The sequence below is a fragment of the Zea mays genome, chromosome 10, assembly GCF_902167145.1.
Source record: "Zea mays cultivar B73 chromosome 10, Zm-B73-REFERENCE-NAM-5.0, whole genome shotgun sequence".
Lineage (NCBI taxonomy): Eukaryota > Viridiplantae > Streptophyta > Magnoliopsida > Poales > Poaceae > Zea > Zea mays.
This window is the reverse complement of record NC_050105.1, coordinates 142258402-142327998: the sequence shown is the minus strand read 5'-3', so window position 1 is coordinate 142327998 and position 69597 is coordinate 142258402. Positions and strand designations below refer to the sequence as shown.

The following is a 69597-nucleotide window of genomic DNA, read 5'->3' as shown; positions in this document are numbered from 1 at the left end:
CGCGAATCGCCACGGGGCCCCTCCGCTTTTGGTGAGAAATCGCCCGGGGAACGAACCAACGAACGCAGCCAGGCAGAGCCGCAGAGCCGCAGAGGGCAGAGGGCTCCCGAGTCGCGTCGGCCGTCGTGGCAGGCTGACAGCTGATGCCTGCCTGACAGGGATCGGAGGGAGCGCGGGGGGTGGTTGGTGAGGGGAGTCCGCGGTGAGGGGCCGTGCGCGAGCGCGACACGGCCGCGGCTTGTGGTGTGTCACCTGTCGCGCGCTGTCGGCGTCGCGCACGTCAAGGGCGCGACCCGCACCCGGGCATCTCACCGCGGGGCCGCGTGCGTGCGTGTATATAAACGCCTGGCCCTGCCACTGTCCCGGTTGCAGCTCCGCACAGTCCCCTGGCACAGGCGAGGAGCAGGAGCTTCAGAGGTGTCGCCGCGTAGCAGCAACTGCAGCTTGGGGGCTCGGAACGAACGAGAACAAACAGGCATGGGGAAGGGCCGGGCACCGTGCTGCGCCAAGGTGGGGCTCAACAAAGGCTCCTGGACGCCGGAAGAGGACATGCGCCTCATCGCCTACATTCAGAAGTACGGCCACGCCAACTGGCGCGCCCTGCCCAAGCAAGCAGGTACGTACGGGACGGGACGGGAGCCCCGGCGGCGCGCCGTCACGGCATGCATTATTCCTTCCGAACATGTATGCATGTGACAGGGAGTTGGTTGATTGGTTCCAGCTCTAACGGTTGGTTCTTCGATTCCATCCATCCGTAGGTCTGCTGCGGTGCGGGAAGAGCTGCCGGCTGCGGTGGATCAACTACCTGCGCCCGGACCTCAAGCGCGGCAACTTCACCGCCGAGGAGGAGGAGGCCATCATCAAGCTCCACGGCTTGCTCGGGAACAAGTACGTACGGTGCAGCGTTTCCGGCTTGGAGGAGTTGAGCTGCTGCACACGCCGTCCTTTTGGTATTGGATAATCCATGCATGACGCCGCCGAGGCTGATCGTGTTCCGTTTGGATTTTGTTTCTGCTACCAGGTGGTCCAAGATCGCGTCGTGCCTGCCGGGCCGGACGGACAACGAGATCAAGAACGTCTGGAACACGCACTTGAAGAAGCGGGTGTCGCCGGCCGGGGAGGAGCGCGGCGCCGCCGGGTCCAAGAAGAAGAAGAAAAAGAAGACGACGAAGGCAGCCGCTGGCGGTGGCGCGGAGGCGCCGCTGCCGCTCCCGTCGCCGTCGCCGTCCTCGTCCACGACGACGACCAACTTCTCCAGCGGCGACTCCGGCGAGCAGCAGAGCAACAACATGAGCAAGGAAGCGGACGACGAGCTGGACCTGGAGAACTTCGAGATGATGCCGATGCTCGACGTCGACGACCCCAGCTTCGGCTTCGGCACGCTGGTGGACACCGCGCCAGCGCCGTACGGCTCGGCCGTGTCCGTGTCCGCGTCCGCGGCAACGTCGCCGTGCGCCTCGTCCACGTCCCCGCCGCCGGCGAGCGCCCCGCCCGGCGTGGACGACCTGCTCGTGCTGCCCGAGATCGACATGGGCCATGAGCTGTGGAGCATCATCGACGGCGACGCCGCCGAGGCACCGGCGCCGCGCTGCCAGAGGAATCCGGCAGAGCCGACGAACGGCGCCGACGCGGGCAGCCACGGAGCGGAGGGAAAGGAGTGGTGGTTGGAGGACCTGGAGAGGGAGTTGGGCCTGTGGGGCACCGTGGAGGACTACCAGTACCCAATGGGCCCCCAGGGTCTGCTGGTCGCTGACCACCCGGACCCGCTTCCTGCCATGGTGGACGACCCAGTGTCCTGCTACTTCCAGGCGGGCCCCGCCTCGGCCGTGCTCCAGGAACTACCCGGATACCCTGTCCCTGCTACTGCAGTCACAGGCAGTATTAATCAGATGGGGTTGTGAGATGCTGAGAGTGTCGTCGTCGTTCATTTGCGATCTTTAGGTAGCAAATAGGAACTACGATAGACAACAGCATATTATTGCTTGTATATAATTGTACAAGTGCATAGCTCTAGACGAGCAGAAACTACTCAATACCAATACGTCGATGGAGCGTAAAATGGGAGATCAGTTAGGCTAGGATGCACATGATACGGAAGAGCTAAAAAGATCGTATTTTTTTGCAGTATTGAGCAATGGAGTCATAGATTCACAAAGGAGTCAATGTTTCCGGTACGCACTACGTATATATACATATACACACTAACTATAAGACAAGTACAGTGCAGTACTGATGGGCTAGGGCTAGTACGTATGCAGCTGCAGGGCCTGCACAGCAAAGCACTGATGTGTGTGGGGATGACGTCAGGTGTGATGCATGCGATGCGCTGTGGTCTCCGGTCCAAGTCCAATAGCTGCGCCTTTGGCCTTTAGACACGCACGCAACGCAATGGACGTCCAGTTGTGTCGTCGTGCCCTTTTTGACAACGTGACGGTGTGTAGCCTTTTCAGTATTTCTTCGTCGCCCCCGTTTCTCATTCGCGGTAGCTGCTCGTGTTTTTCTACTCGATGTGCTGCTGTAGTCCTGTTCACACGCTCCATACAGGTCATGCCTTCAGTTTAATTTGGTCGACAGCAAGTTGCATGACTGGTGGGGACGTCACCATGAAACACGATAAGGAAGTAGGTTACCTAACAAAAAACAATACCAAGAGGAGGTAACGGGGGTACGTGTCATGATTGGGTCGTCGTAACTCGTACGCCCATGGTCACGTCTAGTGCTGCGAATTAGGCCAGGTCGTGCCAGTCCAGCCTAAACCCAAATTTATCATGCTTCGTGGGAAACGAATTCGGATCGGTAAAGTCCAAAAAAGTTTTAGGCAGTGTCGTGTCAATCTAAAGTGTAAAAACAGTGGCCTAGCCTGACCCTAAACCACGTCGTGTCTTCGTTGGGCCATATCGGCCCAAACCCGACACATATATTTAACCACATAAAAACAAAATATTACAACCATATATAGTCCATAGCATGCTAAACAGTGTTATTAAAACTACGTTTAAACGATGTTTAAACTACGTGTAAACGTCAAAACTCTAATTAGAGATTGAAATCACGTTTTAGCGTTTTGGCGTTATAAACGGTAAAACGCAGTGTTTTATGCATTTTAGACCATTAGCTATTTTTGGGGTCAGTCTATTAGTTACTTTTGGGGTTCAATCCAGCTCATGAGTGAAGTTTTGGTAAGCCACTAACCTCTCTGTTTTGGTATTTAACTTCATATTATTATATGAAATTATGATATATTGGTATTTTTCCTATGTTGTTTAAAACTACGTTTAAACAAAGTTTAAACGTTTAAAAGTCAAAATTTTATCGTTTTAATAACCTTGATGCTAAACTAAAGATATTAAACAATCCTAACATCATTTGACCACATAAGCTCTAAATATTACAATAATATAAAGTCGATAACTTACTAAATTAAAGAAATTAAATAACTTGGACTTCATTAGACCGTGCCGGGGGCCCGATGGGCCGGAATTTGAGGTCCAGCCCAGACATGCCTTCGGACCGTGCTAGCACGACCCAAATTATTTCGTATCGAGCCATGTTTTAGACTCCTGTTTTCAAGCCGTGTTCATGCTGGTCAAAAAAACCTGGCTTATATTCTCAGCACTATTCACGTGTTAGTGGGTTACCGAGGCACAGGGGATAGTGGCGAGGTTTCAGCCTTTTTTTAAATTTCTAATTGAGATAAAGCCATAAAAAACTGAAACAAACAAGCTCTTACTACCATAAAGAATCTCAAAGTGGCCCATGCGCCATGCTCCAGCAAAGACTAAGCTAGGATAAGCAAAACCCGTATGTCACATTTTGAGACCTTATTTACGCACACTGCATCTGCATGTCAAGGAAGGCAGTGTATTTTTGTTGGTATTTCAGTCGGAAGCTTCTTGTTACAGAAGCAGAATATGAACGTTGCGATACACTTCTCCTTCAGAAAGCACTGTGCTCAATGCCAAACCTGGTTTACCGTCAGAATTGCGTGATCGGTTGGTTGCACGAAAGATTAGGACAGCAATGCACGATAATGCCCAGAATGCTCCTTCGTCCTCTGTTCGCGGTGAGAGACGTAGCGGAGCGGGAGCGGCGAATGGCAGATATGCAACCTGAACGCCTGATGAGAAATGCAACGCACAAGCCCAATCGGTTCTACTGTTAGATGCCCCCAAACGTCGTGGCAGATATGAATGATCTTCATTAAGGTGTTTATTACGCAACAGTTCAAACTCCCGAATCAGAATGTAACTGATCGGCGCAGGCACCCTATAAAAACGGCCCTGTATATAGTTCACCTCCATATCCCAAGTTCCCAACCGAGCCAAACAGAAAAGAAAAAGAAAATCTTCAGAAGCAGCAATCCTGCGGCAGTCCTTGCAACTGCAACACATGAGGACGACGGCCAGCGGCAGAATGCTGCTGTCCGTCCTGGTGGCGCTCGCCGTCACTGCTGCTCACCACGCCGCGGCCGTCGGCCCGCCGAAGCCGAGAGGCCAGGAGACGCACCTGTTCGAGGCCACGGTCCGCGTCCCGGACAACGGCGCGGCCGGCGACCTCGAGGAGTACAACTACCGCCTGCTCGCCAACGTGCTCGGCAGGTCGCATTGCGTGGCTCGCGGATCTCTCCAGACCACCACCGCTCCAGTCCAGAGACAGAAGACCCTGCACGTATTTTTTTTGTACTGATCCTTGTCCTGTTTTCCTGATCCCCCCAGCGTCGAAGCAGCACGGAGCGCGATGTATGAGAGCGAGCTCGGGCTGTTCAGCGCCTTCATCACCAACAACCAGGCCCGTAGACTGTCAAGTGAGCTAACTAAATCCGTACTAGTCCATGCTAATATTGTTAGTTTCAACGTCCGTCGTATCAACACGTACGTTGTGATCAAATGAGCAGAAGTCCCAGGGGTGCTCAAAGTCACGCGGCTGGAGGACCCTCCTGCGCTCCCGGAGACGGACGGCCATCTCTAAGAAATTTGGTGTTACGGGGAAGTGGGAACACCCACCCAGTGGGGGGTCGTCGAGAATAACTGTAACCATGTTCGTTGAAGCTGCATAATGCATGTATTTACATGGATTAATATATTGCACTGCCACAGTAAAGCATGTGTCCCGTTTCCTGCCTCTAACAATTTTTCATCTAGAACGAGTGAGAGATAACGTCAGCGTGGTTCGCTCATCGTTATAGTAGGACATGAACCTCTCTCTAAAGATCACTTCTGAAAACCCCGATTCATCATCCTTATTTTGACGAAGGTGAAGAAGCAATTGGAGCACTGGGCATTATTCTGCTCATCCTCCAGGCAAGCTGTTTGAAATCTGCATCTCCTATAACAACCTCTTCAGTAGATTAGGAGGAATAACAACAACTGTGGCGCCCAAAATTAAAGCGCCTCCTCCTTTCCTGATTCTAGTTGTTTACCGTATTACGTGCATGCACGTCATGATTTATTTACCAAACTGTGAATAGGAAATAGAATCAAGCAGTGAAGCTGCAGCTATTCCACATCACAAGCAGTGAGTAACAAATTTTCATCTAGAACGAGTGAGAGAACGTCAGCGTGCCACATCACAAGCCTTGACGTCTAGACGTTCGACGAGCGCCCGTGCAGACTTGCAGTACACGGACGGCGGACAGCATCAGCGCTGCGCTATCTTTTATTGAGCGCACCTCTAGTCCAGACCCATTAAATGATTTATAAGAAAACTAGAATATTCGTTACCATTCTCATGTCATTATATTAAATAACTTACATTAATATTCAATTATACTTAATATAATTATTAAATTATATATAACAGCAAATCTTATGTTACTCTCATAACTTAAAATATAACACTTAATGATTATACTATATGTATGTCAACAATTACATTGACTTAAAATAATTCTCATTGATTATACTATATGTATTGTCAAAAATTACATTGGTTTGGTAGGGACCGCGCGGACACGTATCTCCTCTCCTACAAATTATGATGTCCACTCTCCTACTTGAGGAGATGGTAGACTAGTGCTCCTCCCCAAGTGCAATGGAGGCCAAGCCACTGGTACTGGCAACAGGGGGTTGCCTGCATGCTCTTGATCAACTTCGTACTCAATAGTTGATCTTATGGTGGATGCCTCCCGATCTTCTCCTATGATCTCGATTCGCACCAGGTATTTCTTGAAGCCACGGTCAAAAAAGCTTCCCTCGGTTACCAGGCACTCCTTGACGCGGTTTTCGTCATCGACCTTGACGAACTTCTCTTTGAAAGCCTCTGATCCAGGAGTCCCTAGCGAGCGACATGAGTGAGTCGTAAGAAAGCAAAGTTACTCGGAGCTGAGACGCGCATCATACGGACCTCAAAGAAGCTCGTGTTTTCAGTGTTCTAACCTGGCGGGAGAGTGACGATCGAGCAGAACCGTTCCAACTCCACCGTCTCCCTCTACGAGTTCAACCTTTGAGAAAACTCCCGAATCACTAAGCTGAACGCCTGATGAGAAATGCAGCGCACACGCCCCCATCGGTTCTACCGTTAGATGCCCCCAAACGCCGTGGCAGACATGAATGATCTTCATTAAGCTGTTTATTACGCAACAGTTCAAACTCCCGAATCAGACCGAATCAGAACGTAACTGGTCGGCGTAGTAGGCACCCTATAAAAACGACCCTATATATAGTTCACCTCCATATCCCAAGTTCCCAACCGAGCGAACACAGAAAAGAAAAAAAAATCTTCAGAAGCGGCAAGCCTGCGGCAGTCCGTGCAACTGCAACATATGAGGACGACGGCCAGCGGCAGAATGCTGCCCGTCCTGGTGGCGCTCGCCGTCACTGCTGCCCACCACGCCGCGGCCGTCGGCCCGCCGAAGCCGAGAGGCCAGCAGACGCACCTGTTCGAGACCACGGTCCGCATCCCGGACAACGGCGAAGTCGAGGAGTACAACTACCGCCTGCTAGCCAACGTGCTCGGCAGGTCGGCATCTCGCCAGACCACCACCGCTCCAATCTAGAGACAGAAGACCCTGCATGTATTTTTTGTACTGATCCTTGTCCTGTTTTCCTGAACCCCCAACGTCGAAGCAGCACGGAGCGCAATGTATGAGAGCGAGCTCGGGCTGTTCAGCGCCTTCATCACCAACAACCAGGCCCGCCGACTGTCAAGTGAGCTAATTAAATCCGTACTAGTCCATGCTAATATTGTTTGTTTCAACGTCCATCATATCAACACGTACGCTCTAATCAAATGAGCAGAAGTCCCAGGGGTGCTGAAAGTCACGCGGCTGGAGGACCCTCCTGCGCTCCCGGAGACGGACGGTCATCTCTAAGAAATTTGGGTGTTGTTTGGTTCAAGAAATGTAACGCAAATGGTAATTGTAATGGTTTACGATCGATTACTGGCGGTAACAAATTTGAATAGGCTGATATCAAATTTTAGTGTGGTATCTGATTACGGTTGAACTAAAACAAACATGATTTAACGTTATCAGTTACCCATTACGTTACAAATACGTGAACCAAACGACACCTTGGTGTTACGGGCCGGGAACACCCACCCAGTGCGGGTCGTCGAGAATAATTGTAACCATGTTCGTGGAAGCTGCATAATACATGTATTTACATGGATTAATTTATTGCATTGCCACAGTAAAGCATGTGCCCCGTTTCCCGCCTCTAACAAATTTTCATCTAGAACGAGTGAGAGAGAATGTCAGCGTGGTTCGCTCATCATTATATATAGTAGGACATGAACCTCTCTGAAGACCACTTCTGAAAAACCCCGATTCACCATCCTTGTTTTGATGAAGGTGAAGAAGCAATTGGAGCACTGGTGGGCATTATTCTGCTCATCCTCCAGGCAAGCTTTTTCATTAGAGAATTTGTCTCACTCTGGCATTCAATCAGAAACACACATGGCCTCAATGATCTCGAAGACACCATTTCTTGGAGATGGTCGGCAAATGGGAAATACAGTTCAAGTAGTGCCTACAAAATTCACTTCACAATGAACTTCTGTACAATTAAAATCAATCCCATTTGGAAAGCAAAAACTGAACCAAAATGTCGTTTCTTTGCATGGACATTGTTGCACAATAAAATCTTAACTTCTGATAATCTGCAACAAAAAGAGGATAGCCTAGCAATCCATATTGTTCTCTTTGTCATTTGTCTCCTGAGACAACGACACATCTTTGTAAGGATTGCCCCTTCGCTGAGGCAGTGTGGAGCATGATCATGTCTTAGGCTGATCTGCGGTTCCTTGACGGTATTTCAAAGACGGGAACACTGCACACGTGGTGGCTTAGACTGAGGATACTCTGTAGCAAGCAATCAAGAAAAAGTTTCGACGGCCTTCTAATTTATTTCTGGTGAAGCTTATGGTTGGAGAGAAACAACAGAATCTTCAAAGGTCAACAGAGAATGACAGAGCAAGTGGTGCAGGTGGTGAAAAAACTTGTTGGTGGAGGTTTAGCTTGTCCGTAGCGGCTGGGTGCCTAGTCAGGGGGTTGGGTCTTTGTTTTTATGCGTCGGTGTTGTAACTAGGGCATGATTGGCAAGTTGTTTTTGGTTTTTGTGCCAGTTTTTGTAAAGTTTTTTTATCTTCCGTCTAATATATTGAAATGGCAAATCTTTTGCCTTTTCCTTTCAAAAAACATATTGGGCAGTATGTTGCATCAACCATCAGGTCTAGAGTGTCGATCTTTCCCCGTTTGAAATCTGCATCTCCTATAACAACCTCTTCAGTAGATTAGGAGGAGGAACAACAACCATGGCGCCCAAAATTAAAGTGCCTCATCCTTTCCTGATTCTAGATGTTTACCGTATTACGTGCGTGCTCGTCATGACTTAGTTACCAAACCGTGAGTAGGAAATAGTATCAAGCAGTGAAGCTGCAGCTATTCCACATCACAAGCCTTGACGTCTAGACATTCGACGAGCGCCCGTGCGGACTTGCAGTACATGGACGGCAGACAGCATCAACGCTGCACTATCTTTTAGTGAGCGCACCTCTAGTACTATCGGCGTTTCGAGATCGGGGGGTCCCTAAGCCGACGAGTGAATGTCGCCGCGTGCCCCAGCCCAGTTGGGTCGACGCGAGGCCGAGCGCGAAGGGGGGAAGTGAGGTGGTCGGAGACCGGCGTGAGAGAGGTGGGAATCCCGCGGCCTTCGTGTTCGTCCCGCGCCCAGGTCGGGTGCGCTTGCAGTAGGGGGTTACAAGCGTCCACGCGGGAGAGGGAGCGAGCGGCTTCAAGCGAGCGCCTGTCTCGTCCTCGTCCCCGCGCGGCCAACCCTCTCTAAGAGGGCCCTGGTCCTTCCTTTTATAGGCGTAAGGAGAGGATCCAGGTGTACAATGGGGGGTGTAGCAGAGTGCTACGTGTCTAGCGGAGGAGAGCTAGCGCCCTAAGTACATGCCATTGTGGCAGCCAGAGAGATTTTGGCACCCAGCTGGTGTGATGTCGTGGCCGTCGGAGGAGTGCCGGAGCCTGGCGGAGGGACAACTGTCGGAGCTGTTGAGTCCTTGTTGACGTCCTCTTGCTTCCGTAAGGGGGCTGAGAGCCGCCGTCGTCACAGAGTATGCGGGGCGCCATCATTGCCTATCTGGCGGAGCGAGCCAGATGGGACACCGGTCTTGTTCCCGTGGCCCGAGTCAGCTCGGGGTAGGGTGATGATGGCGCCTCCTGTTGACGTGGCTGGTCTGCGCCCTAGGTTGGGTGATGTGTAAGCTCCTCCGAAGCCGAGGTTGAGTCTGTCTTCTGTGGCCGAGGTCGAGTCCGAGCCCCTGGGTCGGGCGAGGCGGAGACCGACGGCTGAGGCCAGGGCGGAGTCCGAGCCCCGGGGGTCGGGCGGAGCGGAGTTCGTCGTCTTCTGGGGCTGAGCCCAAGTCCGAGCCCTGGGTCGGGCGGAGCGGAGTTCACCGTCTTCTGGGGCTTAGCCCGAGTCCGAGCCCTGAGTCGGGCGGAGCGGAGTTCGTCGTCTTCCGAGGCTTAGCCCGAGTCCGAGCCCTGGGTCGGGCGGAGCGGAGTTCGCCGTCTTCCGAGGCTTAGCCCGAGTCCGAGCCCTGGATCGGGCGGAGCAGAGTTTGCCGTCTTCCGGGGCTTAGCCCGAGTCCGAGCCCTGGGTCAGGCAAAGCGGAGTTCGCCGTCTTCCGGGGCTTAGCCCGAGTCCGAGCCCTGGGTCGGGCGGAGCGGAGTTCGCCGTCTTCCGGGGCTTAGCCCGAGTCCGAGCCCTGGGTCGGGCGGAGCGGAGTTCGCCGTCTTCCGGGGCTTAGCCCGAGTCCGAGCCCTGGGTCGGGCGGAGCGGAGTTCGCCGTCTTCCGGGGCTTAGCCCGAGTCTGAGCCCTGGGTCGGGCGGAGCGGAGCTTCCTATGGTGCCTGCGGCCGGGCCTGACTGCCTGTCAGCCTCACTCTGTCAAGTGGCACCGCAGTCGGAGCGGCGCAGGCGGCGCTGTCTTTCTGTCAGACCGGTCAGTGGAGCGGCGAAGTGACGGCGGTCACTTCGGCTCTGTCGGCTGAGGGGCGCGCGTCAGGATAAAGGTGTTAGGCCACCTTTGCATTAAATGCTCCTGCGATTTGGTCGGTCGGTGCGGCGATTTGGTCAGGGTTGCTTCTTGGCGAAGACAGGGCCTCGGGCGAGCCGGAAATATGTTCGCCGCTGGAGGGGGGCCTCGGGCGAGACGTAGATCCTCCGGGGTCGGCTGCCCTTGTCCGAGGCTAGGCTCGAGCGAGGCGTGATCGAGTCCCTCGAATGGACTGATCCCTGACCTAATCGCACCCATCAGGCCTTTGCAGCTTTATGCTGATGGGGGTTACAAGCTGAGAATTAGGAGCCTTGAGGATACCCCTAATTATGGTCCCCGACAGTAGCCCCCGAGCCTCAAAGGGAGTGTTAGCACTCGCTTGGAGGCTTTCGTCGCACTTTTTTGCAAGGGGGACCAGCCTTCCTCGGTTGCGTTTTGTTCCGGCGGGTGCGCGCGAGCGCACCCGCCGGGTGTAGCCCCCGAGGCCTCGGAGGAGTGGTTTGACTCCTCCGAGGTCTTAATGCCTCGCGTAATGCTTCGGCTGGTCTGGTCGTTCCCTCATGCGAGCTGGCCGTAGCCCGGGTGTACGGTCGGGTCCCAAGTTCTCGGGCTGGTATGTTGACGCTGTCAACGGTGTGGCCGGAGCCGGGTTTGCGAGAGCAGCCCCCGAGCCTCTGCACAGGGCGAGAGGGCGATCAGGGACAGACTCGACTTTATTACATACGCCCCTGTGTCTCCTTTCCGCAAGGAGGAGGGGGGGAAAGCGCCATGTTGCCCTCGGTGGGCGCCGAACATGGTGTCTCCGGTGAGCTGCAGGCGGGTAATCCGAGTGGACGTTCGTGCCCCATTCGTTAGGGGTCGGCTAGAGGCCCAGAGGCATGCCCAAAAGTAACTGCGGGTGATCTGCCGGACCCGGTCCCCTGGCGACGGGGTCCGAGGGCTCGATGCCTCCCTCCGATGGGATTCCGTTACAAGATCGTTCCCGCTGGTCTCGGAAATGTCCTAGGGTACCTCGGGAGCGCAGCCCGAGCCTTGGTTATGTATCGAACGTACCCATGGTCATCCCTCGCTCTGTGTCTGAGGCGGCTGTGAACCCTTCGGGGGCCAGCCTTCGAACCCCTGATCAGTAGTGGGCGCGGAGCCCGAGCAGCCTGAGGCGGCCGTTGAACCCTTCCGAGGGGCCGGCCTTCGAACCTCTGACCAGTAGTGGGTGTGGAGCCCACGCGCTCTGAGGCGGCTGTTGAACCCTTCTGAGGGGCCAGCCTTCGAACCTCTGATTAGTAGGGAGGCTCGGAGCCTGGTTCCTTCACGGGGAAGGATCCTTTTCGGGGTATCCCCCTTTCCCGGTCCCTGTTGCAAGAGAGAGAAAGAGGAAAAAAGGAAAAGGATACGAAATCGAACGACGCGGCGTACCTTTTCTGACACGGTCATTATGGCGAAGGCGAAGCGTCGCCCGCTTCTCCTGCCAGGGGCGCCGCCTGTCCCGCCGCGGAGTCAATGCGACGGGGCGAGTGGTTCGCGAGGCGGCTGTTGCACGTGCGCGAGCCGTTCGAGGAACGGAACACGGGCGCGTTGTCTTCACGCCGTGAGAGAGGGTTCTCTCGTCTCCCCTAGGTGGGACGTAGGCTTGGCTGACGACGTGACCTCTGCTCCTGCCCGCCTGCCACCGCCATTACTGTCGGCCCGTTTTTGGCCGTATTGACCGTCGCGCCAGGCTGGCGCTGCTGGGTCGTGCGCTGGGTCGCCTCGAGTCGCGGTATTGGTTCCGCAGTCGAGGAGGCGCGGTGGTGGCGCAAGTGGCGGTGCAGCTGCATGCACGAAGCATTCGGCGCGCCGGTTGCATGACGTGTGGGCCTGGGCCTCCGTGTCGGGCGTGTTGGGAGTCGGGGAAGTGCGCCCACTTGGCGCGGTTGCATGCCGCCTGCATGGCTGCCCGCCCTTTCGCCTGCTGGTCTGGGCAAAAGTGGAGGGCCGCTTGTAACCGTTGGGCGGTTGTACGCACCGCGCACGGCGGTTTGGCTTCTTCTGCTCTGAGCCGGCTTGCATGACGTGTGGGACCCAGCCCCCGCGCCGTAGGGGAGATCCTTGGGGTGTGTTGGAGAAGACTCAGCCCGCGACGACCGGGGACGCAAGTAGGGAGAGCCGCCTTTAAAAGGAGGGTGACCCCCTTGGAAGGCGACCATGTCTTCGCGCTCCCTTATGCATCGTGTCTTTCCACCTTCCAAGCCCCCGGATGGGGGATACCCGCCGTCTTTCCGCCTCGTCGTTGGAGGAACGCAACTCCGTGGGAGTTGGTACCTTTCAGCCATCGTTCGGCTTCAAGGATTTTCATCATGCAGCCCGGTTGCATCCCTCCGCCGGTGGTCACCCAAAACGGTGACCTCCAGCCCCTGGATGGGGAGAGGCAAGCCGGGCTGTGATCTTGGTCCCGCCCTCAGCCTCAAGGACGTTCGTCATTCTTGCTGGGGCGGGGAGCGAGGCAAGTCGGGGCTCTACCTCCCGCGCGGGCCGGCTGGCCACCTCTTCTTCCAGCTTCTGGTGGTGGCAACCATCCTCCAGTTCTGCGGAGAAGACGTCCTCCAGCCATGCCGGGGAAGGCGAACTGTTGCTGCTCAGCTAGGATGCAACATTCCGCCCTCTTCCTCGCTTTCGTGGCGAGGACGGGAGCGAGGACCTGCCGATGCGCTTTGGAGCGGTCTGCTCTTTGGCTTTAATAGCTGGTTTGCGTCCCTTGAGCGGGAACGCGAACGGGAGCCCTCCGGCGGCCGCGTCCGTCCTGGGACCATGGCTGTGCTGCAGAGGTCGCTGGTGGGTCCCCCGGTGCTCGTCGCCCCGCAGGCTTCTCGGTGTGGAGGTGGAACCGGAGTTCCGTTTGCAGCGGCACTTCGAATGCCAGTGTTTTTGTTCATTGTGGCTATCGAGGCCTGAACATGTGTATAATTTCGGCACGGAGCCGTGTTTTTTCCTCATTTTCGAGCGCTAAGACTCGCCTGTTGGTTGTCTGAACCGCTTCACCAAGCGTGAGTCGCCCCGTGTAAAGGTGACGAGTGAGGTATCCGTATCCCGGAGGCGTAGGAGTCCCTCAGCTCGGTCGACCTTGCCGCTTACGCGCACTCTTACTCGTCCATGGGGTTCTGTCACCGACGCAGTTGAGAAGGCTCGAAGAATCGCTCCGGCAGAAGAGCTTCCGAACGTGAAGACTTGTTCGGTCCGCGGAATCACTTATCCGAACGCGAGTTACTTATCGCAGAAGGTGATGAGTGAGGTATCCGTATCCCGGAGGCGTAGGAGTCCCTCGGCTCGGTCAGCCTTGGCTGCTTACGTGTACTCCGTCGTTTTCAGGATCCGCTTTCGAAGTAGTCAAAAAGCACGAAATACATTCTGGCAGAAAGGATCTTTTTTCGAGGAAAAAATTCGACGCAGAGGGGGTTCCCCCTTTTTAGCCCCCGAGGGAGGGTCGGGCTTTGCCAAGGCGAGGCCGACCCTTCCTTGATGACTAAACTTTGCGTGGGAGCGAGGTATATGAACAACTTGAAAACATCTTAAGGGTAGAAGCGACGTAGCTGTTGGATGTTCCAAGCGTTGTTGTAGACCTCGCCTTGACTGTTGGCCAGCTTGTACGTTCCGGGCTTCAGAACTTTGGCGATGACGAACGGCCCCTCCCAGGGGGGCATGAGCTTGTGCCGCCCTCGGGCGTCTTGTCGCAGCCGAAGCACCAGGTCGCCCACCTGGAGGTCTCGGGACCGGACCCCTCGGGCGTGGTAGCGTCGCAGGGACTGCTGGTACCGCGCCGAGTGTAGTAAGGCTTTGTCCCGAGCCTCCTCCAGCTGGTCCAACGAGTCCTCTCGACTAGCTTGGTTGCTTTGGTCGGTGTAGGCCTTTATCCTCGGGGAACCGTATTCTAAGTCTGTGGGCAAGATGGCCTCGGCCCCATAGACCAGAAAGAACGGCGTGAAGCCCGTGGCTCGGCTCGGCGTTGTCCTCAGGCTCCAGACCACCGAGGGGAGGTCCTTCATCCATCGCTTGCCGAACTTGTTGAGGTCGTTGTAGATCTGAGGCTTGAGTCCTTGCAGAATCATGCCATTGGCACGCTCTACTTGCCCATTTGACATGGGGTGAGCCACGGCGGCCCAGTCCACTCGGATGTGGTGATCCTCGCAGAAGTCCAGGAACTTCCTGCCGGTGAACTGGGTGCCGTTGCTCGGACCTGATGCTGTTTAGGGGTCGGACCTCGATCCACTTGGAGAATTTGTCGATGGCGACCAACAGGTGCGTGTAGCCCCCGGGTGCCTTCTGCAAGGGGCCGACGAGGTCCAGAACCCACACAACAAAAGGCCACGTGATGGGTATCGTCTGCAGAGCCTGAGCGGGCAGGTGGGTCTGCCTTGCGTAGAACTGACACCCTTCGCAGGTGCGGACAATTCTAGTGGCGTCGGCCACCGCCGTCGGCCAGTAGAAACCTTGTCGAAAAGCATTCCCGACAAGGGATTGAGGCGCTGCGTGATGGCCGCAAGCCCCCGAGTGTATCTCTCGCAGGAATTCCTGACCTTCGGCGATGGAGATGCATCGCTGGAGGATGCCTGAGGGGCTGCGGTGGTAGAGCTCCTTCTCATCTCCCAGCAAGACGAACGACTTGGCGCGCCGCGCCACCCACCGAGCTTCGGCTCGGTTGGAGGGTAGCTCTCCTCGGCGGAGATATTGCAGGTACGGGGTCTGCCAGTTTTGATCAGGCGTGACCCCACTTCGCTCCCCCCCGACGTGCAGTGTCTCGCCCTCGGGGGCCGAGGGTACCTCGGGCCGAACCGAGGGTGCCACGAGCCGAGCCGAGGGTGCTTCGGACTGTGCCGAGGGTACTTCGGGCTAGTCCGAGGGTGCCTCGGGCCGAGCCGAGGGCGCCTTGGACCGTGCCGAGGGTACCTCGGGCTGGGCCGAGGGTGCCTCAGGCTCGGGCGTGCCGTCGATCTTGACGGAGGGCTGATGCAGATCTCGGGAGAAGACGTCCGGGGGAACCGTTGTTCGCCCCAAGGCTATTTTAGCCAGCTCGTCCGCAGTCTCGTTGTAGCGCCGAGCGATGTGGTTGAGCTCGAGCCCGTAGAACTTGTCTTCCAGGCGCCGAACCTCATCGCAATAGGCCTCCATCTTTGGGTCGCGACAGTGGGACTTCTTCATGACTTGGTCGATGACGAGCTGCGAGTCACCGCGAGCGTCGAGGCATCGGACCCCTAGCTCGATGGCGATCCGCAATCCGTTGACCAGAGCCTCGTACTTAGCCACATTGTTGGATGCCGGGAAATGGAGACGTAGCACGTAGCGTAGGTGCTTCCCGAGGGGCGAGACGAAGAGTAGGCCTGCGTCGGCTCCTGTCTTCATCAGCGACCTGTCGAAGAACATGGTCCAGAGCTCCGGTTGGATCGAAGCTGTTGGGAGCTGGGTGTCGACCCATTCGGCCACGAAGTCCGCTAGGACCTGGGACTTGATGGCCTTCCGAGGGGCGAACGAGATTGTTTCGCCCATGATTTCCACCGCCCACTTTGCGATCCTACCCGAGGCCTCCCGGCACTGGATGATCTCCCCCAGGGGGAAGGATGACACCACAGTTACCAGATGAGACTCGAAGTAGTGTCGCAACTTCCGCCGTGTCAGGATCACCACGTACAGCAGCTTCTGAACTTGTGGGTAGCGGATCTTGGTTTCGGACAGTACCTCGCTGACGAAGTAGACAGGCCTCTGAACGGGCAATGCATGCCCCTCTTCTTGCCTCTTGACCACAATCACGGCGCTAACCACCTGAGTGGTCGCGATGACGTATACCAAGAGGGCTTCTCCGGCAGCTGGGGGCACCAAGATAGGCGCCTTCGTGAGGAGCGCCTTCAGGTTCCCGAGGGCTTCCTCAGCCTCAGGGGTCCAAGCGAAGCACTCGGCCTTCCTTAAGAGGCGGTACAGAGGTAAACCTCTTTCGCCGAGGCGTGAGATGAAGCGGCTCAGAGCCGCGAGACATCCCATGACCCTCTGTACGCCTTTCATGTCCTTGATGGGCCCCATGCTGGTGATGGCTGTGATCTTCTCCGGGTTGGCTTCGATGCCCCGCTCGGAGACGATGAACCCCAAGAGCATGCCTCGGGGCACCCCGAAGACACACTTCTCGGGATTGAGCTTGACGCCTTTCGCCTTGAGACATCGGAATGTCACTTCAAGGTCGGAAAGGAGGTCGAAGGCTTTCCTAGTCTTGAATACGATGTCATCGACGTAGGCCTCGACCGTGCGACCAATGTGTTCGCCGAACACATGGTTCATGCACCGCTGGTACGTCACGCCCGCTGAAAGGGAATTAGGCTTACACCTAGTCCCTAATTAATTTTGGTGGTTGAATTGCCCAACACAAATAATTGGACTAACTAGTTTGCCCAAGTGTATAGATTATACAGGTGCAAAAGGTTCAAACTCAGCCAATAAAAAGATCAAGTTTTGGATTCAACAAAGGAGCAAAGAGGCAACTGAAGGCCCTCTGGTCTGGGAGCACCGGACTGTCCGGTGTACACCGGACAGTGTCCGGTGCGCCGCCGGACAGTGTCCGGTGCACCAGAGGACTCCTACGCAAACTCGCTACCTTCGGGAATTTCCAGAGGCGACTCCGCTATAATTCACCGGACTGTCCGGTGTACACCGGACAGTGTCCGGTGCGCCAAGGAGGAGCGGCCTCAGGAACTCGCCTGCTTCGGGAATCTCCAACGGCTAGTCCGCTATAATTCACCGGACATGTCCGGTGTGCACCGGACTGTCCGGTGCAACTCCGGAGCAACGGCTAGTCGGCGCCAACGACTACCTGCGGCGCATTAAATGCGCGCGCAGCGCGCGCAGAAGTCAGGCGCGCCCATACTGGCACACCGGACAAGGAACAGTAGATGTCCGGTGTGCACCGGACACTCAGGCGGGCCCACAAGACAGGAACTCCAACGGTCAGAATCCAACGGCAGTGATGACGTGGCGGGGGCACCGGACATGTCCGGTGTGCACCGGACTGTCCGGTGCGCCATCGAACAGACAGCCTCCCAACTGCCACATTTGGTGGTTGGGGCTATAAATACCCCAACCACCCCACCATTCATTGCATCCAAGTTTTCCACTTCCCAACTACTACAAGAGCTCTAGCATTCAATTCTAGACACACCAAAGAGATCAAATCCTCTCCAAATTCCACACAACGCCATAGTGACTAGATAGAGTGATTTGCTTGTGTTCTTTCGAGCTCTTGCGCTTGGATTGCTTTCTTCTTTCTTGATCCTTTCTTTGCAATCAAACTCACTTGTAATTGAGGCAAGAGACACCAAACTTGTGGTGGTCCTTGTGGGAACTTTGTGTTCCAAGTGATTGAGAAGAGAAAGCTCACTCGATCCGTAGGATCGTTTGAGAGAGGGAAGGGTTGAAAGAGACCCGGCCTTTGTGGCCTCCTCAACGGGGAGTAGGTTTGCAAGAACCGAACCTCGGTAAAACAAATCTCCGTGTCTCACTTGCTTATTCGCTTGGGATTTGTTTTGCACCCTCTCTCGCGGACTCGTTTCTTTATTACTAACGCTAACCCGGCTTGTAGTTGTGTTTATATTTGTAAATTTCAGTTTCGCCCTATTCACCCCCCCTCTAGGCGACTTTCAATTGGTATCAGAGCCCGGTGCTTCATTAGAGCCTAACCGCTCGAAGTGATGTCGGGAGATCACGCCAAGAAGGAGATGGAGACCGGCGAAAAGCCCACTACAAGCCACGGGAGCACTTCATCGGAAGAGTCCCGCACCAAGAGGAGGGAGAAGAAGAAGAGCTCCTCAACAAAGGGAAGGAGAAGAAATCTTCTTCTCACCACAAAGAGAAGAAGGAAAAATCTTCTTCCCACAAGCCGCATCGAAGCGGAGACAAGCAAAAGAGGATGAGGAAAGTGGTCTACTACGAGACCGACACTTCATCAACATCGACCTCCGACTCCGATGCGCCCTCCGTAACTTCTAAACGCCAAGAGCGTAAGAAGTTTAGTAAGATCCCCCTACACTACTCTCGCATTTCTAAACATGCACCTTTACTTTCCGTCCCATTAGGCAAACCACCAACTTTTGATGGTGAAGATTATGCTAGGTGGAGTGATTTAATGCGATTTCATCTAACCTCACTCCACAAAAGTATATGGGATGTTGTTGAGTTTGGTGCACAGGTACCATCCGTAGGGGATAAGGATTATGATAAGGATGAGGTGGCCCAAATCGAGCACTTCAACTCACAAGCAACAACGATACTCCTCGCCTCTTTAAGTAGAGAGGAGTATAACAAAGTTCAAGGGTTGAAGAGCGCCAAGGAGGTTTGGGATGTGCTCAAAACCGCGCACGAGGGAGACGAGCTCACCAAGATCACCAAGCGGGAAACGATCGAGGGGGAGCTCGGTCGGTTCCGGCTTCGCAAAGGGGAGGAGCCACAACACATGTACAACTGGCTCAAGACCTTGGTGAACCAAGTGCGCAACCTCGGGAGCGTAAAGTGGGATGACCATGAAGTGGTTAAGGTTATTCTAAGATCTCTTATTTTACTTAACCCTACTCAAGTTCAATTAATTCGTGGTAATCCTAGATATACTAAAATGACCCTCGAGGAAGTAATCGGGCATTTTGTAAGTTTTGAGTGCATGATCGAAGGCTCGAGGAAGATCAACGAGCTTGATGATCCATCTACATCCGAAGCTCAACCCGTCGCATTCAAGGCGACGGAAGAAAAGAAGGAGGAGTCTACACCAAGTAGACAACCAATCGACGCCTCCAAGCTTGACAATGAGGAGATGGCGCTCGTCATCAAGAGCTTCCGCCAAATCCTCAAGCAAAGGAGAGGGAAAGACTACAAGTCCCGCTCCAAGAAAGTTTGCTACAAGTGTGGTAAGCCCGGTCACTTTATTGCAAAATGTCCATTATCAAGTGACAGTGACAGGGATAACGACAAGAAGGGCAAGAGGAGAGAAAAGAAGAGGTACTACAAGAAGAAGGGCGGCGATGCCCATGTTTGTCGGGAGTGGGATTCCGACGAAAGCTCAAGCGACTCCTCCGACGACGAGGACGCCGCCAACATCGCCGTCACCAAGGGACTCCTCTTCCCCAACGTCGGCCACAAGTGCCTCATGGCAAAGGACGGCAAAAGGAAGAAGGTAAAATCAAGATCCTCCACTAAATATGAAACCTCTAGTGATGAGGAGGATAACTTGCGTACTCTTTTTGCCAATCTTAACATGGAACAAAAGGAAAAATTAAATGAATTAATTAGTGCTATTCATTAAAAGGATGACCTTTTGGATTCCCAAGAGGACTGTCTAATTAAAGAAAACAAGAAACATGTTAAGGTTAAAAATGCTTATGCTCTAGAAGTAGAAAAATGTGAAAAATTATCTAGTGAGCTAAGCACTTGCCGTGAGATGATTGACAACCTTAGGAATGAAAATGCTAATTTATTAGCTAAGGTTGATTCTCATGTTTGCAATGTTTCAATTCCCAACCCTAGAGATAATAATGATGATTTGCTTGCTAGGATTGAAGAATTGAACATTTCTCTTGCTAGCCTTAGAGTAGAAAATGAAAATTTAATTGCTAAGGCTAAAGATTTTGATGTTTGCAAAGTTACAATTTCCGATCTTAGAGATAAAAATGATATTCTTCATGCTAAGATTGTTGAACTTAATTCTTGCAAACCATCTACATCTACCATTGAGCATGTCACTATTTGTACTAGATGTAGAGATGTTAATGTTAATGCTATTCATGATCATATGGCTTTAATTAAACAACAAAATGATCATATAGCAAAATTAGATGCTAAAATTGCCGAGCACAACTTAGAAAATGAAAAATTTAAATTTGCTCGTAGCATGCTTTATAATGGGAGACGCCCGGGCATCAAGGATGGCATTGGCTTCCAAAGGGGAGACAATGTCAAAATTAGTGCCCCTCCTAAAAGATTGTCTAATTTTGTAAAGGGCAAGGCTCCCATGCCTCAGGATAACGAGGGTTACATTTTATACCCTGCCGGTTATCCCGAGAGCAAAATTAGGAGAATTCATTCTAGGAAGTCTCACTCTGGCCCTAATCATGCTTTCATGTATAAGGGTGAGACATCTAGCTCTAGGCAACCAACCCATGCTAAGTTGCCTAGAAAGAAAACTCCTAGTGCATCAAATGATCAAAACATTTCTTTTAAAACTTTTGATGCATCTTATGTTTTAACTAACAAATCCGGCAAGGTAGTTGCCAAATATGTTGGGGGCAAGCACAAGGGGTCAAAGACTTGTGTTTGGGTACCCAAAGTTCTTGTGTCTAATGCCAAAGGACCCAAAACCATTTGGGTACCTAAAGTCAAGAACTAAACTTGTTTTGTAGGTTTATGCATCTGGGGGCTCAAGTTGGATACTCGACAGCGGGTGCACAAACCACATGACTGGGGAGAAAAGGATGTTCTCCTCATATGAGAAAAACCAAGATCCCCAAAGAGCGATCACATTCGGGGATGGAAATCAAGGTTTGGTCAAAGGTTTGGGTAAAATTGCTATATCTCCTGACCATTCTATTTCCAATGTTTTTTCTTGTAGATTCTTTAGATTACAACTTGCTTTCTGTATCTCAATTATGTCAAATGGGCTACAACTGTCTATTCACTGATGTTGGTGTCACTGTCTTTAGAAGAAGTGATGATTCAATAGCATTTAAGGGAGTGTTAGAGGGTCAGCTATACTTGGTAGATTTTGATAGAGCTGAACTCGACACTTGCTTAATTGCTAAGACTAACATGGGTTGGCTCTGGCACCGCCGATTAGCTCATGTTGGGATGAAGAATCTTCACAAGCTTCTAAAGGGAGAACACATTTTAGGATTAACAAATGTTCATTTTGAGAAAGACAGGATTTGTAGCGCATGCCAAGCAGGGAAGCAAGTTGGCTCTCATCATCCACATAAGAACATAATGACGACCGACAGGCCACTGGAGCTCCTGCACATGGATCTATTCGGCCCGATAGCTTACATAAGCATCGGCGGGAGTAAGTACTGTCTAGTTATTGTGGATGATTATTCTCGCTTCACTTGGGTATTCTTCTTACAGGAAAAATCTCAAACCCAAGAAACCTTAAAGGGATTCTTGAGACGGGCTCAAAATGAGTTCGGCTTAAGGATCAAGAAAATTAGAAGCGACAACGGGACGGAGTTCAAGAACTCTCAAATTGAAGGCTTCCTTGAGGAGGAGGGCATCAAGCATGAGTTCTCTTCTCCCTACACCCCTCAACAAAATGGTGTGGTGGAGAGGAAGAATCGAACTCTACTTGACATGGCAAGAACCATGCTTGATGAGTACAAGACTTCGGATCGGTTTTGGGCCGAGGCGGTCAACACCGCTTGCTACGCCATCAACCGGTTATATCTACACCGAATCCTCAAGAAGACATCATACGAACTCCTAATCGGTAAAAAGCCCAACATTTCATATTTTAGAGTCTTTGGTAGCAAATGCTTTATTCTTGTTAAGAGAGGTAGAAAATCTAAATTTGCTCCTAAGACTGTAGAAGGCTTTTTACTTGGTTATGACTCAAACACAAGGGCATATAGGGTCTTTAACAAGTCCACTGGACTAGTTGAAGTCTCATGTGATGTTGTGTTTGATGAGACTAACGGCTCTCAAGTAGAGCAAGTTGATCTTGATGAGATAGGTGAAGAAGAGGCTCCATGCATCGCGCTAAGGAACATGTCCATTGGGGATGTGTGTCCTAAGGAATCCGAAGAGCCTCCAAATGCACAAGATCAATCATCCTCCTCCACGCAAGCATCTCCACTGACTCAAAATGAGGATAGAGCTCAAGTTGATGAAGTAGAAGATCAAATAAATGAGCCACCTCAAGATGATAGCAATGATCAAGGAGGAGATGCAAATGAGGAAGACAAGGAGGATGAAGAGCAAAGGCCGCCACACCCAAGAATCCACCAAGCAATCCAACGAGATCACCCTGTCGACACCATCCTCGGCGATATTCATAAGGGGGTAACTACTAGATCTCGTGTTGCACATTTTTGTGAACATTACTCTTTTGTTTCCTCTATTGAGCCACACAGGGTAGAGGAAGCACTACAAGATTCGGATTGGGTGGTGGCGATGCAAGAGGAGCTCAACAACTTCACTAGAAATGAGGTATGGCATTTAGTTCCACGTCCTAACCAAAATGTTGTAGGAACCAAATGGGTCTTCCGCAACAAGCAAGATGAGCATGGTGTGGTGACAAGGAACAAAGCTCGACTTGTGGCCAAGGGATACTCCCAAGTTGAAGGTTTGGATTTCGGTGAAACCTATGCACCCGTAGCTAGGCTTGAGTCAATTCGCATATTATTAGCCTATGCTACTTACCATGGCTTTAAGCTTTATCAAATGGACGTGAAAAGTGCCTTCCTCAATGGACCAATCAAGGAAGAGGTCTATGTTGAGCAACCTCCCGGCTTTGAAGACAGTAAGTACCCTAATCATGTCTATAAGCTCTCTAAGGCGCTTTATGGGCTCAAGCAAGCCCCAAGAGCATGGTATGAATGCCTTAGAGATTTTCTTATTGCAAATGGATTCAAAGTCGGAAAAGCCGATCCTACACTCTTTACCAAAACTCTTGAGAATGATTTGTTTGTATGCCAAATTTATGTTGATGATATTATATTTGGGTCTACTAACGAATCTACATGTGAAGAGTTTAGTAGGATCATGACACAGAAGTTTGAGATGTCTATGATGGGGGAGTTGAAGTATTTCCTAGGATTCCAAGTCAAACAACTCCAAGAGGGCACCTTCATCAGCCAAACGAAGTACACTCAAGACATTCTAACCAAGTTTGGAATGAAGGATGCCAAACCCATCAAGACACCCATGGGAACTAATGGGCATCTCGACCTCGACACGGGAGGTAAGTCCGTGGATCAAAAGGTATACCGGTCGATGATAGGCTCTTTACTCTATTTATGTGCATCTCGACCGGATATTATGCTTTCCGTATGCATGTGTGCAAGATTCCAAGCCGACCCTAAGGAAGCTCACCTTACGGCCGTGAAACGAATCTTGAGATATTTGGCTTATACTCCTAAGTTTGGGCTTTGGTATCCTAGGGGATCCACATTTGATTTAATTGGTTATTCGGATGCCGATTTGGCGGGGTGTAAAATCAATAGGAAGAGCACATCGGGGACTTGCCAGTTCTTGGGAAGATCCTTGGTGTCTTGGGCTTCAAAGAAGCAAAATTCGGTCGCTCTTTCCACCGCCGAAGCCGAGTATATTGCCGCAGGCCATTGTTGCGCGCAATTGCTTTGGATGAGGCAAACCCTGCGGGACTACGGTTACAAATTGACCAAAGTCCCCTTGCTTTGTGATAATGAGAGTGCAATCAAAATGGCCGACAATCCTGTCGAGCATAGCCGCACTAAGCACATAGCCATTCGGTATCATTTTCTTAGGGATCACCAACAAAAGGGAGATATCGAGATTTCTTACATTAATACTAAAGATCAATTAGCCGATATCTTTACCAAGCCTCTTGATGAACAATCTTTTAACAAACTTAGGCATGAGCTCAATATTCTTGATTCGCGCAATTTCTTTTGCTAGATTGCACACATAGCTCATTTATATATCTTTGATCATGTCTCTTTCATATGCTATGACTAATGTGTTTTCAAGTCTATTTCAAACCAAGTCATAGGTGTATTGAAAGGGAATTGGAGTCTTCGGCAAAGACAAAGGCTTCCACTCCGTAACTCAAACTTCGCCGTCGCTCCAAGAGACTCTCCATTCTTGGGGGAGAAAAGCTGAGCATCAAAGAAAAGGACCTTGTCTTTGGGGGAGAGAGTAAGAGCCCAAAGCAAAAGGACCGGATTTCGTCCTTGGTATAATCTTAACTCATTTATCTATGACCAAAGGGGAAGATAGTACTTCGAGGGCTCTAATGATTCCGTTTTTGGCGATTCATGCCAAAGGGGGAGAAAGTAAGAGCCCAAAGCAAAAGGACCGCACCACCACCAATTTCAAAAACTTAAGTGTTGAATATTTTCAATTGGTATCCTATTGTGTTCAAAAGGGGGAGAAAGTAGTATCTCAAAATGATATATCAAAACCCTCTTGAACACTAAGAGGAGAATCTCATTCAGGGGGAATTTTGTTTAGTCAAAGGAAAAGCATTTGAAATAGGGGGAGAAAATTTCAAATCTTAAAAATGCTTTGCAAAATCTTATTCATTTACCTTTGACTATTTGCAAAAGAACTTTGAAAAGGATTTACAAAATAGTTTGCAAAACAAAACTCGTGGTGCAAACATGGTCCAAAATGTTATATAAGAAAGAAACAATCCATGCATATCTTGTAAGTATTTATATTGGCTCAAATTCTAAGCAATCTTTACACTTACATTATGCAAACTAGTTCAATTATACACTTCTATATTTGCTTTGGTTTGTGTTGGCATCAATCACCAAAAAGGGGGAGATTGAAAGGGAATTAGGCTTACACCTAGTCCCTAATTAATTTTGGTGGTTGAATTGCCCAACACAAATAATTGGACTAACTAGTTTGCCCAAGTGTATAGATTATACAGGTGCAAAAGGTTCAAACTCAGCCAATAAAAAGATCAAGTTTTGGATTCAACAAAGGAGCAAAGAGGCAACCGAAGGCCCTCTGGTCTGGGAGCACCGGACTGTCCGGTGCGCCGCCGGACAGTGTCTGGTGCACCAGAGGACTCCTACGCAAACTCGCTACCTTCGGGAATTTCCAGAGGCGACTCCGCTATAATTCACCGGACTGTTCGGTGTACACCGGACAGTGTCCGGTGCGCCAAGGAGGAGCGGCCTCAGGAACTCGCCAGCTTCGGGAATCTCCAACGGCTAGTCCGCTATAATTCACCGGACATGTCCGGTGTGCACCGGACTGTCCGGTGCAACTCCGGAGCAACGGCTAGTCGGCGCCAACGGCTACCTGCGGCGCATTAAATGCGCGCGCAGCGCGCACAGAAGTCAGGCGCGCCCATACTGGCACACCGGACAAGGAACAGTAGATGTCCGGTGTGCACCGGACACTCAGGCGGGCCCACAAGACAGGAACTCCAACGGTCAGAATCCAACGGCAGTGATGACGTGGCGGGGGCACCGGACATGTCCGGTGTGCACCAGACTGTCCGGTGCGCCATCGAACAGACAGCCTCCCAACGGCCACATTTGGTGGTTGGGGCTATAAATACCCCAACCACCCCACCATTCATTGCATCCAAGTTTTCCACTTCCCAACTACTACAAGAGCTCTAGCATTCAATTCTAGACACACCAAAGAGATCAAATCCTCTCCAAATTCCACACAACGCCATAGTGACTAGAGAGAGTGATTTGCTTGTGTTCTTTCGAGCTCTTGCGCTTGGATTGCTTTCTTCTTTCTTGATCCTTTCTTTGCAATCAAACTCACTTGTAATTGAGGCAAGAGACACCAAACTTGTGGTGGTCCTTGTGGGAACTTTGTGTTCCAAGTGATTGAGAAGAGAAAGCTCACTCGATCCGTAGGATCGTTTGAGAGAGGGAAGGGTTGAAAGAGACCCGGCCTTTGTGGCCTCCTCAACGGGGAGTAGGTTTGCAAGAACCGAACCTCGGTAAAACAAATCTCCGTGTCTCACTTGCTTATTCGCTTGGGATTTGTTTTGCACCCTCTCTCGCGGACTCGTTTCTTTATTACTAACGCTAACCCGGCTTGTAGTTGTGTTTATATTTGTAAATTTCAGTTTCGCCCTATTCACCCCCCCTCTAGGCGACTTTCACCCGCGTTCCTCAAGCCGAACGGCATGGTGACATAGCAGTACATGCCGAAGGGTGTGATGAAAGAAGTCGCGAGCTGGTCGGACTCTTTCATCCTGATTTGGTGATACCCTGAGTAGGCATCGAGGAAAGACAGGGTTCGCACCCAGCAGTGGAATCCACGATTTGATCGATGCGAGGCAGAGGGTAGGGAACCTTCGGACATGCTTTGTTGAGACCAGTGTAGTCTACACACATCCGCCATTTCCCCCCTTTCTTTCTCACAAGCATAGGGTTGGCAAGCCATTCGGGATGGAATACCTCCTTGATGAACCCTGCCGCCATTAGCTTGTGGATCTCCTCGCCTATGGCTCTGCGTTTCTCCTCGTCGAATCGGCGCAGAGACTGCTTGACGGGTCGGGCTCCGGCTCGGATGTCCAGCGAGTGCTCGGTGACATCCCTCGGTATGCCGGGCATGTCCGAGGGACTCCACGCGAAGACGTCGGCGTTCGCGCGGAGAAAGTCGACGAGCACTGCTTCCTATTTGGGATCGAGCTCGGAGCCGATCCGGACTTGCTTGGAGGCGTCACTGCTGGGGTCGAGGGGGACGACCTTAACCGTCTCCGCTGGCTCAAAGTTGCCGGCATGACGCTTCACGTCTGGCACCTCCTTAGAGAGGCTCTCCAGGTCGGCGATGAGGGCCTCGGACTCGACGAGGGCCTCGGCGTACTCCACGCACTCCACGTCGCATTCGAACGCGTGTTTGTACGTGGGGCCGACGGTGATGACCCCGTTGGGGCCCGACATCTTGAGCTTCAGGTTGGTGTAGTTGGGGACGGCCATGAACTTCGCGTAGCATGGTCTTCCCAGTACCGCGTGGTAGGTTCCTCGGAACCCGACCACCCCGAACGTCAGGGTCTCCCTTCGGAAGTTGGAGGGTGTTCCGAAGCAGACAGGAAGGTCGAGTTGTCCGAGGGGCTGGACGCGCTTCCCGGGAATGATCCCATGGAAGGGCGCAGCGCCTGTCCGGACGGAGGACAGATCGACATGCAGGAGCCCGAGGGTCTCGGCGTAGATGATGTTGAGGCTGCTTGTAACACCCCGGGATCCACAAACACCCTAGAATGCTACTAAACTACACATCTAACATTCATATATAAAATTTCGACAGTGTCTCCTTTGAAAATTGCATAAACGGGGAAGCAACAAAGTATAAATAGATATCATGATAAGAAAATATAATAGACATTAATAATATGCTAGCAATGGGAAGACGACCATAACGACATGAACTGAATTAACCAGTGCGCATGACTAGTTAAAAACAAACATCCTTTGACAAGAAGTTTCTAATTAAATCATGACTGCGCCTGGGCAGCATTATTATGAGAGTGAAGGTGTATGTGCTGCTACTTCCCACTCCCCTTGATGAGCAACAAGCACCTGCATCGAGTAACGCAAGAGTGAGATGAAACATCTCAGCAAGCTAATTGTTTTGACGAGATATTTAAACCACATTGAATTAATCAACATTTTAAAAGAATCACAATCAAGATCAGAAATACTTGTAGATATAGAACTCAGTAGTCACAATATAACCAATACCATCTCATTTCCTCGAACAACCACAATAGGTTGTATAACACTTCTCTGCATCAACAATACCTGCAAATATCACTTCAATGTATGCATAGGAATGCAATGTGTAGGTCATCTATCTTCATACCTCTGAGGGTATAAAACCACATCATCTGCAAATATCACTTCAATGTATGCATATGAATGCAATGCATATGTCCTCTGCCTTCATACCTCTAAGGGTATGAAGCTGCATCGTACCCCTTCTCGGGCAACGTACGATGCTAAGTTGTACCGGTACGGTCGGACCATAGGTCACGACAAAACTTCAGATGCAAATGAGTCATGCAATGTATATGGCATGCTGCATTTATCAATAAATTTCACTTCCTTTAGATACAATACAACCTCAAATAATACTTTATCTGCCTTCAGATACAATGCAATCCTCAAATAATACTTCGTATGCCTTTAGATACAATGCAAACCTCAAATAAGACTTTATCTGCCTTCAGGGGTGTGAATTAATCTCATGGGTCATACTTGAACCATAATAATCATCAATATATGATAGAGCATCAACATAATACAATCAAGTAAAACATCATCATAGAGTTCAATTATGAAAGAATCTAATAATTCTGCATATTAGAGTGTAGGTGATAGAAATAACAGGTCAAAACGATAGCAACCACCGCTATATTCAGTTGCCTTCATCGAAGAAGAAAAATGTACTAGGCATGATCTGGAGTGTAGCCACCTGCTAGCGGGCATAAAACTTAGTACAAATATTTTACAAACATTTGCCAACAATCAACAAAACACTCCTACACTTGAAACCAAGACCTAGTGGAAAGACCCCCACCCTGAACCACATGCTATACAGCAGCAGCGTTGTTTGTTAATTTTGTATCTTTAAAATTAAAACATTGGTGATATCAAACAAATACTCTAAGAGTATCTACACAAAACAATCTACAACTTCGGTATTCAATGGATAATTAAGTTCTGCCATCAATATATTCTAAAACATCTGACAAGATAACTGACTGAATCTGTTTTAGACAGCAGCCTAGTTAACTTCAAAATTCGATATCTCCCAAACTAATGAACCAAAAATTATAAAATTCTGCTGGCAGTAAGAACTTTTATTCCTCTACAAAAGTCTCCACAGTTGGAAGAGCCAATTCGGCCATTTACTAGATGAAACCCACCAGTGAACAGACCCACTCATTTTTGTCAGGCAAACAGGAACAGCCACAGTAAAACAAACATAACTGGAGTTTTATAAATCATATGAATACACTCTTTAACAATCTGGAAAGCTTATGAAATTATCTACAACTTCTTTTACCAACCCACAGTTTAATTCTGTAGATAAAATTGCCTAACTCTTAAGAGAACAGATTCTGCACAGAATTATGAGACTGAAAAACTGTTATAATCAAACTGCAATAACTTTCTGTTCTGATGTCCGATTGAGGTGTTCTTCGTGGCCACGGAAAGATCTACAAATTATCTACGACTCATATATAGACTTTTTATTTTTTTGAGGCCACTAAGACCACGGAAAACTGACATGAACAGAAAATGTCGAATCTGCCATTCTGCAGAAATTAAATTCGAGATCAAAACCTAACCCCACATCTAATCCAACCTCTAATCCTTCAATCCACATGATCCACAACCTCCAAAAGCATATAATTATAGGGAGGAACAAGGATCCTATCCTTCCTAGGGTTTCCCCAAGAAAATCTGCAAGAGATGGGGTAGAACATCTCCTTGATCCTCTCTTCCTCTTCAATCCATCTTGCTCCTCCTCTTCTCGATCCTTGCTGCGTGGGGGGAGATCTAGAGGGAGGAGGAAGTAGTGGAGGGTGGCTGCAAGGGGAAGGGGGAGGGGCGGCCAAGGGTGGGGAAAATGGGGGGTTGGCGGCCAAGAAAAGGGAAAAATAGGGGGGCGACCACTAGGGTTTTGTGGAAGAAAGAAACGACGCCTCAGATGTCTCTTGACTTTGCATCCAACGGCCCACAACTCTTTCCCCACATCCACGCACCGAAGATAAACCTTTGGCAACATTTTTTTGGGATATTACACTGCTGCCTCTGTCCATGAGGACCTTGGTGAGCCTGACGTCGCCGATGACGGGGTCGACGACGAGCGGGTATTTCCCCAGGCTCGGCACATGGTCGGGGTGGTCGGCTTGGTCGAAGGTGATGGGCTTGTCAGACCAGTCTAGGTAGACTGGTGCCGCCACCTTCACCGAACAGACCTCCCGGCGCTCTTGCTTGCGGTGCCGAGCCGAGGCATTCGCCGCTTGCCCACCGTAGATCATGAAGCAGTCGCGGACCTCGGGGAACTCTCCTGCCTGGTGATCTTCCTTCTTGTCGTCGTCGTGGGCCCTGCCACCCTCCGCGGGCGGCCCGACCCTGTGGAAGTGGCGCCGAAGCATGACGCACTACTCAAGGGTGTGCTTGACGGGCCCCTGGTGGTAGGGGCACGGCTCCTTGAGCATCTTGTCGAAGAGGTTGGCACCTCCGGGGGGTTTCCGAGGGTTCTTGTACTCGGCGGCGGCGACAAGGTCTGCTTCGGCGGCGTCGCGTTTCGCTTGCGACTTCTTCTTGCCCTTCTTCTTGGCGCCGCGCTGAGTTGACGCCTCGGGGGCATCTTCCGAAGGGCGGCCCTGGGGCTGCTTGTCCTTCCGGAAGATAGCCTCGACCGCCTCCTGGCCGGAGGCGAACTTGGTGGTGATGTCCATCAGCTCGCTCGCCCTGGTGGGGGTCTTGCGACCCAGCTTGCTCACCAGGTCGCGGCAAGTGGTGCCGACGAGGAACGCGCTGATGACATCCGAGTCGGTGATGTTGGGCAGCTCGGTGCGCTGCTTCGAGAATCGCCGGATGTAGTCTCGGAGAGACTCTCCCGGATGCTGTCGGCAGCTTCAAAGGTCCCAGGAATTCCCAGGGCGCATGTACGTGCCCTAGAAATTTCTGGCAAAAGCTTGGACCAGGTCGTCCCAGTTGGAGATCTGCCCCGGAGGCAGGTGCTCCAACCAGACGCGAGCGGTGTCGGAGAGGAACAGGGGGAGGTTGCGGATGATGAGGTTGTCATCGTCCGTTCCACCCAGTTGGCAGGCTAGGCGGTAGTCCGCGAGCCACAGTTCCGGTCTCGTCTCCCCCGAGTACTTCGTGATAGTAGTCGGGGGTCGGAACCGGGTCGGGAACGGCGCCCGTCGTATGGCCCGGCTGAAGGCCTGCGGACCGGGTGGTTCGGGCGAGGGACTCCAATCCTCCCCGCTGTCGTAGCGTCCCCCACGCCTGGGGTGGTAGCCTCGGCGCACCCTCTCGTCGAGGTGGGCTCGGCGGTCACGGTGATGGTGCTCGTTGCCGAGGCGACCCGGGGCCGCAGGCGCGGTGTTGCGCGTGCGCCCGGTGTAGACCGAGGCTTCCCGCACGAATCGGGAAGTCGCGGCATGATGCTCCGAGGGGTACCCCTGCCTTCGGGAGGCGGAGCTCTCGGCCCGTCGGACCGCGGCGCCTTCCAGGAGATTCTTGAGCTCTCCCTGGATTCGTCGCCCCTCGGTGGTTGATGGCTCCGACATCGCGCGGAGGAGCATTGCTGCTGCAGCCAGGTTCTAGCCGACCCCACTAGATGCGGGTGGCGGCCTGACCCTGACGTCGTCGGCGATGCGGTGCTGGAAGCCCTGGGGTAGATGACGTATTTCTCCGGCCGGAGGTTGGCCCGCCCATGCCTGCCCGACGTCCCGGCGAATTGGCTCAAGCGCTCCTGCTCCCTCGTCGAGCCTGGCCTGCACCCCGCGGATTTGCTCGAGCTGTGGGTCATGGCCCCCCGCCTGAACGGGGACCACGGCTAGCTCCCGTGGGATATCAACGTGAGGCACCGGCCTAGAAAGATCACCGTCCTCCGGCATGCCGAGATGGTTGCCTTCGGAGGGACCCCCTAGATCGACGTGGAAACATTCACGGCTTGGGCCGCAGTCCTCGTCGCTGAGGCTACAGCTACCGTCGGAACAGTCAGAAAGGCAGTAGTCACATGCGGTCATGAAGTCCCGCATGGCACTGGGGTTGCCAAGTCCAGAGAAATCCCAACAGAAGTTGGGCTCGTCGTCTTCCTCGGACCCAGAGGGCCCGTAGGTCGAGACGTCCGTCAGTCGGTCCCAAGGTGACCGCATACGAAACCCCAGAGGGTTTGGACTCGCCTCTACGAGAGCACCCGCCAAAGCAAAGCCGCTAGGCGGGTCGAGGCTGAATCCGAAAGACACGGGATGGGAATCGGTCGGTACCTCTTGGTCGACGGGCGGTGATGAAGTCACGTCGGGGACTGACTGCACCGTCGTCTCAGGTACAAGGGTGACGTCCAGCAAGCCCTTCGCGAGCGCGCTGGCGTCGTCCGTTTGCTCGGGATTGGCGTGTTGCGGGGAGACGGCGCTCGTCTTCGTCTCAAGCGCGAGGTCGATGCCCGGTGCGCCCCCCGTTGGGATGCTGGTGCTATCGACTCGCTCGACAGCCGACGAGGTGCTGCCTCCTGCTTGGCCTTGGGTGCCCCGCCTCCCCCTCCGTCGGCGGGGAAGAGGGCGGGGTGAGCTCGAAGGTTGTTCTTCCACCACGCGGGGAAGACGTCGTCGATTCCGCCGCCGGCGGGCGGGCTGTCGGCCGCCATTGTCGTTGTCGCCCGGCGGTGGAATGAGTATCATGTCGTAGCTGCCGTCGAGGGACACGAACTCAAGACTCCCGAAACGGAGCACCGTCCCGGGTTGGAGAGGTTGCTGGAGACTGCCCATCTGGAGCTTGACGGGAAGCTGTTCGTCAACACGCAGCAGGCCCCTACCTGGCGCGCCAACTGTCGGCGTTTCGAGACCGGGGGGTCCCTAAGCCGACGAGTGAATGTCGCCGCGTGCCCCAGCCCAGATGGGTCGACGCGAGGCCGAGCGCGAAGGGGGGAAGTGAGGTGGCCGGAGACCGGCGTGAGAGAGGTGGGAATCCCGCGGCCTTCGTGTTCGTCCCGCGCCCAGGTCGGGTGCGCTTGCAGTAGGGGGTTACAAGCGTCCACGCGGGAGAGGGAGCGAGCGGCTTTCAAGCGAGCGCCTGTCTCGTCCTCGTCCCCGCGCGGCCAACCCTCTCTAAGAGGGCCCTGGTCCTTCCTTTTATAGGCGTAAGGAGAGGATCCAGGTGTACAATGGGAGGTGTAGCAGAGTGCTACGTGTCTAGCGGAGGAGAGCTAGCGCCCTAAGTACATGCCGTTGTGGCAGTCGGAGAGATTTTGGCACCCAGCTGGTGTGATGTCGTGGCCGTCGGAGGAGTGCCGGAGCCTGGCGGAGGGACAACTGTCGGAGCTGTTGAGTCCTTGCTGACGTCCTCTTGCTTCCATAAGGGGGCTGAGAGCCGCCATCGTCACAGAGTATGCGGGGCGCCATCATTGCCTATCCGGCGGAGCGAGCCAGATGGGACGCCGGTCTTGTTCCCGTGGCCCGAGTCAGCTCAGGGTAGGGTGATGATGGCGCCTCCTGTTGATGTGGCTGGTCTGCGCCCTAGGTTGGGTGATGTGTAAGCTCCTCCGAAGCCGAGGTCGAGTCTGTCTTCTGTGGCCGAGGTCGAGTCCGAGCCCCTGGGTCGGGCGAGGCGGAGACCGACGGCTGAGGCCAGGGCGGAGTCCGAGCCCCGGGGGTTGGGCGGAGCGGAGTTCGTCGTCATCTAGGGCTGAGCCCAAGTCCGAGCCCTGGGTCGGGCGGAGTGGAGTTCGTCGTCTTCCGGGGCTTAGCCTGAGTCCGAGCCCTGGGTCGGGCGGAGCGGAGTTCGTCGTCTTCCGGGGCTTAGCCCGAGTCCGAGCCCTGGGTCGGGCGGAGCGGAGTTCGCCGTCTTCCGGGGCTTAGCCCGAGTCCGAGCCCTGGGTCGGGCGGAGCGGAGTTCGCCGTCTTCCGGGGCTTAGCCCGAGTCCGAGCCCTGGGTCAGGCGGAGCAGAGTTCGCCGACTTCCGGGGCTTAGCCCGAGTCCGAGCCCTGGGTCGGGCGGAGCGGAGTTCGCCGTCTTTCGGGGCTTAGCCCGAGTCCGAGCCCTAGGTCGGGCGGAGCGGAGTTCGCCGTCTTCCGGGTCTTAGCCCGAGTCCGAGCCCTGGGTCGGGCGGAGCGGAGCTTCCTATGGTGCCTGCGGCCGGGCCTGACTGCCTGTCAGCCTCACTCTGTCAAGTGGCACCGCAGTCGGAGCGGCGCAGGCGGCGCTGTCTTTCTGTCAGACCGGTCAGTGGAGCGGCGAAGTTACGGCGGTCACTTCGGCTCTGTCGGCTGAGGGGCGCGCGTCAGGATAAAGGTGTGAGGCCACCTTTGCATTAAATGCTCCTGCGATTTGGTCGGTCGGTGCGGCGATTTGGTCAGAGTTGCTTCTTGGCGAAGACAGGGCCTCGGGCGAGTCGGAAATATGTTCGCCGCTGGAGAGGGGCCTCGGGCGAGACGGAGATCCTCCGGGGTCGGCTGCCCTTGTCCGAGGCTAGGCTCGGGCGAGGCGTGATCGAGTCCCTCGAATGGACTGATCCCTGACCTAATCGCACCCATCAGGCCTTTGCAGCTTTATGCTGATGGAGGTTACCAGCTGAGAATTAGGAGCCTTGAGGGTACCCCTAATTATGGTCCCCGACAAGTACATACTCATTAAATGATTTATAAGGAAACTAGAATATCCGTTACCATTCTCATGTCATTATATATTAACTAACTTACGATAATATAATATTATACTTAACAATTAAATTATATATAATAACAACAAATCTTACGTAGTTACGATAATATTATATTATACTTAACAATTAAATTATATATAATAACAGCAAATCTTTCGTTACTTTCGTAACTTAAAATAATACTTATTAATTATACTATATGTATTGTCAAAAATTACATTGACATAAAATAATACTTATTGATTATACTATATGTATTGTCAAAAAAATACGTTGGTTTGGTAGGGACCGCGCGGACGCGTATCCCCTCTCCCACAAATTATGATGTTCACTCTCCTACTTGAGGAGATGGTAGACTAGTGCTCCTCCCCAAGTGCAATGGAGGCCACTAGCCTAGGCCATGGCTGTTCTTGATGAGCCATAGACCCCATCCAGGTAAGTATGTTTCAAGGCAACACCAGCATGTTCCTTTATTGCATAACCTGCTCGTTTTCCATTGTTGATTAGCCGATGTGGTACTTTCCAATCTACTAAGACACATGGTTTCGCGCATGCGAATGTGGCTGGCCCGGGATCCTATCCTATTGGACTCTTCCTTATCAATACAGGCCTGCCCCGGCCCACCTAGGAGAAGAGCAACCCAATACGAGTTATCTGCAAATAGACTTTTCTTGTGTGGATGAGATTTCGTAGCCGATCGAGAGCTTGAAATGTCTGTGACACCGGCAGAATACGAGAAGAGTGTCGGCGGAATATCAACCATAGCCGCCATTTCACTTTCAGTCCAAGCTGTACCCTTTGGGTTCAAATGGCAACCATTCGCTCGTTACCGTATTCTATTTGTTCATTGGTAGACACAAATTAACTTCAGTTGTTCACTGATCAAACATATACACGATATAATATAATATCCTTTCTTCCCGGAGTTGATTACATGGGAGCTTAATTACTCAGGACTCAGGAGGACCTTTCTTCTTCTGCTTGATGATATATTCTGCGATGGCCTTAGCGATAGTAGCCAAGCCACTGCTACTGGCAACAGGGGGGTTGCCTGCATGCTCCTGGTCAACTTCGTACTCGATAGTTGATCTTATGGTGGATGCCTCCCGATCTTCTCCTATGATCTCGATTCGCACCAGGTATTTCTTGAAGCCACGGTCAAAAAAGCTTCCCTCGGTTACCAGGCACTCCTTGACGCGGTTTTCGTCATCGACCTTGACGAACTTCTCTTTGAAAGCCTCTGATCCAGGAGTCCCTAGCGCGCGACATGAGTGAGTCATAAGAAAGCAAAGTTACTCGGAGCTGAGACGCGCATCATACGGACCTCAAAGAAGCTCTAGTGTTTTCAGGGTTCTAACCTGGCGGGAGAGTGACGAGCAGAACCGTTCCAACTCCACCGTCTCCCTCTACGAGTTCAACCTTTGAGAAAACTTGAGGAAGCAGCTGGGGAATCAAGTCCCCAACAAGGAGGCCTCCGTAGACCTCCCACACGTCGGCGGCTGGGAGCCCCGTCTCGAGCTCGTGGGAAAGGCTCCCTTTCATCTCTTTTGGTTAGCTCTGTAGTGGGCAAGCTGAGGTCCGCAACCGCAATGTGAGTTCTCTCTGTCTGTAGCAGTGTAGGGGCACTTTTCTTCTACGGAAACTGCAGGCAGGAGGATACGAGATTTAATAGCTGGTTGCTTAGCTTGAAACGTCAGTGTCACCCGCAGAATATGACAGGTGTCAGACTGTCATTAGAGAACTCTAGTTAGTACTAGTTAACTGGGTGCTTATTAGCTTGAATGCTACGAACTATTTCTCGATAAACTCATGGAGAAGAGATCAATCTAACGCCAGACTCGGTCAAGAGACCAAGCTAGCCGCCACCTCGCATCCTGAACAAGGGTACAATAATTTCATTGGCTATGGTCCTTTTTCACACCGTATATATTAAAGAGGCACACATTCTTACCTCCTCGTCCCGACACACATCTGATCTAGTCCAATGCGATCGGTGAGGAAAACACCGATCATTAATCTACAGTGTCCTCCTCTAACCTCAAAATTGATTCTATTTGGTCTCTCTCGATTCTAGGTTTTAGGATACGGAAAGATCCAACACGTCTAACGGTGGCGGCACCATAGCAGATTTTACACCCAAACTCTAACCATGTAACCCCCAAACCCTTCAAATGTTTGGACCTTCCCCAAGTCAAATCCCCTAAAAATCGGCTCAAATCTAGTCAAGATATACACATAACAAGTAGGAATATATTTTGAAAACATTTTTTTAAAAAAAACATCCAACTCATGAAACCCTAAACCAAGCTAACTCAACCATAAGCCAAAAAAATGCCAGAAAAGGCCTACCTTGATTGCTAGGTCATCGACGATGAAAAAAAAAACAATTTAGTCACTAGTCACGCATGACTTTATGGCACCGCCATAAGGCCACTTGATGTCTTGATGGTGGCACACTCATCCCTTGTTTGTTTCGTCGTTTATCCATGTGGATTGGATGATATTGAGTCGGTTTAAATTCATAGTAAGTCAAAATCCATTTCAATCCATTCTAATACATTCCAATCCACATAAAATTGGAATAACCGAACAAGATCTCAGGTGTGCGAATACGTCCAAAAGGGGTTGTGAGGCCACCATGATACTCATCTCTCTGTGACTTTGTCACAACGATAGCTTGTATGACAACTCCAGCCTCCAGCCTCAAGTTTAATGTTGTTCAAAACAAGGTACCGTTTGGTTCAAATATTTGTAACGTAATGGGTAAGTGATTACGTTAAATCATGTTTGTTTTAGTCCAACCGTAATCAGATACCGTACTAAAATTTGATACCGGACTATTCAAACTTGTTACCGCCCGTAATCAAGTGTAAACCATTACCATTACCCTTTACGTTACATTTCGTGAACCAAACAGCACCCAACTTATTTTCTCTCAACTTTATCCTGTTAAGGGCTAGTTTGGAAATCAATTTTTCTAAGGGAATTTTATTTTCTCAAGAGAAAATAAACTATTTTCCCTTAAGAAAATAAAAATCCCTTAGAAAAATGGGAGTTTCCAAACTAGCCATAAGTGAGTGAAATCGGATTTTTAAGCTTCACTACTTTCAATAATCTCCTGCTACAATAGCATTATGGTAGTTTTGGCTCATCTGATACTACAATAACGCTATGGTTGAGCCAGAACTAGGTCTAATTTAAGTATCGAATTACATTAGAATCGAGCGATATTTCTATTCATTTTAAACTGACTAATATTAATTAATGGCTTTAACTTTTTATCACCTCTAGCCAGACCCAGAATAACTTATCATGGTATTTGGCACATGATCCGGATTCTCGGCAGTCGCGTAATCGACTATCGGGAGGCTGGCAGGTAGGGTCCCGTGTCGACGTGTGAGAGCAGTCGACGAGAGAATCTGATATTTGCTATCACCACGAAACATGTTAAAATTGCCATCAAATCTATATTTTATAGACACGGATGAACCCACAATTTATAGACACATAAACAATTATAACAAACACATAAAGTTTCAAGTGGCAAAATTCCAATTATTCCCGTGTACCGACTACAGGTAGGGATGAAAATTTTACCCGCGTGTTCGGATATCCGACACATCGGGTTCAGATTTGGGTACGAAATTTGACCCGCGGGTCTTATCCGTACCCGACCCGTGATAAAATCGGGTCGAGTACGGGTTTTATCTCTTGTCCGCGGGTACCCGACGGATATCCAAAAATTGTGATACAACTATTTAGCCCACCAAAAAATAAGCTCAATGGCCTATCTCATCAGCCCACGGCGACGCTGAGTGCTGGGCTGTTGTCCCTTGGTGCAGGTACTGGCCTAGCTCATCCACAATTGTGAGCAGTGAGCCAGTGAGGAGAGCTTTGAAATGGCCCACAAGTGTAGCGTGCACAAGGAGCGCGGTTGCTGCTGCATACTAGCAGTTAATACAGTTTTAATACACAGGCACCACTTGACTCACCACGTACTAAATTCATGAGGAACTAAATTTAGTCATGAATTCATGTTTAACGACAAACTTCTTAGGAAATATATGCATGCGATTATTTTGATAATTATTTTTTTTGTCTGGTATGAGAAGTGTTAGCAAATCTTTTTATATCTGACGGGAACCCGATACCCGCCTGATACCCGACGGATATGGGCACGAACATAAAAAATTACCCGTAGGTATAGTTATGAGCAAGCATGAGTAATCCTCGCGGGTATGATCACGGACGGGTATTTATCCTAACCGATCTGAACTCGACCCGTTATCATCCCTAGCTGCTGCCCTTTTGTGGCCTTGTCACAGTAGCGGCTCAGCCACCCACCTCTCCTTTCCCATGGCCGCCGCCGCCGTTCGCCGCCTACTGCGTGGGGCCTCCTCCACCTCCGTATCCAACACCAGCCGTCTCCTCTCCTCCACCACCTCGCCGCCTCCCCACCGGAGCCCCAACACCAACTCACCGGTTGCCTTCGACTGGTCCGACGACGACGCTGACGGCTCCTCACATCTACCGCCGTCCACGGAAAAGAAGGATGAACTACCTCCCCCCTACTACGACCCCTTCAACAAGAAGCCCGCCATTGCCGAGCCGTCCGACCCCACCAACCTACAGGAGGTCTTCCACAAGATGCGGAAAGAGGGCCTCACCGATTACGCCATCAAGATGTTCGACGGATTGTCCAAGGACGGGCTCACCCACGAAGCTCTCGCGCTCTTTGCCGTCATCAAGGATAGGGGCTCCATGCCCGACGTCGTCGCCCACACCGCCGTCCTCGAGGCGTACGCCAGCGCAGGCCCCGCGCACTGGCGCGACGCCGTGCGCACGTACGACCGCATGCTCGCGTCCGGCGTCATGCCCAACGCGTACACGCTGGCCGTGCTTGTCAGGGGGCTCGCGGCCAGCGACCGGTGCGCAGAAGCAGGCAAGTACCTTGTCGAGATGCTCGACCGCGGGATGCGGCCCAATGTGGCGACGTATCTGGCCGCGTTCGAGGCGTATCTGAGGATGGAGAAAGTGGAAGAGGGGAAAGCACTGCTAGAGACGATGAAGGGGAAGGGGTTCAGGCCAGACGAGGAGGCCGTGCGTGGCGGCACTGTGAAGCGGGGGCAAGTGTTTGATGGCCTAATGAAATTGCTCTTTGGCAAGTAATAGTGGTACGCTATGATTGGTGCATGTATGAATGTTTGAATCAAAAAATAGGAGTATGTGCTTGTGAGTCTTCAGGACTTCCAAGTGAAATATGTATTGTTTGTCCTAAGGGCTAATGGATAATGCTCCTTGTTTTGTAGGCTAAACCTACAAGTTTTTGGGACAGATTTTGAATGCTAGAATGTCTTTTTTTAAATGGGTAGCATGCAATATTATTCACTGTGGATCTTATTTTAATGGAGCCCTCACATAGCATGTAAGTTCTATACAACGGAAGTTTTCCAATATTGCTTTTTTTTGGCTGGAGTAGCAATTTGTTCAAATAAATTATGGAGGAATGCAAAAGGGATGAACTGATGTATTTCTAAAAGAAAATGGGGGAATGAGCAGGAAAATAATGAGGAAATCTAAGGAATTTGGGCTTTCAAATTTTTATGGTGATTTCAGCATCGAATACATTTCTTATGCAAGTTGCACCCTCAAAGAGACAAATGACGGTGCGTGTCCTGCCTCATGATCCTCTTGCATTTTTTTAACCAAAATGCATATAACAATTGTCACACATGTTGTAGCAGTAAACATTTATGAGCTATGCATAAAAGTACTGCAGTTTTATATAAGAATATTGTAAAACATCTTGGGGAAATCTAACAACCATGGGCAGGAAGCAAATTCCCTTTTGATTCTCTGTTCTTGTCCAGGATTTGACTTCTATCATCATCTAAAGCTCTGTTCTTCAAGACATGTTTAAGCATATTGATATGGCCCAGCTGAATCGGGTATATTTTAGGAAACATGGAAATATGAAATGCTGATTGGCTGTGTCTATTTTGGTACCAAATAATCCTTTATGTAATGCTAGTATTAGTTACCTTCTTTAGCATTATACTGCTTCATAGTTTATATGTTTAGAAAAAAAGATATAAATAAATGAAAAGTAAGGAGAGAAAAGGGATGCTTTTGTTCCGCAAAATATAGTCTCAGGTGTTGCCGGCGATAAACGGCGAGTGGTTCCGTTCAACCGCTATCATAGGTCACCGACAAGTTCTTCCAGCGCCGCCCCAGCCTTCCTGATCGGGTTGCGGCCAGCAACCCGCGCCTACACTCGAGAACACCCAGTCTAATGTACCATCTGACTTCTCCAAAACGAGCTCAATAGGATTCTGGTTCGTTGCACCACCAGATTTAGTTCGACGTGTCGAGTCAACTGTGTGCAAAAACAACTTCTCTAAAAGTTTTAGTCCGATGAACATGGGACTATAGTCCGGTGTAACAATTGTCTGTGTCCTCGAAACACACTCTTTGGAACAGTGGTCCAGTGCTCCCATAACCATAGACTTTGTCCATTTTGTGTTCTCTTCTCTTGCTTTCATTAAGCTATACTTTTGAGCACTTTTATGACTCGGACAAACATATTCTTGGTATATTCAAACACTCTAAGTTACATATCTTCATCATTCTGATTCTCTCAACTCAATTAATTAGTTTCTTCCAAACTTAGCTCCTAGAACATTATTTTGCATTTTTTTTATCATTATAACATTCTCAGGTTTTCAAAAATGTTACTAAAACCTTTTAGAACTTATCCAAACACCCATACCACTCAATGTTCTTCTCTTCCAAAAATATATCATTTTTTCTAAGTTTTGAGCTTATACTCACATTTAATCCTCCACATCCATTCTTATGAACTTGCAATCATCCACTTTGCAAACTAGTTAGTTCATTAAGTTGTAATGGTCATCAAACACCAAAAACAATATAGAAGTAGCTTAAAGCTCATTTTCCCTTCAGGCCACTAGCCTAGGTCATGACTCTTATTGATCAGCCATAGACCCCATCCAGGTAAGTATGTTTCAAAGGTGCAGGTCCATGTCCCTTTATAGCATATCGGGTGGTTTCACTTGGATGATTAGCCGATGCGGTACTTCCCAATCTGCTAAACATGTGGTTTTGCAACTGGTAGGACGGTGGGCTGTTTGATGCTGGGAGTCCTTTACATTCGGTATTGGACTCACTTTATCAATACAGGTCTGCCTGGCTGCTCTAGCCCACCTAGGACAAGAGCCCACCTAGCTCAAGGTGTCCCGTCTGTATGGCACTTCTGTTTCTGTAAATGAAGCACGAACACGCAATAACTTGATATATGTATTCTAGTTTATGCAGCGGCAAATTAAGAACATGGTCCACAATGGGCTGAAAATGAAGAGGGGCAATAGTACCAAACACAGTTCAAAAGGACACACTGCGTGCAGTTTGTTGGCATGACGGCAAAACAAAACCGAAGAACCGAGTCCAGTGGTTTTGGAAAACATCAATTGTTTGTTAAATTCCATCGATGAAGAAAATCATAGGACTAACAGTTAAATGTGTGTGCTCTAACAATTAGATTGCACTATGGATCAGACAAACATATCCTTCGATGAAGAAAATCACAAACCTGTTAGAGGCATGTGGTTCATGGATGGTGATGATTTGGCTATTACTGATGCCGAGCAAGAAGCATGGCTACACCGAGAAATAGATCGGACATGGATCCCCTACCATGTCACATGTACACGAACCATTTCCAAAATTCATATAAGAAAAGGCACATTGAATTGTTGACAAAATGGTATTTTGAGTCTACATGACTCTCAGCTTCGCACAGGAAGGAACCAGAAGCAGCTGCCTCCAAGACTAGACGATTCAGTTCTTTAAACGTGATTGTTACCATTCTACTTCTACCATCCTTCACATTGGCCGAACCATCGTCCAATTATTTGATGTATGGCCGTTCAAACGATGCCTAAGTTTGATGCTAGGATTTGATTTTTTCGTCATCCAAACTTATCTCGAGCACGACCAAAAAACAGGATCCCATAGCACGACCTCGCACGAAATAATATGGATCGGGCTAACACAACCCGAAGGCGGGCCTGGTAGGGGCCTTAAATTTCGGCCCATCGGGTCCCCGGCATAGCCCGCACACATGGGTCGGGCTTAGGCTGGCATGGCCTAATGAAACTCATATTATTTTTTAATTTAGTAAGCTATAGATTTTATATTTGTAAAATTTGAACTTTATGTGGTCAAACAATACTAGCATTGTTTAATATCTTTAATGTAGTAAGCTATGGACTTTATTTGGTTGTAATATTTGAATTTTTTGTGGTAAAATAATAGCTGGAGAAGGATTTTCTTTTAGCTTATATGTGCTTTATTATTGATAATAGTGGTAATGATGCAGGTATATTTTATCCATGGATACACGGGTATGAGTAGTACCCACTCATACCCATCTACCCAACGGATAGAGATTCTTGCCCACTAACATATCCGTGTGTACAAAAATCATCCCATACACGCCTTCATATCGGGAAAAACCCGTCGGGTTTTCGGCTTCCGAGTACCCATTGCCATCTCTAGGTGCAGTCAATGTAACACCTGTCACACCCGGGCTTTAACGAACAAAGTCGGGTGAATCTCATACATGCGCCAAGAAGACAACATATACAATAACAGAGTGTATAAAGATAAATGTCACAATAACATCAGAGTATTTATTACATAGCGGAAATCTTATTACAAAATAAAAGATAAATATAAAACAAACTAAGGATCATCCTTGGCGCCAAATAAGTCAACTGGGAGACGCCACCTAGATCAGATCAAACTCCTCGCTTTGTGGCTCCTCCTGAACCACCTGTTCTTCTCCTGTGGGGGTGTGAGACAGCAAGGGTGAGCTCACACATGATCATAGCTTAACAAGTTGTGGGGAAACCAGTGGGCATGAACTCACCAAAGGTGTGAGTTCATGTGATGTGTAAGGCTAATCAACAACAGGGGTTAAAGCTGAGCATTGCTTTTAATTAGTTGGTCAAAATTTTATTAGCAGCTACTAGATGTTAGTAAATACCAAACCTTAATAAAAATAATAGAACAAAATTAATACATAATCCCATGCAATGCAAATGACAAATTGAATTTAAGTTCCATAAATTAATCATGCGAGAGTCCTGAGCTGCTCATGACCGCGAGCACGGCTAGTATACCAGTTTTACACTTTGCAGAGGTTGTACCCTGTACCCACAAGTCATGTTACCCATCTGCCAAGGGATCGCGACTCCCATACACCTCTACCAAGGAAGCGAGGCAGGGCAACACTACGAGGCCTTTACAAAGTTCCACTAGCTTCCGAAAACCCGCTACAGTTTATGGGAAGAGCACTTGCAAGAATCCCTCGTCTGACCGCCATCGCAGCAAAATCAACCCGAGAACCTCCTTGCATGCAACTCCCCTACTGCCCTTGCCCCTTTCGGGTAAGGTAGTCTTCCACTAGCTTTTCTAATTAGTCAGCCAAGAGCATCCCATACTACCTTGTGGTGGCACGTGTTTCTCAAGTTAAGCTTCATGTTCCAATTAACATTAATGATCTTGGCATGAACATAAATAGAATAACAAAATAACTGGAACATGGATACAATGAAAGATTATCCCAAAACCATGTAAAGCAATAGCAAAACTACCTAAGTGATTCAGGGATAACAAGGTAATAGGGATAAACAGTCTAGGGTGACCTATTGGGTCCTATCAAAATTAACCTATGCATGAATAAATGTCATTAAAGAACATTATTGGGTATAAAAGTGGTCAAGGGCACAACTTGCCTTCAATGAGCTCCTGCTCAGCTGCTTCTATCTGTTGGTCACTAGGATCCTCAGTCACATGCTCTTCTACTCGCCACAATACAAATAAGCACAATGTATAGAGAAAATTAACATCACACCAAACATGTAAACAAAATACATAATAATAATCTATACCTTAAAATAAAATCCTAGGAACAGGAATCATAAATTTTGGAGTTATAGGTTTTAAGTTATGAATTTCCAAAGGTTTTATGTGCTTAAAATAGGATTAAGTGAGAAATTATTTTTCTTCTGTTTTCATGTCAAAACGGAGACTCTAAGTGGTAGAGAATAATATTACAAAATTTTAGAAACTGGAATGGGTTAATTTGGAGTTCATATGAATTTCCTATGAATTATACAATTCCTAGCATTTATTTTCATATTAAATACTCAATTTCTAATCTTTATACAATTTAAATAGGCTCTGGACTGGGTGCATTAAATCTGAGAAAGGCAGGGGCCTCGGTGTAAGACATCCCAAACACAGAGCATAGGCGCTTAGGACGGCGGGTTAGTTTTCCTAAAACAGAGGGTCTTATGTGCAAAATTGTCGCGGTCGAAGGGGTATGCACGGTTCCTGGCCGCTAGATCCAACGCCGAGGGTCTGGATTAGATCAAAATTTAAACGAATCGGTAAGTAAATCTATACGTTGAATCTGAGATCAACGACGGATATTCTATGCACCCCAGATCTGTCTTACACCGTTCGATCGAGATCAACGGCGCAGACCGAATGAGGCGAAGGGATACGTGCCGCACTAATCTGAACCGTTCAGAGGGGAAATCTACGATCCTGGTTTAAAATGTCGTCCACTCATCATGTGCACACGATCACGATCCAGCGGCGCCTATCATTTAGCCGAACCGGTATCGTTGATCTAATCCTATTCGTTCGCCACAGATCGACGGACCAGGTCACGTCTCCTACCTCTGCCGAAATCCACCACGGCGGCGATTCTTCCTGCGGCCGCGCCCCTCACCGGTGATAGACATCTGGTGAATTGAAACCTAATCCTATGTTCCAATACACGCAGATGGTACAGTGGGTCAAGGTGAATACGTATGAGCATCACGTACCAGGAATTGCAGAGTAGGGGTCCCAGGCACCGATGAACTGCGGACGCACGGCAGATGCGCCCGACGGCGAGAAATTCCCCCACAACCGATCGCGAATCTTCCACCAGGATGCGTCGAGAAGGCACAGGACCACAGTACGGACCTTCCCCCAGGGCTTTTCGGGGCCGGAGATAGGTGTGGCGCGATTTTGAGGGCGGCGGCAATGGTGTTTGGCGAAGGGCCCTCTCCCTCTACCCTATCAGTAGCTGCACAGAAACGACTCCAATGCGGTGCAGACACTCGGAGCGCAGGGCGGAGTAAGGCGGCGGCCGAGTTTATAGCTAGGCGCCCAAGACCCTGCAAGCACGGAACTGGCGGAAGCTTCGCGCAAGAAGTGGTGAGGTCCGTTCACGCAGTGCCGTTTTCGTGGAGACGACGACCGGTGGTCGAGGGACCCACACGTCAGCGGTACATAGAGCGAGCGCGTGAAGCTACCAAGTGGGGGCCAGGCGTCGACGCAGTTTTACTAGAGCTGGGCCGCGCGACAGACGTGAAGAGAGTGGGTCGAGCAGTCCGAATTGGCCCAGTATGTGGCTTCCCCATATTTTTATATTTTCTTTCCCTTTTCTTTCTCTTTTCAATTTCTAGAATTCAAATTTGAATTCAATTTTAATCTGTGAACTTATATTCATTTTTAAATGTACAAGTTGAACCCAAATAGGAAGGTTTAACTATTTTCTTTATATTTATTTATGTTTTCTTTGTTTTGTATTCTTTCTTCTCTTGCTCAAATTCTTGAATTCCACTTTAGAGAATTTGATATATTTCCTTTCACATTATTTTAGGTTGTCACGAAATGCACAAAATAAAATCTCAGCATGATGCATGTATTATTTTTGGATGTCTTTTGTCATTTATTTATTTGTTATATGTGGTGCTCACATGAAATAACAAATATAGATAACAACCATATATATAAAGGAATAAAATTTCTCTTTTTAGACTTTTCTTACAAAGTGGGTATTACAACACCTTAGATGTTAACTATAGATTTTAACCCAACACCCGTGGAGTCTAGCTCAACACACACTCCTTGACCTATTATCACATGTGTTTTTCTTTAGGCAAAAGTCACCATACTCTTGGATTAGAAGCCTTGGCTAAGTTATAAACATCATAGAGGGTCTACCTAAACCATCCCATACTAATCAAAAGAGAGACTTAGGAAAATTATTAAATCTGTTGTTTTACATTTTTCAAAGGGCAAGGTAGTTGTAAGTGCTTCTTTTGCCTTAAACTTTGAAAACCCCTAGATAAAAGTCCACTAAGTATATCCTTTGGTGAAATTTAGCACAGGACCATGTTACTACACCTAAATACCAGGAAAAATATCTACAGTCTCACTTCTAGATAGAAGATGTAGTGTAAAATGACCCTTCTTTCCTTGTTCTTGTTATTTTTGTCTAGAATAGAGCTTAAATATTTTTTACCCCAAAATCCTATGAGAACCTATTTTAACCAGTAGGGAGTTACTATAATTTTTACAAAATTTTTAGTATTTCCTAGGACAAGGTTGTAGTTCTAAAGCACCCTCTAAAAGCTTAATAGAAAAAGAGAGAGAATTAAAGGTTAACTAATTTTAATTAAATAATTTCAGCAAACACACTTGAGCCTTAACAAGACTTTTAGGAGAATAATCTAAGTATTAATCTACCATTTTTCCTTTTGGTCAAATCTTAATGTGGATTCTAAACGCAACTCTTATAAAGACTCATTCTAATGAGTATAAACCCCCACTTGCTAAGTGACTTAGTGTCATTTCACCATGCACCCTCAAGAAACTTTTTGCATCTTATAACATATATATATATATTAGAGTTGAAAAACGGATTTCATTCTATAATTTTATTAGAGTTAAAAAATAAACCAACCCATTATAAATAACTTAAGATAATATTTAATTATGCTTGATAATTATTTATAATTATATATATATATATTATATATAATAACAAAACTAGCATTGTTTTGGTAGGGACCGCGCGGACGCGTATCCCCTCTAGCACAAATTATGATGTCCACTCTCCTACTTGAGGAGATGGTAAACTAATGCTCCTCCCAAGTGCAATGGAGGCCACTAGTCTAGGCCATGACTCTTCTTGATGAGCCATAGACCCCATCCAGGTAAGTATGTTTCAAAGGTGCATCTCCATATCCTTTATTGCATACGCCCTCGTTTCTAATGGTTGATTAGTCGGTGTGGTACTTTCCAATCCGCTAAACACGTGGTTTTGTGCATGACAAGACGATGAGCTGATAGGGAGCGGGGCTCCTTTGCATTCCTAATTGGACTGGCCTTATCAAAACAGCCCACCTAGGCCAAGAACCAACACGCGGCGCGGCCTTTCCAGGTTCCAAGCTCCTACTAGAACAGCTACAGATCGGTTACCATGCACTCTGCAGTCTATCCAGTGCGCTGCGCAGCATAGTAGCCTTGGTGATCGCCGTCGCCAACAAATTAAGAACATGGTTAAATGGACTGAAAGTGGAGATGGACAATAGCTTCCTTTGACAAAAAATCGCAAACCTGTTACATGCATGGTTCATGGATGGTGATGCTTTGGCTGTTACTGATAGCAAGCAAGAACCATGACTACACTGAAAAAACAGATTGGATGTGGATCCTACCCTATCACATGTACAAGGACTGACCCAAGTATTAATTTAAAGATTTTGAATAGATTTAGTCGGTCAAATAGTTAGTTAAATTGGGTTAAACGGTTTCATTCTATTATTCTATATACATATAATTTTATTATAGAGGGTCTACCTTAACCATCCCATACTAATCAAAAGAGAGACTTAGGAAAATTATTAAATATGTTGTTATACATTTTTCAAAGGGCAAGGTAGTTGTAAGTGCTTCTTTTGCCTTAAACTTTGAGAACCTCTAGATAAAAGACCACTAAGTATCCTTTGGTGAAATTTAGCACAGGACCATGTTACTGCACCTAGATACCAGGAAAAACATCTACAGTCTCACTTCTAGATAGAAGATGTAGTGTAAAATGCCCCCTCTGTCCTAGTTCTTGTTATTTTTGTCTAGAATAGAGCTTAATTATTTTTTCCCAAAATCATGTGACAACCTATTTTAACCAGTAGGGAGTTACTATAATTTTTACAGAATTTTTAGTATTTCCTAGGACAAGGTTGTAGTTCAAAAGCGCCCTCTAAAATCTTAATAGAAAAAGAGAGAGAATTAAAGGTTAACTAATTTTAATTAAATAATTTCAGCAAACACACTTGAGCCTTAACTAGACTTTTAGGAGAATAATCTAAATCTTAATCTACCCTTTTTCCTTTTGGTCAAATCTTATTGTGAATTCTAAACGCAACTCTTATAAAGACTCATTCTAATGAGTATAAACCCCCACTTGCTAAGTGACTTAGTGTCATTTCACCATGCACCCTCAAGAAACTTTTTGCATCTTATAACATATATATATATATATATATTAGAGTTGAAAAACGGATTTCATTCTATAATTTTATTAGAGTTAAAAAAATAAACCAACTCATTATAAATAACTTAAGATAATATTTAATTATGCTTGATAATTATTTATAATTATATATATATTATATATAATAACAAAACTAGCATTGTTTTGGTAGGGACCGCGCGGACGCGTATCCTCTCTATCACAAATTATGATGTCCACTCTCCTACTTGAGGAGATGGTAAACTAATGCTCCTCCCAAGTGCAATGAAGGCCACTTGTCTAGGCCATGACTCTTCTTGATGAGCTATAGACCCCATCCAGGTAAGTATGTTTCAAAGGTGCATCTCCATATCCTTTATTGCATACGCCCTCGTTTCTAATGGTTGATTAGTCGGTGTGGTACTTTCCAATCCGCTAAACACGTGGTTTTGTGCATGACAAGACGATGAGCTGATAGGGAGCGGGGCTCCTTTGCATTCCTAATTGGACTGGCCTTATCAAAACAACCCACCTAGGCCAAGAACCAACACGCGGCGCGACCTTTCCAGGTTCCAAGCTCCTACTAGAACAGCTACAGATCGGTTACCATGCACTCTGCAGTCTATCCAGTGCGCTGCGCAGCATAGTAGCCCTGGTGATCGCCGTCGCCAACAAATTAAGAACATGGTTAAATGGACTGAAAGTGGAGATGGACAATAGCTTCCTTTGACAAAAAATCGCAAACCTGTTACATGCATGGTTCATGGATGGTGATGCTTTGGCTGTTACTGATAGCAAGCAAGAACCATGACTACACTGAAAAAACAGATTGGATGTGGATCCTACCCTATCACATGTACAAGGACTGACCCAAGTATTAATTTAAAGATTTTGAATAGATTTAGTCGGTCAAATAGTTAGTTAAATTGGGTTAAACGGTTTCATTCTATTATTCTATATACATATAATTTTATTATAGAGGGTCTACCTTAACCATCCCATACTAATCAAAAGAGAGACTTAGGAAAATTATTAAATATGTTGTTATACATTTTTCAAAGGGCAAGGTAGTTGTAAGTGCTTCTTTTGCCTTAAACTTTGAGAACCTCTAGATAAAAGACCACTAAGTATCCTTTGGTGAAATTTAGCACAGGACCATGTTACTGCACCTAGATACCAGGAAAAACATCTACAGTCTCACTTCTAGATAGAAGATGTAGTGTAAAATGCCCCCTCTGTCCTAGTTCTTGTTATTTTTGTCTAGAATAGAGCTTAATTATTTTTTCCCAAAATCATGTGACAACCTATTTTAACCAGTAGGGAGTTACTATAATTTTTACAGAATTTTTAGTATTTCCTAGGACAAGGTTGTAGTTCAAAAGCGCCCTCTAAAATCTTAATAGAAAAAGAGAGAGAATTAAAGGTTAACTAATTTTAATTAAATAATTTCAGCAAACACACTTGAGCCTTAACTAGACTTTTAGGAGAATAATCTAAATCTTAATCTACCCTTTTTCCTTTTGGTCAAATCTTATTGTGAATTCTAAACGCAACTCTTATAAAGACTCATTCTAATGAGTATAAACCCCCACTTGCTAAGTGACTTAGTGTCATTTCACCATGCACCCTTAAGAAACTTTTTGCATCTCATAACATATATATATATATATATTAGAGTTAAAAAACCGATTTCATTCTATAATTTTATATACATTTAATTTTATTAGAGTTAAAAAATAAATCAACCCATAATAAATAACTTAAGATAATATTTAATTATGCTTGATAATTATTTATAATTATATATATACTATATATAATAACAAAACTTGCATTGTTTTGACATGGACCGCGCGGGCGCGTATCCCCTCTACCATAAATTATGATATCCACTCTCGTACTTGAGGAGATGGTAAACTAATGCTTCTCCCAAGTGCAATGGAGGCCACTAGTCTAGGCCATGACTCTTCTTGATGAGCCATAGACCCCATCCAGTTAAGTATGTTTCAAAGGAGCACCTCCATGTCCCTTTATTGCATACACCCTCGTTTCTAATTGTTAATTAGCCGGTGTGGTACTTTCCAATCTGCTAAACATGTGGTTTTGTGCATGACAAGACGATGAGCTGATAGGGAGCGGGGCTCCTTTGCATTCCTAATTGGATGGCCTTATCAAAACAGCCCACCTAGGCAAAGAACCAACGCGCGGCGCGACCTTTCCAGGTTCCAAGCTCCTACTAGAACAGCTACAGATCGGTTATCGTGCACTCTGCAGTCTATCCAGTGCGCTGTGCAGCATAGTAGCCCTCGTGATCGTCGTTGCCAGCAAATTAAGAACATGGTTAAATGGACTGAAAGTGGAGATGGGCAATAACTTCCTTTATGAAAAATCGCAAACATGTTACATGCATGGTTCATGGATGGTGATGCTTTGGCTGTTAAGATAGCAAGGAAGAACCATGACTACACCAAAAAAACAGATCGGATGTGGATCCTACCCTATCACATGTACAAGGACTGACCCAAGTATTAATTCAAAGATTTTTGTCCATTATGAATAGATTTAGTCGGTCAAATAGTTAGTTAAATTGGGTTAAACAGTTTCATTCTATTATTCTATATATACATATAATTTTATTAGAGTTGAAAACGGTTTCATTCTATTATTTTATATACATTAAATTTATTAGGTGAAAATGAACTACGTGAACAGATTTCACTGGAATTGACGAAATAATCTAAATATTGGTCAAATTATAACATCCACTGTGGAAGATGCCAACAGAAGTTCATCCCATTAAATAACCTAATATAATACTCTCTCTGTTTCGTTTTAGTTATCGCTGGACAGTGCAAAATTGAACTATCGAGCGACAACTAAAAAAAATGAAGGGAGTATCTAATTATACTTAGTTTATTATACAAGCTAAAGTTCACCCCATTAAATAACTTGATATAATATTTAATTATACTTAGTTTATTATACAAGTATAATAATATACTAAAATTTCAATAAAAGATTGTAGGGACCGCGCGAACGCGTATGCCCTCTGCCATAAACTACGCTGTCCACATTCCTGCTTGAGGAGATGGTAGACTAATGCTCCTTAGGGCCAGCCCTAGGCCCATGCAGCGGAGGCGACCGCTCGGAGCCCAAGAAAGAAAGGGGCCTAATATCTAATAAAATAGTAGGGCTGATGTTAAATTATTGTCTTGTCGAATTGGAAAAAAAACGGAAAAGACTACACACGTCAGGCTAAAGCGCCGATTGAAGGCCTCCTACGCCGTTGCACAGAACCAGTCTAGTCCTCACTGTTGTCGCCAATCGCATGTCACAGGCTCACTGCTTCTAGGTAATTCACTATTCACTAATTCTTATTCTTTCATATTCATACATATTCTTTTATAGTTAATTTTTTATTTATCTAGCGTCTTATATATTTAGTTGTAAACTTTCAATTCTGATGAAATAATTACTTGCTTTTCTGATTAGGTCTTAGATGTTTTCATGAGAAACAATGGATGTGATGGAGTTCTATTCTTCATTAAGGTAATCATATTAGCTCCAAGATATTAGGCTAGTTTGGCAACCCCAATTTCCTAAAGAATTCTCATTTTCTTAAGGAAAACTAGTTAATTTTCTGTTGAAAAAAAGAAATCCCTTAGAAAAATTGGGTTATCAAACTAACAATAAATATATTTTTATTTTGGTCGACTTTAGTTATCGATAACTATCAGACATGTTAAATTGAATATATATCAATGTATTTGTTTATGTTTTTGTAAGTAAACTTAACACATATTATTTATATGTATGATAAAAAAATTATACAACATAGAAGACTCATTGCAATGAGCTCGCATAGGGGCCCTCAAAATTATAGGACCGAGGCTAATGCTCCTCCCAAGTGCAATGGAGGCCATTAGCTTAGGCCATGGCTCTTAATGATCAGACATAGAGCCCATCCAGGTAAGTATGTTTCTAAGGTGCACCTCCATATCCCTTTATAGCATATTCGCGGGTTTCCCTTGGATGATTAGCCGATGCAGTACTTCCCAATCTGCTAAACATGTGGTTTTGCGACTGGCACGACGATGGGTTGATTGCCGCTGGCAGTACTTTGCATTTGGCATTGGACTCCCTTTATCAATACAGGCCTGCTCGACTGCTCCAGCCCACCTAGGACAAGAGCCCACCTAGCTCAAGGCATCCCGTTCGAATGACACTCCTGCTTCTGTAAATGAATCACAAACACGTAATGACGCGATATACATATTCTAGTTTATGCAGCGGCAAATTAAGAACATATCCACAGTGGGCTAAAAAATGAAGAGGGGCAATAGTACCAAGCGTAGCTAATATACTGACGGCGACAGCTCAACAGAACACACTGTGTGCAGTTAGTTGGCATGATGGTAAACAAAACTAAAGAACCGAGTCCAGTGGTTTTGGAAAACATCAATCGTTTGTTAATTTCCTTCGATGAAGAAAATCATAGGACTAACAGTTAAATGTGTGCTCTAGCAGTTAGATTGCACTATGGATCAGGCAAACATATTCTTCGATGAAGAAAATCACAAACCTGTTAGAGGCATGTGGTTCATGGATGGTGATGCTTTGGTTGTTACTGATAGCGAGCAAGAAGCATGGCTACACCGAGAAACAGATCGGACATAGATCCCCTATCCTGTCACATGTATACGAATCATTTTCAAAATTCAGATAAGAAAAGGCACATTCAACTGTTGACAAAATGGTATTTTGACTCTACGTGACTCAGCTTCGCATAGGAAGGAACCGGAAGCAGCTGCCTCCAAGACGAGACGATTCAGCTCTTTAATCGTGATTGTTACCATTCTACTTCTACCATCCTTCGCATTGGCTGAGCCATCGTCCAATTCTTTGATGTATGACCGTTCAAACTATGTCTGAGTTTGAAGTTTGGATTTGATTTTTTTCGTCTTCCAAACTTATCTCCTCGTCCGTTTGGCGTAGTTTGTACTAGTGATGCGAATATGGGTCGGATTTTTTGGGCCGACACGAGCACGACCGAAAAACAGGAGCCAAAACCACGCCCTGACACGAAATAATATGGATTAGGCTAACACGGCTCGAAGGCGGGCCTGGTAAGGGCCTTAAATTCTGACCCGTCAGGTCCTCGGCACGGCCCGCACATAGACCGGGCTTGGTCTGGCACGACCCAATTAAGCTCATATTGTTTAATTTCTTTAATTTAGTAATTTATAGACTTTATATTGTAATGTTTGAACTTTATGTGGTCAAATAATGCTAGCATTGTTTAATAACTTTAATGTAGTAAGTTATGGACTTTATTTGGTTGTAATATTTGGATTTTATGTGGTTCAAATATATGAGCCGGGCTTGAGCCTGCACGACCCAATGAAAGCACGACATGCTTTAGAGCTAGGCCACTGTTTCTACTCTTTGGGCTAGCACGACACGACCCCAAAAAATTTAGGGCCATCTTGGCCCAAGCCCATTTGGCTCAAAGCACGGTGGGCTCGGGTCCACCCGGTCAGGTGCAATTCCCAGCACTAGTCTGTACTAAGGGCTCCATATCCTAGAATGGTTTAGGTTCTGTTGGGGGTTTGGTAGGAGAGTGGACAAGTCTCTCTCGGCAGGCTGTTGCGGCCAAGGGTGCAGTTAGGGATGGCAACATGTATATACTCGTCGAGTAGTGCTATCCCACACCCATACACATCAATAAAAAGTATATCTTTACCCATATTCGAGTGTGGGTATAAAATTTTACCCATATTCGTACTGTGAGAGTAATTTTACCCGTCGGGTAACCCGTACCGCTAGGAAGGTCTTAAATTCTAATATTTCAATCACTCAAAATATCAAAAACACAAAAAAAAGTTCAACTTAAAATATAACAAAGCACATGATTACATAACTTGATAGTCGGAGAAGGATTTTCTTTTAGCTTATATATGCTTTATTATTGATAATAATGGTAATGATGCGGGTATATGTACACAACGGGTAGAGATTCTTGCCCACTAACATATCTGCGGGTAGAGAAATCATCCCATACACGCCTTCATATTGGGTAAAAATAGTCGGGTTTTCGGGTACCCATTGCTATCTCTAGGTGCAGTCGATGTAACACCTCAGATGTTAACTATAGATTTTAACCCAACACCTATGGAGTCTAACTCAATACACACTCCTTGACTTATTATCACATGTGCCCGTCAGGTCCTCGGCACGGCCCGCATATCCCCACTGCCACAAAATATGATGTCCACTCTCATACTTGAGGAGATGGTAGACTAATGCTCCTCCCAAAGTGCAATGAAGGCCAGTAGCCTAGGCCATGGTTCTTCTTGATCAACCATAGACCCCATCCAGATAAGTATGTTTCAAAGGTGCACCTTCGTGTTACTTTATTGCATACGCGCTTGTTTCTCGTAGTTGATTAGTCGATGTTGTACTTTCCAGCCGCTAAACATGTGGTTACTGGTCATGATTACCACCAAAAGTCTTTTGCATGTCTGTAGAGATTCTTGCCCACTAACATATCTGCGGGTAGAGAAATCATCCCATACACGCCTTCATATCGGGTAAAAATTGTCGAGTTTTCGGGTTTTGGGTACCCATTGCCATCTCGAGGTGCAGTCGATGTAACACCTCAGATGTTAACTGAAAGGGAAATGTGCCTTTGGGCCATTTCTAAGTATTTTGGTGATCAAGTGTCCAACACAAATAGCTCTGTGTTAAACTATGCCAAATGGTGGACAAAGTGCAAATCAATACAAAGGTATGATTCTAGACTTAGTACATTGGTTTTTGTGTACTAACATATTTGTCTAAGTGCTAGAATCAGAGAAAAGACAAATGGAAAAGACTTGACTCGAGCAGCCAAGACTATGCTCAGTCTGGATGCACCGGACTGTGTCCGGTGTGCCAGGCTGGCGTCTGGTGAACTGCCTGCTCTCGGGTCTCGATGGCGGCGTACGGGTATAAATCACCGGACTGTCCGGTGAGTCGGCTGCGGCGAAGTCGCCGCTCTCGGGAATAGAGTCAACAGCGTACGGCTATAATTCACCGGACTGTCCGGTGGTGCACCGGACTGTCCGGTGAGCCAACGGTCGGCCGAGCCAACGGTCGGCCGCGCAATCTGCGCGTGACGCGTGGCCGGGCCAACTGTCTAATGGGGGCACCGGACTATTCGGTGTGCACCGGACAGTGTCCGGTGCGCTAACGACTCCAAATCGTCAACGGTCGACTGCGCCAGAACAGGAAATAAATCAGCACCGGACAGTGTCCGGTGGTGCACCGGACTGTCCGGTGCACCAACCGACAGAAGGCAAGATTTGCCTTCATGGATTGCTCTCAACGGCACCTAGCTGCCTTGGGGCTATAAAAGGGACCCCTAGGCGCATGAAGGAGCACACCAAGCATACTTTGAGCATTTTTTATCATTCTCACTCCGACTTTGCGCACTCGGTTGACATTCTTAGTGATTTGAGCTCTGTTCTAGTGGTGAACCTTGTGATACTCATTTGAGCTCAATTCTTGGTTGTGTGTGTGTGCGTATTTGCTGTGGATTTGAGTGTGTTGCTTCCCTCCCTTACTCTAGTGCTTTCACCTTGATTCTTATTGTAAGGGCGAGAGAATCCAAGTTGTGGAGATTCCTCGCAAACGGGAAAGAGTAAAGAAAAAAGAACACCGTGGTATTCAAGTTGATCATTGGATCACTTGAGAGGAGTTGAGTGCAACTCTCGTCCATTGGGACGCCACAACGTGGACTAGGCAAGTGTTATACTTGGCCGAACCACGAGATAAATCCTTTGTCTCTTGTGCTTGTTCTCACTGTGTCAATTGTGTTTCACAAGAGCTCTCCTCAGTCACTTGATTTAATTGTGCTAACACTTAATCAAGTTTTGTGTCTTTAAGTTTCAAGTTTTTATAGGATCACCTATTCACCCCCCCCTCTAGGTGCTCTCAATTGGTATCAGAGTCGTTCTCTTCACGAAAGGGACTAATCGCCCGAAGAGATGGATCCTAAGGGAAAGGGGATGGTGATCAACGATAAGGAGAAGGAGTCCATCTTCAACAAGCCAAGGGATGACGAATCCACTGACTCCGGCTCGAGTCAAAAGAAGAAAGACGGGAAGAAGAAGAGGCGGATCAAGAAGATAGTCTACTACGACAGCGACGAGTCTTCCTCTTCCCAAAAGGACGACGAATACGAGGAGAAAAAGAAAACGGTTAACTCGAACTTTTCTTTCGATTATTCTCGTATTCCACAAAGTTCCATTGCTCATTTACTTTCCATTCCACTTGGTAAACCTCCTCACTTTGATGGAGAGGACTACGGATTTTGGAGTCACAAAATGCGTAGTCACTTGTTCTCTCTCCATCCAAGTATATGAGAGATAGTGGAAAATGGAATGCAATTTGATAGTACAGATAGTCCCACATTTATAAATGAACAAATTCACAAAAATGCACAAGCTACTACTGTTTTGTTAGCATCATTGTGCAGGGAAGAATATCATAAGGTGAGCGGCTTGGATAACGCCAAGCAGATCTGGGACACCCTCAAGATCTTGCATGAGGGGAACGACGTCACCATGCTCACCAAGATGAAGTTGGTGGAAGGTGAACTAGGAAGGTTTGCGATGATTAGGGGGGAGGAGCCAACTCAAACTTACAACAGGCTCAAGACCTTGGTCAACAAAATAAGGAGTTATGGAAGCATAAGATGGATGGACCACGATGTCGTCCGACTTATGCTAAGGTCCTTCACTGTCCTTGATCCACATCTGGTAAACTCTATTCGTGAAAATCATAGGTACACCAAGATGTCGCCCGAGGAAATACTTGGAAAGTTCGTAAGCGGGCGAATGATGATCAAGGAGGCGAGATATGTTGATGATGCGCTAAATGGTCCAATTCCGATCCATGAGCCTCAAACTGTTGCTCTCAAAGCAACAAGTAGCAGGGAGACGCTACCTAGCAAGGTGGCGCAAGTTGAGGCGGTCGGGCTTAACAAGGAAGAAATGGCCCTCATCATCAAGCGCTTCAAGATGGCGCTCAAAGGTCGCAAGGAGCATCCCAACAAGAGCAAGACGAAGGGAAAGCGCTCCTGCTTCAAGTGTGGTAAGGTTGGTCACTTTATTGCTAACTGTCCCGATAATGATAGTGACCAGGATCAAGAAAAGAAGAGGGAAAAGAAGAAGACTTACAAGAAAGCGAAGGGAGAGGCACACCTTGGCAAAGAGTGGGACTCGGACTGCTCTTCATCCGACGACGAAGGACTTGCCGCCTCGGCCTTCAACAAATCGTCCCTCTTCCCCAACGAACATCACACCTGCCTCATGGCAAAAGAGAAGAAGGTAAGCACTCGAAATACTATTAAGTATGCTTCTTCTAGTGATGATGAATCTAGTGATGATGAAATAGACTACGCAAGTTTATTCAAGGGCTTAGATAGAACTAAAATTGATAAGATCAACGAATTAATTGATGCTTTGAATAATAAAAATAGATTGTTAGAAAAGCAAGAGGATCTTTTGTATGAAGAGCATGATAAATTTGTAGATGCGCAAAATTCTCTTGCTTTAGAAGTTAAAAAGGAATGAAATGCTTTCTTGTGAATTATCGACTTGTCATGAGACTATTTCTAGCTTAAAGAGTATTAATGATGATTTGAATGCTAAGCTAGAAGTAGTTAACAAATCTAATTCTTGTGTAGAACATGTAGTGATTTGTAATAGATGTAAGGACTTTAATGTTGATGCATGTGTTGAGCACCTTACCTCTATTGCAAAATTTAATGGTGAAGTGGCTAGTCTTAATGCCCAACTTAAGACTAGTAAAAGTGAATTTGATAAACTAAAATTTGCAAGGGATGCCTACACTATTGGTAGACACCCCTCAATTAAGGATGGACTTGGCTTTAAGAGAGAAGCCAAGAACTTAACAAGTCATAAGGCTCCCATTCCCGCCAAGGAGAAAGGGAAGGCTCATATGACTAATAGTGTTCAAAAGAATCATGCTTTCATTTACAGTGATAGAAAATTCTCTAGAAATGCTTATAGGAATTATTCTTATGATTCATATGCTATGCCTGCTTCTAGTTCTTCTATTGTGCATGATATGCCTAGGAAAAATGTTATTCATCATATGCCTAAGAGAAATGTTGTTCATATACCTAGGAAAGCGAATAATGAACCGTCTACAATTTATCATGCTTGCAATGCTTCCTTTGCAATTTGTAGAAATGATAAGAAAGTAATTGCTAGGAAATTAGGGGCAAAATGCAAGGGAGATAAAACTTGCATTTGGGTCCCTAAGACCATTGTTACTAACCTTGTAGGACCCAACAAGAGTTGGGTACCTAAGACCCAAGCCTAAATTTGCCTTGCAGGTTTATGCATCTGGGGGCTCAAGCTGGATTATCGACAGCGGATGCACAAACCACATGACGGGGGAGAAGAAGATGTTCACCTCCTACGTCAAGAACAAGGATTCCCAAGATTCAATCATATTCGGTGATGAGAACCAAGGCAAGGTTAAAGGACTAGGAAAAATAGCAATTTCATCCGAGCACTCCATTTCTAATGTGTTTTTAGTAGAATCGCTCGGGTATAACTTGTTGTCCGTTAGTCAACTATGTAATATGGGGTATAATTGCTTATTTACAAATATAGATGTGTCTGTCTTTAGAAGGAGTGATGGTTCATTAGCTTTTAAGGGTGTACTAGACGGCAAACTCTATTTAGTTGATTTTGCAAAGGAGGAGGCCAGTCTAGATGCATGTTTAATTGCTAAGACTAGCATGGGTTGGCTGTGGCATCGACGTCTAGCACATGTGGGGATGAAGAACCTTCACAAACTTCTAAAGGAAGAACATGTGTTAGGACTAACAAATGTGACTTTCGAAAAAGATAGACCTTGTGCAGCTTGTCAAGCAGGTAAACAGGTGGGAAGTGCTCATCACAGCAAGAATGTAATGACCACATAAAGACCTCTGGAGTTACTTCATATGGACCTCATCGGACCCGTCGCCTACCTAAGCATAGGAGGAAGTAAGTACGGTCTTGTTATAGTTGATGATTTTTCCCGCTTCACTTGGGTATTCTTTTTGCACGATAAAACAGAAACCCAAGGGACCCTCAAGCGCTTCCTAAGGAGAGCTCAAAATGAGTTTGAGCTCAAGGTGAAGAAGATAAGGAGCAACAACAGGTCCGAGTTCAAGAAGCTTCAAGTGGAGGAGTATCTTGAGGAGGAAGGAATCAAGCACGAGTTCTCCGCTCCATACACACCACAGCAAAACGGTGTGGTAGAGAGGAAGAACAGGACACTCATAGACATGGCGAGGACGATGCTTGGAGAGTTCAAGACGCTCGAGCGGTTTTGGTCGGAAGCCGTGAACACGGCTTGCCACGCCATAAACCGGGTCTACCTTCATCGCCTCCTCAAGAAGACTTCGTATGAGCTTCTAACCGGTAACAAACCCAATGTATCATACTTTCGTGTTTTTGGGAGCAAATGTTACATTCTAGTGAAGAAAGGTAGAAATTCTAAGTTTGCTCCCAAAGCTGTAGAAGGGTTTTTGTTAGGTTATGACTCAAATACAAAGGTGTATAGGGTCTTCAACAAATCATCGGGTTTGGTTGAAGTCTCTAGCGATGTTGTATTTGATGAGACTAATGGCTCTCCAAGAGAGCAAGTTGTTGATCTTGATGATATAGATGAAGAGGACGTTCCAACGACCGCAATACGCACCATGGCAATTGGAGATGTGCGGCCACAGGAACAAAAGGAGCAAGATCAACCTTCTTCCTAAACAATGGTGCAACCCCCAACTCAAGACGATGAACAGGTTCATCAAGAAGAGGCGTGTGATCAAGGGGGAGCACAAGATGATCATGTTATGGAGGAAGAAGCACAACATGCCCCTCCAACTCAAGTTCGAGCGACGATTCAAAAGAATCATCCCGTCGACCAGATATTGGGTGATATTAGCAAGGGAGTAACTACTCGCTCTAGATTAGTTAATTTTTGTGAGCATTACTCTTTTGTCTCTTCTATTGAGCCTTTCAGGGTAGAAGAGGCCTTGCTAGATCCGGACTGGGTGTTGGCCATGCAGGAGGAGCTCAACAATTTCAAGAGAAATGAAGTTTGGACACTGGTGCCACGTCCCAAGCAAAATGTTGTGGGAACCAAGTGGGTGTTCGCAACAAACAGGACGAGCACGGGGTGGTGACAAGGAACAAGGCACGACTTGTGGAAAAAGGTTATGCCCAAGTCGTAGGTTTGGACTTTGAGGAGACTTTTGCTCCTGTGGCTAGGCTAGAGTCAATTCGCATATTGTTAGCCTATGCCGCTCACCATTCTTTCAGGTTGTTCCAAATGGATGTGAAGAGCGCTTTCCTCAACGGGCCAATCAAGGAAGAGGTGTACGTAGAGCAACCCCCTGGCTTTGAGGATGAACGGTACCCCGACCACGTGTGTAAGCTCTCTAAGGCGCTCTATGGACTTAAGCAAGCCCCAAGAGCATGGTATGAATGCCTTAGAGACTTTTTAATTGCTAATGCTTTCAAGGTTGGGAAAGCCGATCCAACTTTATTCACTAAGACTTGTGATGGTGACTTATTTGTGTGCCAAATTTATGTCGATGACATAATATTTGGTTCTACTAACCAAAAGTCTTGTGAAGAGTTTAGCAGGGTGATGACTCAAAAGTTTGAAATGTCGATGATGGGCGAGTTGAACTACTTCCTTGGGTTCCAAGTGAAGAAACTCAAGGACGACACTTTCATCTCCCAAACGAAGTACACGCAAGACTTGATCAAGCGGTTTGGGATGAAGGACGCCAAGCCCGCAAAGACTCCAATGGGAACTGACGGATACGTCGACCTCAACAAAGGAGGTAAGTCCGTTGATCAAAAAGCATACCGGTCTATGATAGGTTCCTTGCTTTACTTATATGCTAGTAGACCGGTGTCGGCGTTTCGAGACAGGGGGGTCCCTAGGCCGACGAGTGAGTGTGCTGCGTGCCCCAGCCCAGATGGGTCGAGTGCGTGGGCGAGCGCGAAGGGGGGAGAGGCGAGGTGGCCGGAGTCGAGCGTGAGAGAGGTGGAAGTCCCGCGGCCTTCGTGTTCGTCCCGCGCCCAGGTCAGGTGCGCTTGCAGTAGGGGGGTTACAAGCGTCCACGCGGGTGAGGGAAGCGAGCGGCCCCAAGAGAGCGCCTGTCCCGTCCTCGGTCCCGCGCGGCCAACCTTTTTTAAGAAGGCCCTGGTCCTTCCTTTTATAGTCGTAAGGAGAGGATCCAGGTGTACAATGGGGGGTAGCAGAGTGCTACGTGTCTAGCGGAGAGAGAGAGAGCTAGCGCCCTGGGTACATGCCAATGTGGCAGCCGGAGAGGTCTTGGCACCTTGCTGGCGTGATGTCGTGGCTGTCGGAGGAGCGACGGAGCCTGGCGGAGGGACAGCTGTTGGAGCGGTCGAGTCCTTGCTGACGTCGCTCTGCTGCCGTAAGAGAGCTAAGAGCCGCCGTCGTCACAGAGCTTGGGGGGCGCCATCATTGCCCATCCGGCGGAGCTGGCCAGATGAGACGCCGGTCTTGTCCTTCGTGTCCCAAGTCGGCTCGGGGTAGGTTGGTGATGGCGCTTCCTGTTGACGTGGCGGACCTGTGCCCTAGGCAGGGCGACGTGGGGGCTCCTCCGAAGTCGAGGTCGAGTCTGCCTTCCGTTGCCGAGGCCGAGCCCGAGCCCCTGGGTCGGGCGAGGCGGAGATCGTTTGGCCGAGGCCAGGGCGGAGTCCGAGCCCTGGGGTCGGGCGAGGCGGAGATTCGCCGTCTTCCGGGTCTTAGTCCGAGTCCGAGCCCTGGGGTCGGGCGGAGCGGAGTTCGCCGTCTTCCGGGTCTTAGCCCGAGTCCGAGCCCCGGGGGTCGGGCGGAGCGGAGTTCGCCGTCTTCCGGGTCTTAGCCCGAGTCCGAGCCCTGGGGTCGGGCGGAGCGGAGTTCGCCGTCTTCTGGGTCTTAGCCCAAGTCCGAGCCCTGGGGTCGGGCGGAGCGGAGTTCGCCGTCTTCCGGGTCTTAGCTCGAGTCCGAGCCCTGGGTCGGGCGGAGCGGAGTTTCCCATGGCGCCTTTGGCAGGGCCCGACTGCCTGTCAGACTCACTCTGTCGAGTGGCACTGCAGTCGGAGTGGCGCAGGCGGCGCTGTCCTTCTGTCAGACTGGTCAGTGGAGCGGTGGAGTGACGGCGGTCACTTCGGCTCTGCCGGGGGGGCGCGTGTCAGGATAAAGGTGTCAGGCCACCTTTGCGTTAAATGCTCCTGCAACTTGGTCAGTCGGTGTGGCGATTTAGTCAGGGTTGCTTCTGAGCGAAGCCAAGGCCTCGGGCGAGCCGGTGATGTGTCCGCCGTAAAAAGGGGGGCCTCGGGCGAGACGGAAGTCTCTCGAGGTCGGCTGCCCTTGGCCGAGGCTAGGCTCGGGTGAAGCGTGATCGAGTCACTCGTGTGGACCGATCCCTGACTTAATCGTACCCATCAGGCCTTTGCAGCTTTATGCTGATGGGGGTTACCAGCTGAGAATTAGGCGTCTTGAGGGTACCCCTAATTATGGTCCCCGACAGTAGCCCCCGAGCCTCGAAGGGAGTGTTAGCACTCGCTTGGAGGCTTTCGTCGCACTTTTTTGCAAGGGGACCAGCCTTTCTCGGTTGCATTTCGTTCCGGTGGGTGCGCGCGAGCGCACCCGCCGGGTGTAGCCCCCGAGGCCTCGGAGGAGTGGTTACACTCCTTCGAGGTCTTAATACCTTGCGTAATGCTTCGGCTGGTCTGGTCGTTCCCTCATGCGAACTGGCCGTAGCCCGGGTGCACGGTCGGGGCCCAAGCTCTCGGGCTGGTATGTTGACGCTGTCAACGGTTCGGCCGGAGCCGGTTTTTGCGAGAGCAGCCCCCGAGCCTCTGCACAGGGCGAGAGGACGATCAGGGACAGACTCGGCTTTTTACAAACGCCCCTACGTCGCCTTTCCGCAAGGAGGAGGGGGGGAGTGCGCCATGTTACCCTCGATGGGCACCGAACATGGTGTCTCCGGTGAGCTGCAAGCGGGTAATCCGAGTGGACGTCCGTGCCCCGTTCGTTGGGGGTCGGCTAGGGGCCCAGAGGCACGCCCAAAAGTACCTGCGGGTGATTTGCCGGACCCGGTCCCCTGGCGACGGGGTCCGAGGGCTCGATGCCTCCCTCCGATGGGATTCCGTTACAAGATCGTTCCCGCTGGTCTCGGAAATGTCCTAGGGTACCTCGGGAGCGCAGCCCGAGCCTCGGTTATGTATCGAACGTACCCCTGGTCATCCCTCGCTCGGTGTCTGAGGCGACTGTGAACCCTTCGGGGGCCAGCCTTCGAACCCCTGATCAGTAATGGGCGCGGAGCCCGAGTAGCCTGAGGCGGCCATGGAGCCCTTCCGGGGGCTGGCCTTCGAACCCCTGACCAGTAGTGGGTGTCGGGCCCACGTGATCTGAGGTGACTGTTGAACCCTTCGGAGGGCCAGTCTTCGAACCCCTGATCAGTAGGGGGGGGCTCGGAGCCCGGTTCCTTCGCGGAGAAGGGTCCTTTTCGGGGTATCCCCCTTTCCCGGTCCCTGTTGCAAGAGATAGAGAAAGAGGAAAAAGGAAAAGGATACGAAATCGAACGACGTGGCGTACCTCTTTTTGACGCGGTTATTACGGCGAAGGCGAAGCGTCGCGCGCTTCTCCCGCCAGAGGCGCCGCGTGTCCCGCCGCGGAGTTAATGCGACGGGGCGTGTAGTTGGCGGGGCGGCCGTTGCGCGTGCGCGATCCGTTCGAGGAACGGGTCACGGGTGCACCGTCTTCACGCCGTGAGAGGAGGCTCTCTTGTTGTCCCGGGATGAGACGTGAGCCTGGCTGACGACGTGACTGCTGCGCCCGCCCACCTGCCACCGCCATTACTGCCGGCCCACTTTCGGTCGCTTTGACCGACGCGCCAGGCTGGCGCTGCTGGGTCGCCTCGAGTCGCGGCATAGACTCCGCAACCGAAGAGGCGCGACGGTGGCACGAGTGGCGGTGCGGTTGCTTGCATGCAGCAACTGGCGCGCCGGTTGCTTGACGCGTGGGCCTGGACTTCCAAGCTGGTGTGCCAGAAGTCGGAGAAGCGTGTCCACCTGGCGCGGTTGCATGCCGCCTGCATGGCTGCCCGCCCCTTCCGCCCGTTGGTCCGGGCAAAAGTGGGGGGTCGCTTGTAACCGCTGGGCGGTCGTGCGCACCACGCGCGGCGGTTTGGCTTCTTCTGCCCTGAGCCGGTTTGCATGACCTGCGGGACCCAGCCCCCGAGTCGCAGGGGAGGGCCTTGGAGCATGTTGGAGAAGACTCAGCCCGCGGCGTCTGGGGGCGCACGTAGGGAGAGTTGCCTTTAAAAGGAGGGAGACTCCTTTCAGAAGGCAACCATGCCTTCTTCCTCCCTTATGCGTCGTGTCTTTCCATCTTCCAAGCCCCCGGATGGGGGGTATCCGCCGCCTTTCCGCCTCCTCGTTGGAGGAACGCAACTCCATGGGAGTTGGTACCTTTCAGCCATCGTTCGGCTTCAAGGATTTTCATCAGCCGGCCCGGCCGCACCCCTACGCCGGCGATCACCCAGGATGGTGACCACCAGTTTCTGGGTGGGGAAGAGCTAACCGGGCTGCGATCTTGGTCCCACCCTCAGCTTCAAGGATGTTCATCATCCTCGCTGGGGTGGGGGCCACGCTGAGCCGGCGCTCTACCTTCCGCGCGGGTCCGCGGGTCACCCTTTTCCGCGGCGTTTGGGGGTGGAGGCGCTCGCTGGCCCTGCGGACGGCGCGGACTTAGACAGCGTGGGGCTGATCGACGGCGGGCGTCGTCACTTCCAGCGTGTCGGAGTCGTCGGCCGGGCTTATGGCGGCCCCTCCTGCCGGGGGGCGACCGCCGCGCCGTGTGCACGGGAGGACCACCCACGATGCCGCGCGCTGTTAGGGCGGCGTTCGTGTTCTGGGGTGGTCCTGCTTTTGCACTGGGACGGCGCCCTCGCACAGAGGCCGGTGCCCCACTCGTCTGGGAGGATTTGAGTGGGGATCTGCCGGGGGGCTGGTGTCCCTGCCATCGGCGCCGAGGCGGAGGCGGCTCGAGAAGTCCTCGTCGCCGACGGGATCACTGCCACCACCCGCGCCCCGGGCCGCCGTGCCGGCGTGCTTGTCCTCGCCCCTCGAGCGTTGGCGGGGGCGAGGGCAAGATCGCAGCAGCGCCGGCCCACTGTCGCCGTAGTCAGGATGGGCGGCGGCGAGCCGCCCGTCGGTCTTCTGTTGCTCCGCAGGCCTTCCCCATGGAGTGGGGTCGTTCGTACCCGCGGAGGGGGAACCGGAGTTCCGTTTGTAACGGCATCTCGAATGCCGGTGTTCTTTGTTCATTGTGGCTGTCGGGGCCTGAACATGTATGTAATTTCGGCACGGAGCCGTGTTTTTTCCTCATTTTCGAGCACTAAGTCTCGCCTGTTGATTATCTGAACCGCTTTGCCAAGCATGAGTCGCCCCGTGTCAAGGTGACGAGCGAGGTATCCGTATCCCGGAGGCGTAGGAATCCCTCGGCCCGTTCGGCCTTGTTGTCTGGGGCTCCTCTAGCTTAGTTAAAGAGACCCCTCGGCCGCCCTTCGATGAGCCGAGGCCAGGGGTAGCGATATCAGTATGAACAGATGCGGAGTTGGCTCGAGAATGGGAACCTGGTTGACCGGAGCCTAGCCGTGTTGTCCGTCAGCAGAGCCGACGCCAAAGTCGATCAGCCGAGGCCTCGGGTCGGGCTGGCGCCCTTGGAAGCCGGCTGGCCGAGGCCCCAGGGGTAGCCGGCCGAGCCGCCTGCTCGGGCCGGATTCCCGGAGGAGTCTCTGGACCGCGTCGCCGTCCGAGGCTGGGTTGGACTTTGCTGAAGACGTCGTCGATGTCGAGGGTGCTACGGCTCCCTTCAGCGTGAAGACCCGAACCTGCAGGATCAGATCGTCTTGTAGCGTGTGCCTTTTGCGGCCGCCGAGGCCAGAAAACACACCCTCGCTGTGCTTGCGAAGCTGCGTCTTTTTTCCTCTTGTTTTCGAGCATCTGGACTCTCTGTCGGTAACAGGGATGTTTGTGCGAGCGAGAGTTGCTTCTCGCGGAAGGGACGAGTGAGGTATCCGTATCCCAGAGGCGTGGGAATCCCTCGGCTCGGTCGGCCTTGCCGCTTACGCGTACTTTCACCCGTCCATGAGGCCCTGTCCCGACTTAGTCGAGAAAGCTTGAAGGACTGCTTTGGCAGGAGAGCTTCCGAACGTGAAGACTTGTTCGGTCCACGGAGTCGCTTTATCCGAGCGCGAGTTACTTATCGCAGAAGGTGATGAGTGAGGTATCCGTATCCCAGAGGCGTAGGAGTCCCTCGGCTCGGTCAGCCTTGGCTGCTTACGTGTACTCCGTCGTTTCCAGGATCCGCTTTCCGAAGTAGTCAAGAGGCACGAAAGAAATCCTGCTAAAAAGAGATCCTTTTTCGAGGAAAAATTCGACGCAGAGGGGGTCTCCCCCCTTTTAGCCCCCGAGGGAGGGTCGGGCTTTGCCGAGGCTAGGCCGACCCTTCCTTGACGACTAAACTTTGCGTAGGTGCGAGGTATATGAACAACTTGGAAACATCTTAAGGGTAGAAGCGACGTAGCTGTTTGATGTTCCAAGCGTTGTCGTAGATCTCGCCTTGATTGTTGGCCAGCTTGTATGTTCCGGGCTTCAGAACTTTGGCGATGACGAATGGCCCTTCCCAGGGGGGCGTGAGCTTGTGCCTCCCTCGGGCGTCTTGCCGCAGTCGAAGCACCAGATCGCCCACCTGGAGGTCTCGGGACCGGACCCCTCGAGCGTGGTAGCGTCGCAGGGACTGCTGGTACCGCGCCGAGTGTAGTAAGGCCCTGTCCCGAGCCTCCTCCAGCTGGTCCAGCGATTCTTCTCGGCTAGCTTGGTTGCTTTGATCGGTGTAGGCCCTCGTCCTCGGGGAGCCGTATTCCAGGTCAGTGGGCAAGATAGCTTCGGCCCCGTAGACCAGGAAAAACGGCGTGAAACCCGTGGCACGACTTGGCGTCGTCCTTAGGCTCCAGACCACCGAGGGGAGTTCCTTCATCCACCGCTTGCCGGACTTATTGAGGTCGTTGTAGATCCGAGGCTTGAGCCCTTGTAGAATCATGCCGTTGGCACGCTCTACTTGCCCATTCGACATGGGATGAGCCACGGCGGCCCAGTCCACCCGGATATGGTGATCTTCGCAAAAATCCAAGAATTTTTTGCCGGTGAACTGGGTACCGTTGTCGGTGATGATGGAGTTCGGGACCCCAAAGCGATGGATGATATTGGTGAAGAACGCCACCGCCTGCTCGGACCTGATGCTGTTCAGAGGTCGGACCTCGATCCACTTGGAGAATTTGTCGATGGCGACCAACAGGTGCGTGTAGCCCCCGGGCGCCTTCTGCAAGGGACCGACGAGGTCCAGACCCCATACAGCGAAGGGCCAGGTGATGGGTATTGTCTGCAGAGCCTGAGCGGGCAGGTGGGTCTGCTTCGCATAGAATTGGCACCCTTCGCAGGTGCGGACAATTCTAGTGGCGTCAGCCACCGCCGTTGGCCAGTAGAAGCCTTGTCGGAAAGCATTCCCGACAAGGGCTCGGGGTGCTGCGTGATGGCCGCAAGCCCCCGAGTGTATTTCTTGCAGCAGTTCCCGACCTTCGGCGATGGAGATGCATCGCTGGAGGATGCCCGAGGGGCTGCGATGGTAGAGCTCCTCTTCATCGCCCAGCAAGACGAATGACTTGGCGCGTCGCGCTACCCGTCGAGCCTTGACTTGGTCGGGGGGTAGCTCTCCTTGGCGAAGATACTGCAGGTACGGGGCCTGCCAATCACGATCTGGCGTGGCCCCGCTCTGCTCTTCCTCGACGTCCAGTGCCTCGCCCTCGGGGGCCGAGGGTACCTCGGGCTGTGCCGAGGGTGCCTCGGGCTGAGCCGAGGGTACCTCGGGCTGAGCCGAGGGTACCTCGGGCTCAGGCGCGTCGTCGATCTTGACAGAGGGTTGATGCAGATCCCGGGAGAAGACGTCCGGGGGGACCGTCGTTCGCCCCGAGGCTATTTTAGCCAGCTCGTCTGCGGTTTCGTTGTAGCGCCGAGCGATGTGGTTGAGCTCGAGCCCGAAGAACTTGTCTTCCAGGCGCCGAACCTCGTCGCAGTAGGCCTCCATCTTCGGGTCGCGGCAGTGGGAGTTCTTCATGACTTGGTCGATGACGAGCTGCGAATCACCGCGGGCGTCGAGGCGTCTGACCCCTAGCTCGATGGCGATCCGCAACCCGTTGACCAGAGCCTCGTACTCGGCCACATTGTTGGACACCGGGAAATGGAGGCGCAGCACGTAGCGCAAGTGCTTCCCGAGGGGCGAGATGAAGAGCAGGCCCGCGCCGGCTCCTGTCTTCATCAGCGACCCGTCGAAAAACATGGTCCAGAGCTCCGGTTGGATCGGAGCCGTCGGCAACTGGGTGTCGACCCATTCGGCCACGAAGTCCGCCAACACCTGGGACTTGATGGCCTTCCGAGGGGCGAACGAGATCGTTTCGCCCATGATTTCCACCGCCCACTTCGCGATCCTGCCCGAGGCTT

At 49.6% G+C, this 69597-nt stretch overlaps 3 protein-coding genes, 7 non-coding genes and 1 pseudogene across 11 annotated transcripts; 2 read left to right on the top strand and 9 right to left on the bottom strand.

Annotated features, from left to right (window-relative positions):
• The first annotated feature begins 351 nt into the window (after positions 1-351).
• Positions 352-2155, top strand: LOC100037740 (myb-related protein Zm1-like). The gene is made up of 3 exons (XM_008665324.3): positions 352-616; positions 759-888; positions 1022-2155. The coding sequence occupies exons 1-3, from the start codon at positions 478-480 to the stop codon at positions 1899-1901; spliced, it is 1149 nt and encodes a 382-aa protein (XP_008663546.1). The 5' UTR covers positions 352-477; the 3' UTR covers positions 1902-2155.
• A 3778-nt stretch (positions 2156-5933) lies between these two features.
• Positions 5934-6087, bottom strand: LOC111590406 (U1 spliceosomal RNA). Its single transcript, XR_004853531.1, has one exon. It is a non-coding gene; the product is annotated as a U1 spliceosomal RNA (small nuclear RNA).
• Positions 6088-34847: 28760 nt separating this feature from the next.
• Positions 34848-35009, bottom strand: LOC111590367 (U1 spliceosomal RNA). Its single transcript, XR_004853492.1, has one exon. It is a non-coding gene; the product is annotated as a U1 spliceosomal RNA (small nuclear RNA).
• A 360-nt stretch (positions 35010-35369) lies between these two features.
• LOC103642008 (S-norcoclaurine synthase 2) lies at positions 35370-36212 on the bottom strand. The gene is made up of 2 exons (XM_008665321.3): positions 35925-36212; positions 35370-35821 (listed from the first exon to the last, which is right to left on the bottom strand). The coding sequence occupies exons 1-2, from the start codon at positions 36106-36108 to the stop codon at positions 35517-35519; spliced, it is 489 nt and encodes a 162-aa protein (XP_008663543.1). The 5' UTR covers positions 36109-36212; the 3' UTR covers positions 35370-35516.
• Positions 36213-38846: 2634 nt separating this feature from the next.
• LOC100272969 (Tetratricopeptide repeat (TPR)-like superfamily protein) lies at positions 38847-40035 on the top strand. Of its 2 annotated transcripts, XM_008663358.4 has the most exons (2): positions 38847-39740; positions 39876-40035. In XM_008663358.4, the coding sequence occupies exon 1, from the start codon at positions 38923-38925 to the stop codon at positions 39733-39735; it is 813 nt and encodes a 270-aa protein (XP_008661580.1). In that variant the 5' UTR covers positions 38847-38922; the 3' UTR covers positions 39736-39740; positions 39876-40035. The 2 variants fall into 2 exon arrangements, with proteins under 2 accessions (XP_008661580.1, NP_001140892.1); NM_001147420.1 differs by having other exon boundaries at positions 38885-39953.
• A 1433-nt stretch (positions 40036-41468) lies between these two features.
• On the bottom strand, positions 41469-41588 carry LOC111590408 (uncharacterized; annotated as a pseudogene).
• A 5907-nt stretch (positions 41589-47495) lies between these two features.
• On the bottom strand, positions 47496-47656 carry LOC111590433 (U1 spliceosomal RNA). The gene has a single exon (XR_004853541.1). It is a non-coding gene; the product is annotated as a U1 spliceosomal RNA (small nuclear RNA).
• Positions 47657-49135: 1479 nt separating this feature from the next.
• On the bottom strand, positions 49136-49296 carry LOC111590389 (U1 spliceosomal RNA). Its single transcript, XR_004853513.1, has one exon. It is a non-coding gene; the product is annotated as a U1 spliceosomal RNA (small nuclear RNA).
• A 1493-nt stretch (positions 49297-50789) lies between these two features.
• Positions 50790-50949, bottom strand: LOC111590403 (U1 spliceosomal RNA). The gene has a single exon (XR_004853528.1). It is a non-coding gene; the product is annotated as a U1 spliceosomal RNA (small nuclear RNA).
• Positions 50950-52754: 1805 nt separating this feature from the next.
• On the bottom strand, positions 52755-52923 carry LOC111590407 (U1 spliceosomal RNA). Its single transcript, XR_004853532.1, has one exon. It is a non-coding gene; the product is annotated as a U1 spliceosomal RNA (small nuclear RNA).
• Positions 52924-55179: 2256 nt separating this feature from the next.
• Positions 55180-55332, bottom strand: LOC111590404 (U1 spliceosomal RNA). Its single transcript, XR_004853529.1, has one exon. It is a non-coding gene; the product is annotated as a U1 spliceosomal RNA (small nuclear RNA).
• Between the last annotated feature and the right edge of the window lie 14265 nt (positions 55333-69597).

Bases quoted from the DNA above. Each gene is read 5' to 3' on its own strand.
- LOC100037740 (XM_008665324.3), top strand. From the start codon at position 478: ATGGGGAAGGGCCGGGCACCGTGCTGCGCCAAGGTGGGGCTCAACAAA. The intron at 617-758 runs GTACGTACGGGA...ATCCATCCGTAG, and splicing joins CGCCCTGCCCAAGCAAGCAG to GTCTGCTGCGGTGCGGGAAG. The intron at 889-1,021 runs GTACGTACGGTG...TTCTGCTACCAG, and splicing joins CACGGCTTGCTCGGGAACAA to GTGGTCCAAGATCGCGTCGT.
- LOC100272969 (XM_008663358.4), top strand. From the start codon at position 38,923: ATGGCCGCCGCCGCCGTTCGCCGCCTACTGCGTGGGGCCTCCTCCACC.
- LOC103642008 (XM_008665321.3), bottom strand. From the start codon at position 36,108: ATGAAAGGGAGCCTTTCCCACGAGCTCGAGACGGGGCTCCCAGCCGCC. The intron at 35,822-35,924 runs GTTAGAACCCTG...GTCGCGCGCTAG, and splicing joins GCTCGTCACTCTCCCGCCAG to GGACTCCTGGATCAGAGGCT.